We start from the raw sequence: 72,089 nt of genomic DNA on the forward strand, positions 1-72,089 counted from the left end.
TTTGGTGTTGAACCCCCACATTCAAACTCTAAGTTTGGTGTTGGGAGGTTCCAACATTACTCTGAGAAAATGTGAGGCTCCATGAGAGCCCTCTGTCAAGTTACTGACATTAAAGAAGCGCTTGTTGGGAGGCAACCCAATGTTATATTTTATCTATTTTCCTTTGTTATTTTTTTTTGTAGGTTGATGATCATGAGAAGTCACAAAATCAATTGAAAAAGCAAAAACAGAATGAAAAACAGGAAGAAAAACAGCACACCCTGGAGGAAGAACCTACTGGCGTTTAAACGCCAGTAAGGCTAGCAGATGGGCGTTTAATGCCCAGTCTGGCACCATTCTGGGCGTTTAACGCCAGAAAGGGGCACCAGACTGGCGTTAAACGCCAGGAAAGGGCAAGAACCTGGCGTTAAATGCCAGAAATGGGCACCAGCCCGGCGTTTAACGCCAGAATTGGCTAAAAACGTGGTTTTTCATGCCATTTGGTGCAGGGATGACTTTTCCTTGACACCTCAGGATCTGTGGACCCCACAGGATCCCCACCAACCCCACCACTCTCTCTCTTCTTCACCCATTCACCAATCACCTCAACACCTCTTCCCCAAAAACCCTTCACCTATCAAATCCCATCTTTCTCTTCACCACTCACATCCATCCTTCATAAAACCCCACCTACCTCACCCTTCAAATTCAAACCACTCTCCCTCCCAAACCCACCCATACATGACCGAACCATGAACCCCCCCTCTCCTATATAAACCCTTCTTCACCCCTTCATTTTCACACAACCTAAACACCACTTCTCCCCCTCTTTGGCCAAACACAAAGCCATTCCCTTCTTCCTCATTTCTTCTCCTTCTACTCTCTTCTTTCTTCTTTTGCTCGAGGACGAGCAAATCTTTTAAGTTTGGTGTGGTAAAAGCATTGCTTTTTGTTTTTCCATAACTATTTATGGCATCCAAGGCCGGAGAAACCTCTAGAAAGAGGAAAGGGAAGGCAAAAGCTTCCACCTCCGAGTCATGGGAGATGGAGAGATTCATCTCAAGGGTGCATCAAGACCACTTCTATGAAGTTGTGGCCTTGAAGAAGTTGATCCCCGAGGTCCCTTTTTCACTCAAAAAGAGTGAATATCCGGAGATCCGACATGAGATCCGAAGAAGAGGTTGGGAAGTTCTCACCAACCCCATTCAACAAGTCGGAATCTTGATGGTTCAAGAGTTCTATGCCAATGCATGGATCACCAAGAACCATGATCAAAGTGTGAACCCGGATCCAAAGAATTGGCTTACTATGGTTCGGGGGAAATACTTGGATTTTAGTCCGGAAAATGTAAGGTTAGCATTCAACTTGCCCATGATGCAAGGAGATGAACATCCTTACACTAGAAGGGTCAACATTGATCAAAGGTTGGACCAAGTCCTCACTGACATTTGTGAAGAGGGCGCCCAATGGAAGAGAGATTCAAGAGGGAAGCTGGTTCAATTAAGAAGGCATGACCTCAAGCCCGTGGCTAGAGGATGGTTGGAGTTCATTCAACGCTCAATCATTCCCACTAGCAATCGGTCCGAAGTTACTCTAGACCGAGCCATCATGATCCATAGCATCATGATTGGAGAAAAAGTGGAAGTTCATGAGGTTATAGCCCAAGAACTCTATAAGGTGGCGGACAAGTCCTCTACCTTAGCAAGGTTAGCCTTTCCTCATCTCATTTGTCACCTCTGTTATTCCGTTGGAGTTGACATAGAGGGAGACATCCTTATTGATGAAGACAAGCCCATCACTAAGAAAAGGATGGAGCAAACAAGAGACCCCTCTCATCATGAGATCCCTGAGATGCCTCAAGGGATGCACTTTCCTCCACAAGACTATTGGGAGCAACTGAACACCTCCCTAGGAGAATTGAGTTCCAACATGGGACAACTAAGGGTGGAGCACCAAGAACAGTCCATCTTCCTCCATGAAATTAGAGAAGATCAAAGAATCATGAGAGAGGAGCAACAAAGACAAGGAAGAGACATTGAGGAGCTCAAGCACTCCATAAGACCTTCAAAAGGAAGAACAAGCCGCCATCACTAAGGTGGACCCGTTCTTTAATCTCCTTGTTCTTTATTTTCTTGTTTTTCGAATTTTAGTGCTTATGTTTATCTATGTTTGTGTCTTATGATCATTAGTGTCTTAGTGTCTATGCCTTAAAGTTATGAATGTCCTATGAATCCATCACCTTTCTTAAATAAACAATGTTCTTAATTGAAAAAGATAAGAATTGCATGAATTTTGAATTTTATAACAGTTTAATTATTTTAATGTGGTGGCAACACTTTTGTTTTCTGAATGTATGCTTAAACAGTGCATATGTCTTTTGAATTTGTGGTTCATGAATGTTGGCTCTTGAAAGAATGATGAAAAAGGAGACATGTTACTGAGGATCTGAAAAATCATAAAAATGATTCTTGAAGCAAGAAAAAGCAGTGAATACAAAAAAAAAAAAGAGAGGCGAAAAAAAAACGAGAGAAAAAGAAAAAAAAGAGAAATAAAGCTGTGATCCAAGGCAAAAAGAGTGTGCTTAAGAACTCTGGACACCTCTAATTGGGGACTCTAGCAAAGCTGAGTCACAATTTGAAAAGGTTCACCCAATTATGTGTCTGTGGCATGTATGTATCCGGTGGTAATACTGGAAGACAGAGTGCTTTGGGCCACGGCCAAGACTCATAAAGTAGCTGTGTTCAAGAATCATCATACTTAACTAGGAGAATCAATAACACTATCTGGATTCTGAGTTCCTAAAGAAGCCAATCATTCTGAATTTCAAAGGATAGAGTGAGATGCCAAAACTGTTCAGAGGCAAAAAGCTAAAAGCCCCGCTCATCTAATTAATTCTGATCTTCATAGATGTTTTTGGAATTCATTTCATATTCTCTTCTTTTTATCTTATTTGATTTTCAGTTGCTTGGGGACAAGCAACAATTTAAGTTTGGTGTTGTGATGAGCGGATAATTTGTACGCTTTTTGGCATTGTTTTTAGTATGTTTTTAGTATGATCTAGTTAGTTTTTAGTATATTTTTATTAGTTTTTAGTTAAAATTCACTTTTCTGGACTTTACTATGAGTTTGTGTGTTTTTCTGTGATTTCAGGTATTTTCTGGCTGAAATTGAGGAACCTGAGCAAAAATCTGATTCAGAGACTGAAAAGGACTGCAGATGCTGTTGGATTCTGACCTCCCTGCACTCGAAGTGGATTTTCTGGAGCTACAGAAGCCCAATTGGCGCGCTCTCAACGGCGTTGGAAAGTAGACATCCTGGGCTTTCCAGCAATATATGATAGTCCATACTTTGCCCAAGATTTGATGGCCCAAACCGGCGTTCAAAGTCACCTTCAGATTTCCCAGCGTTAAACGCCGGAACTGGCACCCAAATGGGGGTTAAACGCCCAAACTGGCACAAAAGCTGGCATTTAACTCCAAGAAGAGTCTCTACACAAAAATGCTTCATTGCTCAGCCCAAGCACATACCAAGTGGGCCCGGAAGTGGATTTTTTATGTCGTTTACTCATCTCTGTAATCCTTAGGCTACTAGTTTCCTATAAGTAGGACCTTTTACTATTGTATTTTCATCATCTTATCTTTGGAGTCTTTTGTTCTTTAGATCTTTTGATCACTTTGGGAGGCTGGCCTCACGGCCATGCCTAGACCTTGTTCTTATGTATTTTCAACGGTGGAGTTTCTACACACCATAGATTAAGGTGTGGAGCTCTGCTGTACCTCGAGTATTAATGCAATTACTATTGTTCTTCTATTCAATTCCGCTTGTTCTTGTTCTAAGATATTCATTCGCACTCAAGAACTTGATGAATGTGATTATTATGTGACGCTCATCATCATTCTCACTCATGAACAAAGTGACTGACAACCACTCTTGTTCTACAAGCAAACGAGGCTCTAATGTTTATCTCTTGGATTCCTGATAACACGATGCATGGTTGATCGCCTGACAACCGAGCGCTCGCCTGACACACGAGCCAGCCATTCCGTGAGATCAGAGTCTTCGTGGTATAGGCAAGAACTGATTGCGGCATTCAAGAGAATCCGGAAGGTCTAACCTTGTCTGTGGTATTCTGAGTAGGATTCAATGACTGAATGACTGTGACGTGCTTCAAACTCCTGAAGGCGGGGCGTTAGTGACAGACGCAAAAGAATCAATGGATTCTATTCCGGCCTGATCGAGAACCGACAGATGGATAGCCGTGCCGTGACAGGGTGCGTTGAACATTTCCACTGAGAGGATGGGAGGTAGCCACTGACAACGGTGAAACCCTTGCATAAGCTTGCCATGGAAAGGAGTAAGAAGGATTGGATGAAGACAGTAGGAAAGCAGAAAGACGGAAGGGAAAGCATCTTCATACGCTTATCTGAAGCTCTCACCAATGATATACATAAGTACCTCTATCTTTATCTTTATGTTTTATTCGTACATCACCCATACCCATTTGAGTCTGCCTGACTAAGATTTACAAGGTGACCATAGCTTGCTTCATACCAACAATCTCCGTGGGATCGACCCTTACTCGCGTAAGGTTTATTACTTGGACGACCCAGTGCACTTGCGGGTTAGTTGTGCAAAGTTGTGTTTATGCCATGGTATTGAGCACCAAGTCTTTGGGGCCATTACTAGGGATTATTTGAGTTGTGAAAAGTAGTGATCACAATTTCGCACACCAGAGTACTGAAGAGGGGTTAAGCAGTTAGTTTTAGATCCACTTTTACACTTCACTTTTGAATACTTTTCGAGCTACGAGAAGCTAACTTCCCTCTCATTGAGAGAGGGAGCTCTGTTATATTTGATGGATTGATAATAGTGAAATTATTCTTCTTTTAATCTCCTCTTTGATTTGCTAGAAGGAATTTCATTCTTAATGCTTAGTGTTCAATTATCTTGGGAAAGAGATTGAATGCAATTGGTTTTCATGGGAACCTTGGGAAAGGAAACATGAAACCATGCTTGAAATCCCTTCTCACACTTGAGTAGAATTTAGGTTTTGGTGTTTGGATACGTGACATATAATCCTCCATCTACCTGGACCTATAAGGGTGTGTGGTATAATCAGGGACTAAGCATATCTCTCTTCATGAGCAATTAGACAAAGGAATTGGCTATTGATCAAGAGGTCAATGAGTTGCATGATTGAAGAGGATACAAGCTAGATTTGATCCAAAGAGACAACATCTCCCAATCTCAATGAATTTTCCCATTCTTATCTATCCAATTCTTTACAGCTTAATTTTTACATTCAGTAATTCCCCACTCCATTTACATTCAAGTCATTTATGATTCAGGATTTTACATTCTGCAATTTTCGTTTCTGCACTTTATTGCTTTTCTTTATATTTTAGTCATTTACATTTATGTCATTTACAATTCTGCACTTCACAATCTTATTGATTCGCTTGACTAATTCATCAATCAATTAAAACTGCTTGAATTTGCCAATCTCTGTGGATACAATCCCACTCCACTGTGTGTTATTACTTGGCGATAATTTTGGTGCACTTTCCAAAAGAACTAATTCACTAATTTTTGAATGGGGTCTGAATTAGAACTCATCAAGTTTTATGGTTGAGGTACTGCATTGGCATAGAATTCCCTCACCAAGCTCTCTACCACTTTCCTTGGTGGGTTACATAGAAGTGACCAACCCCTATTGTCGATCTCAATGTTGATTTCAATATGCTCATTCCTCCCTAGTTGAAACCCAACTTCTGGAATGATTTCCCTCTCACTCACCCAACCATAGAATTGATTTTGGTTGAATGCGGAGAGGAACTTGTAGTCATTAAAAGAGCTTGAGGATCCAGAGGTTGGTTCCTTGGTTTTTCTTTTCTTTGAGGCTGAGCTTTTTGGTGGTGCCATTAGGTTGAGAGAGTGTGCTTGAGGTTGTACAAAAAATAGGGGTTGAAAGAAAGAGAAGGAAAAACAAGGTTTTGCTCCAACACCAAACTTAGGACTTGATTGTAACAATCAAGAAAAAAAAAAGTAGGGGATAAGAGATAGTAGAAGATGAAAAGTGAAGCGATGGTGAGGGGTGTGGGGGTTGTTGAAGTGGGAGAGGAGATGGGGGGTGAAGCTTTTATAATGGATGAATGGTGTGGTTCGAAGGGTGGGAAATAAAAAGGGTTAAATGTTTTCCCACTTTGGGAAGTGGCGCCTAGCGTGGGAAGAGGCGCCAACTCTTTTCTCACAGTGTCTTCTGCGTGTGTCGAGTTCCAAGGTGCAAGTACACTTTGACTTCCTTGCTTTGTGAGTTGTTTACCATGTGGGCCCCATCTTCTCTCCTAAAATTGAAACTAAACCCATTAGTAATGACAAAAGAACCCCTTCACGTTCCTTTTCATCAAGAATGAATTGGATTGCAACTGATGGGTGTCCCTTGGGACACTAAACTTAATTCTTTGGCATCTTAATAAATTGGTTTCATCATTGTGAATTTAATGTGTTCATAAAAGTGGAATAACATCAATCTTTTCATTTTCTTTTTATTTCAATTCCTCTGAACTCATTAAACCATGTTCATGTTCCTACCCAAAGCATTAAGTGTTTTCAAATTGGGTGACATGGGCTGCTATGTGATCCTTGGTGGTGGCCACACCAAACTTAATCTCTGGGCTTACTCTTCAAAATCAAACTATTAATTATTTGTAAGCCTAGATTAAGTGGGTGAGAGGCTACATCAAACTTAGCACTTTAGTTAGTTCTCAGCCCATTCACTCATCATTAGTTATGCATTCATCAAGTTGCAATTCCTAAATAGAAAGAAATAAGAGAGAGTAAAGAAAATCTAGCTACCAAAGCTAATATCAAACTTTCTAATCTACAATTGTAAACTAATCCTAATTACTGAAAGTGAAACTATCTAAAGCAACATAATTTAAACTACTTCTAAGAAAAGCAATTAAATAAAAAAGGATAAAGTGTTGGGGTGCCTCCTAACTAGCGCTTCTTTATTGTCATTAGCTTGACATTCCTTCATTTTTAGTTGAGCTTGTTGCTCACTCTCTGCTCCTCCAAGGAGCCTCCCAAGTAGTGTTTGAGTCTATGGCCATTGACAGAAATAGTTCTATGAGTCTTGTCCTCCATGGGCTCCACATGACCATAGGGAAACACTTTAAGTATGGTGAAAGGTCCTGACCATCGAGACTTAAGTTTTCCAGGGAAGAACTTGAGTCTTGAGTTGTAGAGTAACACCTTCTGTCCTTCAGTGAACTCTCTTCTTGATATCTTTTGGTCATGCCACCTTTTTGCGTTCTCTTTGTAGATTTTTGCATTCTCATATGCTTGATTTCTAAACTCTTCCAGCTCATTTAGTTGCATTAATCTCTTTTTTCCAGCAGCTTGCTCATCAAAATTCAGTAGTTTTAGAGCCCAGAAGGCTCTATGCTCCAGTTCAATTGGCAAGTGGCAAGCCTTGCCAAATACTAGTTGGTATGGTGACATCCCAATGGGGGTCTTGTAGGCTATCCTGTAGGCCCATAGAGCATCGTCTAGCTTCTTAGACCAGTCCTTTACTGAGCTTCCAACAGTTTTTGCAAGGATTCGTTTTAGCTCTCTATTGGAGATTTTGGCTTGCCCGTTGGTCTGTGGCTTGTATGGAGTGGCCACTTTGTGCTTTACTCCATATCTGAGAAGGAGTGTCTCGATTTGTTTGTTACAGAACTGTGTCCCTCCATCACTAATGAGAACTCTGGGAACTCTAAATCTGCTGAAGATATTCCTTCTCAAAAAGCTTATCACAACTTTGTTGTCATTCGTTGCAGCGGCTATGGCTTCTACCCACATTGAAACATAATCAACAGCCACCAATATGTAGCTATTTGAGTAGGAGGTTGGGAAGGGTCCCATGAAATCAATCTCTCATAGATCAAATAGCTCCAGCTCTAGTATGTATTGCTGTGGCATCTCATTCCTCTTGGTTATATTACCAGCTCTTTGACATTCATCACAACTTGACACCATTTCCTTGGCATCCTTAAACATTGTTGGCCAGTAAAATCCAGATTAAAGGACTATTGCTGCTGTCCTTTCTCCACTGAAGTGACCTCCATATGCTGACCCATGGCACTGCCATAACACTTTCTGCCCTTCTTCATGGGATATACACCTTCTTAGGACTCCATCAGCACACTTTTTGAACAAATAGGGGTCATCCCAAATGTAGTGATTGGCATCATTGATTAGCTTCCTCCTCATGTGCTTATTGATGTTAGTTGGTAGTTCCCCAATAGCCTTGAAGTTAGCTATGTCTTCAAACCAAGGGGCTACTCGAATCATCATCAATTGTTCATCAGGAAAGCTTTCATTTACTGCTACTTGCTGCATTTCTTCTTCTTGTGGGATCCTTAAGAGGTGGTCAGCTACCTTGTTCTCTGCTCCACTCCTATCTTTAATCTCAATATCAAATTCTTGGAGCAACAGGATCCACCTTATTAGTCTGGGCTTAGATTCTTGTTTGGTAAACAAGTATTTGAGTGCTGCATGATCAGTGAACACAATTACTTTTGAGCCAATAAGATATGATCTAAACTTATCAAAAGCAAAAACTATGGCTAAAAGTTCTTTCTTCGTGGTGGTATAGTTCCATTGATTCTCATTAAGGACCTTGCTAGCATAGTAAATAACATGTACTAGCTTGTCTTTCCTCTGTCCTAGAACAGCACCAATAGCAAAATCAGATGCATCACACATTAGTTTAAAGGGAAGGTCCCAGCTTGGTGGTGCTATAATAGGTGTAGAGGAGAGTTTCTTTTTGAGTTCATCAAAGGCTACCATGCACTCTCTATCAAAAACAAAGGGAGTATTTGAGACAAGTAGGTTGCTAAGGGGTTTTGCAATCTTTGAAAAATCTTTGATAAACCTCCTATAGAACCCAGTGTGTCCCAAAAAGCTTCTGATTGCTTTGACATTGCAAAGTGGAGGTAATTTTTCAATTACTTTCACTTTTGCCATGTCTAATTCTATTCCATATTTTGAAATCTTGTGACCAAGAACCACCCCTTCAGTCACCATAAAATAGAACTTCTCCCAGTTTAAAACCAGGTTGGTTTCTTGACACCTTTTTAGCACAAGGGTAAGATAGTATAGGCAATCAGAATATGAGTTCCCAAACACAGAGAAGTCGTCCATAAATACTTCTGTGAACTTCTTAATCATATCTGAAAAAATGGAAAGCATGCACCTTTGGAATGTTGCAGGTGCATTGCACAATCCAAAGGGCATTCTCCTATAAGCAAAGACACCATATGAACAAGTAAATGAAGGTTTTTCCGGATCCTTGGGGTCTACAACAATTTGATTGTAGCCCGAGTATCCATCCAGGAAGCAATAATACTCATGTCCTGCCAATCTTTCAAGCATCTGGTCCATGAAGGGTAGGGGAAAGTGATCCTTCCGGGTGGCTTCATTAAGTTTTCGGTAGTCAATGCACATACGCCATTCGGTCACTATCCTTGTGGGTATCAATTCATTCTTCTCATTTGCCACAATAATGATCCCTCCCTTCTTAGGGACTACATGCACCAGGCTTACCCAAGGGCTGTCTGAGATGGGGTAGATCACCCCTGCTTGCCACAATTTCAACACTTCTTTTTGAACCACTTCATTCATAGTTGGGTTCAGCCTCCTTTGTTGTTGTCTTGAGGGTTTGGCATTCTCTTCAAGTAAGATTTTATGCATACACATTGAAGGACGGATCCCCTTTAAATCTGCAAGTGTCTAACCTATGGCATCCTTGTGTTGTCTTAGCATTTGGATAAGTTCCTCTTCTTGTTCCTTACTCAGACTTGAATTTATGATTACTGGGTGAGTGTTGTTAGCTCCCAAATATGCATATTTTAAGCTGGGTGGTAAGGCTTTCAGCTCTAGTTTTGGTGACTCTGCATCTTTGTTGTCTGTGGTAGTTGGCATGATTGAGTTCCTCATGGTTGCTCGTGGTAGTTCTCCATCTGGTGCTTGTTCCAGCTCAATGCTTTCTCCACATTATTCTTCTTTCATGACTTCTTGAACTATCTATTCCATGGTGTCTATCAGCATGCATTCTCCTATGGATTCTTTGGGGTAACTCATGGCTTTAAAGACATTGAAGACCATTTTCTCTTCATGCAATCTCAAGACTAGTTTCTCTTTCTGCACATCAATGATGGCTCCAACAGTAGCTAGAAATGGTCTTTCTAGGATAATTGACATGTTGGCCTCTTCTTCCATGTCCAGCATAACGAAATCAGTAGGGAAAATGAATTCTCCTACTTTCACTAGCAAGTCTTCCACCATCCCATGTGGAGACTTAAATGTTTTGTCAGCCAATTAGAGTACCATTCTTGTTGGCTTGGCTTCCTCAATCTTCATCCTTCTCATCATGGTTAGGGACATAAGATTTATGCTAGCTCCCAAATCACATAAAGCTTTCTCATTTGTGATGTCCCCTATGATGCAGGGGATTTGAAAACTCCCTGGGTCTTTCAACTTTTGAGGCAGCTTCTTCAGTATGATGGCGCTACATTCCTTAGTCAATACTATGCTTTCTTTTGCCTCCCAGTTTCTCTTTTTGGTTATAAGCTCCTTTAAGAACTTGGCATAGAGTAGCATTTGTTCTAATGCCTCAGCAAATGGTATATTGATTTGGAGCCTCTTGAAGATCTCTAGGAACTTAGAGAACTGGCCATCCTTCCCATCTTTTCTCAGTCTTTGTGGGTATGGTGCCTTTGGCACATAGGGCTTCAAGACTGGTTTTGGTGGAGGTAAAGCGGGGATCTCCCCTTCATCCTCGTTCCCATGCTTTGATGCAACCTCTTCATGATTATCTTTGCTTTGGGTTCCTTCCTCTACAACCTTCCCACTTCTTAGAGTTATGGCTTTGCATTCCCCTCTTGGGTTAGCCATGGTATCGCTTGGAAATGTGTGTGTGGGAAGTGGGATTTGCTTGGACAAAATTCCCACTTGTGCTTCCAACTTTGAGATTGTTACGCCTTGATTTTTCAGATTTAACCTGTATTCCTCTTGATTAGCATCTATCCTTTTGTCAGTTTGTGCTTATCTGTCCATGAGGGTAGAGACTGCTCCTGAAATCTGGGATGACAGTTGTGCTATTGCAGCTTCCATCCTCTCAAAGTTGCTATTGATTTCGCATGGTTACATAGTTGAGGATGGTGCATCTTGATTGAGGTTGTTGTGTATGGGTTGGTTGTTATGGTATGATCTGTTTTGTGAGTTATGGTAGGGTCTATGGTTCCCTGTTTGATGGTTGGGGTTGTGGTTGGGATGCTGATTTGATGAATAAGGCTTGTTGTGGTCTTGGTTGTGGTTTTGTTGATTTCCCCACCCAAATTTTGGGTTGTTCTTCCAACCTGAGTTGTATGTCTTAGAGTGTGGGTCATATGGTGTTCTGGATGAATTGTTCACATAATTAGCTTGTTTCCAGTCACCTTCAGATTCTGGTGCATTCCCTTCTTGTTGAGGAGTTTGGTCTTGAATGACTGAGGCTTGGTTGGCATCCATCCTCTTGGTTAAGGCTGCTATTTGTGCTGTAATTGCCTTGTTCTGAGCTAACAAAGCATCTATAGAGTTGAGTTCTAGCACTTCTTTCTTCTGAGTCCTTTCTGAGGCATAGAAATACTCATTTTCAACTACAGTTTTAATGACATTTATGGCCTCTTCAATGGTTTTCTTTTTGTTGAGTGAGCCTTCTGAAGAATGATCCATTGCCTTCTTTGCTTCATAGGATAGTCCCTCATAAAAGATATGTAGTTGTACCCATGATGAGCGGATAATTTGTACGCTTTTTGGCATTGTTTTTAGTATGTTTTTAGTAGTTTGAGTTAAGTTTTTAGTATATTTTTATTAGTTTTTAGTTAAAATTCACTTTTCTGGACTTTACTATGAGTTTGTGTGTTTTTCTGTGATTTCAGGTATTTTCTGGCTGAAATTGAGGGACCTGAGCAAAAATCTGATCCAGAGACTGAAAAGGACTGCAGATGCTGTTGGATTCTGACCTCCCTGCACTCGAAGTGGATTTTCTGGAGCTACAGAAGCCCAATTGGCTCGATCTCAACGGCGTTGGAAAGTAGACATCCTGGGCTTTCCAGCAATATATGATAGTCCATACTTTGCCTAGGATTTGATGGCCCAAACCGGCGTTCAAAGTCATCTTCAGATTTCCCAGCGTTAAACGCCGGAACTGGCACCTAAATGGGAGTTAAACGCCCAAACTGGCATAAAAGCTGGCGTTTAACTCCAAGAAGAGTCTCTACACGAAAATGCTTCATTGCTCAGCCCAAGCACACACCAAGTGGGCCCGGAAGTGGATTTTTATGTCATTTACTCATCTCTGTACACCCTAGGCTACTAGTTCTCTATATATAGGACCTTTTGCTATTGTATTTGAATCTTCTGATCTTTGGAATCTTTTGATCTTTAGATCTTTTGATCACTTTGGGAGGCTGGCCATTCATCCATGCCTAGACCTTGTTCTTATGTATTTTCAACGGTGGAGTTTCTACACACCATAGATTAAGTTGTGGAGCTCTGCTGTACCTCGAGTATTAATGCAATTACTATTGTTCTTCTATTCAATTCCGCTTGTTCTTATTCTAAGATATTCATTCGCACTCAAGAACTTGATGAATGTGATGATTATGTGACACTCATCATCATTCTCACTTATGAACAAAGTGACTGACAACCACTCTTGTTCTACAAGCAAACGAGGCTCTAATGTTTATCTCTTGGATTCCTGATAACACGATGCATGGTTGATCGCCTGACAACCGAGCGCTCGCCTGACAACCGAGCGCTCGCCTGACAAACGAGCCAGCCATTCCGTGAGATCAGAGTCTTCGTGGTATAGGCAAGAACTGATGGCGGCATTCAAGAGAAGTCCGGAAGGTCTAACCTTGTCTGTGGTATTCTGAGTAGGATTCAATGATTGAATGACTGTGACGTGCTTCAAACTCCTGAAGGCGGGGCGTTAGTGACAGACGCAAAAGAATCAATGGATTCTATTCCGGCCTGATCGAGAACCGACAGATGGATAGCCGTGCCGTGACAGGGTGCGTTGAACATTTCCACTGAGAGGATGGGAGGTAGCCACTGACAACGGTGAAACCCTTGCATAAGCTTGCCATGGAAAGGAGTAAGAAGGATTGGATGAAGACAGTAGGAAAGCAGAGAGACGGAAGGGACAGCATCTTCACACGCTTATCTGAAGCTCTCACCAATGATATACATAAGTATCTCTATCTTTATCTTTATGTTTTATTCATTCATCATCTATACCCATTTGAGTCTGCCTGACTAAGATTTGCAAGGTGACCATAGCTTGCTTCATACCAACAATCTCCGTGGGGTCGACCCTTACTCGCGTAAGGTTTATTACTTGGACGACCCAGTGCACTTGCTGGTTAGTTGTGCGGAGTTGTGATAGAGAGTTGAGATTGCAATGAGCGTACCATGTTGATGGCGCCATTGATGATCACAATTTCGTGCACCAAGTTTTTGGCGCCGTTGCCGGGGATTGTTTCGTGTATGGACAACTGACGGTTCATCTTGTTGCTTAGATTAGGTATTTTTTTTAGAGTTCTTAAGAATGAATTCTAGAGTTTGATGATGATCTGTTGAAGTCTGGCTGGCTGTGAAGCCATGTCTAATCTTATTGGACCGAGGTTTCAACTGATCCTCACAAGAGCTTGTTGATCTCTATCAATCTTGCTATTGGAGCAATGATCTGCTAAGGCTTGGCTGGCCATTGGCCATGTCTAGTGTTTTGGACCGAAGCTTTCTTTGAAAGCTTGGCTGGCTGTGAAGCCATGTCTAATTCCTGGACCGGAATCTTAGACTAGCATTGCAATGATTCCTGGAATTCAAATTAAGAATTCTGAAACCTTTATTTTCTATTTTCATATAATTTTCGAAAAAGCACAAAAAATTTACAAAACCATAAAAACCAAAAAAAAAATATTTTATGTTTCTTGTTTGAGTCTAGTGTCTAAATTGTAAGTTTGGTGTCTTGCATGCATTGTTTATTTGATCTTGGTTCTATTTTCAAGTCAATAGTACAGGGAACTGAAGATTCAGAACATGCAGCAGAAGAATTACACAGAAAAAGCTGGGCGTTCAAAACGCCCAGTGAAGAAGGACAGATTGGCGTTTAAACGCCAGCCAGGGTGCCTGGTTGGGCGTTTAACGCCCAAAAAGGTAGTACATTGGGCGTTAAACGCCAGAATGTGCACCATTCTGGGCGTTTAACGCCAGGATGGCACAAGAGGGAGGATTTTGTTTTCAAAATCAATTTTTTTTAAGTTTTCAAAGTTTTTCAAAATCAAATCTTTTTCAAATCATATCTTTTCAATCAAATGTTTTCAAAATCAATTTCTTTCCTTTTTCAAAGATACTTGCTATCAATTAATGATTTGATTCAACATTTCAAGTATGTTGCCTTTTCTGTTGAGAAAGGTTTAATGTTTGAATCATATCTTTTCTTGATAGCCAAGTTATTAATTTTTTTTAAAATCAAATCTTTTTAAAATTATTTTCAAATCATATCTTCTCCATCACATATTTTTTTTAAAAACCAATCATATCTTCTTAACCTCATCTTTTTCAAAATAGTTTTCAATCAAATCTTTTTTATTTCTAATTTCAAAATCTTTTTCAAAAATTAATTGATCCCTTTCTCACTCTTGATTTTCGAAAATCAAATTAAAGTTTTTCAAAATGCTTTTAAAATCTTTTTAATTAATTTTCGAAAAATTTCCTCCTCTCTTCTCACATCCTTCTATTTATGGAGTACCACTCTTCCTCAAATGCACAATTCGAACTATACCCCACTAAGTTCGAATTCTCTACTTCTTCCTTCTAATTTTCTGTTCCTCTGACACCTCAAGGAATCTCTATACTGTGACATAGAGGATTCCACATTTTCTTGTTCTCTTCTCTTTCATATGAGCAGGAACAAAGACAAAAGCATTCTTGTTGAAGCTAACCCTGAACCTGAAAGGACCTTGAAGCGAAAGCTAAGAGAAGCTAAGGCACAACTCTCTGTAGAGGACCTAACAGAAATCTTCAAAGAAGAAGGACCTATGGCAGCCGAAAACAACAACAATGCAAACAATGCAAGGAAGGTGCTGGGAGACTTTACTGCACCTACTCCCGACTTCTATGGGAGAAGCATCTCTATCCCTGCCATTGGAGCAAACAACTTTGAGCTTAAGCTTCAATTAGTTTCTCTAATGCAACAGAATTGCAAGTTTCATGGACTTCCATTGGAAGATCCTCATCAGTTTTTGGCTGAGTTCTTGCAAATCTGTGACACTGTCAAGACTAATGGGGTTGACCCTGAGGTCTACAGACTTATGCTATTCCCTTTTGCTGTAAGAGACAGAGCTAGAACATGGTTGGACTCTCAACCTAAAGAAAGCCTGGACTCTTGGGAAAAGCTAGTCAATGCCTTCTTGGCAAAGTTCTTTCCACCTCAAAAATTGAGTAAGCTTAGAGTGGAAGTCCAAACCTTCAGACAGAAGGATGGAGAATCCCTCTATGAAGCTTTGGAAAGATACAAACAATTGATCAGAAAGTGTCCCTCTGATATGCTTTCTGAATGGAGCATCATAGGTATTTTCTATGATGGTCTCTCTGAACTATCCAAGATGTCTTTGGATAGCTCTGCTGGAGGATCTCTTCATCTGAAGAAGACGCCTACAGAAGCTCAAGAGCTAATTGAAATGGTTGCAAATAACCAATTCATGTACACTTCTGAAAGGAATCCTGTGAACAATGGGACAAGTCAGAAGAAAGGAGTTCTTGAGATTGATACTCTGAATGCCATTCTGGCTCAGAACAAGATATTGACTCAACAAGTCAATTTGATTTCTCAAAGTCTGTCTGGAATGCAAAATGCACCAAGCAGTACTAAGGATGCTTCATCTGAAGAAGAAGCTTATGATCCTGAGAACCCTTCAATGGAAGAGGTGAATTACCTAGGAGAACCCTATGGAAACACCTATAATTCTTCATGGAGAAATCACCCAAATCTCTCATGGAAGGATCAACAGAGACCTCAACAAGGTTTCAACAACAATAATAGTGAAAGAAATAGGTTTAGCAATGACAAGCCTTTTCCATCATCTTCTCAGCAACAGACAGAGAATTCTAAGCAGAACCCCTCTGACTTAGCAACCATGGTCTCTGATCTAATCAAAACCACTCAAAGTTTCATGACTGAAACAAGGACCTCCATTAGAAACTTGGAGGCACAAGTGGGACAGCTGAGCAAGAAAGTTACTGAACTCCCTCCAAGTACTCTCCCAAGCAATACAGAAGAAAATCCAAAAGGAGAGTGCAAGGCCATCAACATGGCCGAATTTGGAGAGGAGGGAGAGGAAGTGAACGCCACTGAGGAAGACCTCAATGGGCGTGCACTGACCTCCAATGAGTTCTGGTGCACGAAATTGCAATAACACTTTTGCAACTCCGCACAACTAACCAGCAAGTGCACTGGGTCGTCCAAGTAATAAACCTTACGCGAGTAAGGGTCGATCCCACGGAGATTGGTGGTATGAAGCAAGCTATGGTCATCTTGTAAATCTCAGTCAGGCAGACTCAAATGTATAATGGTGATGAACGAAAATAACATAAAGATAAAGATAGAGATACTTATGTATATCATTGGTGTAAGAGCTTCAGACAAGTGTATGAAGATGCCTTCCCTTCCGTCTCTCTGCTTTCCTACTGTCTTCATCCAATCCTTCTTACTCCTTTCCATGGCAAGCTCGTGTAGGGTTTCACTGTTGTCAGCAGCTACCTCCCATCCGCGCAGTGAAAGCTAATGCTCTTACACTCTGTCACAGTGCGGCCAATCACCGGTTTGGTTCCCTCCCCTACCGGAATAGAATCACTCTTTTGCGTCTGTCACTAACGCCCAGTAGGTTACAGGTTTGAAGCACGTCACAGTCATTCAATCATTGAATCCTACTCAGAATACCACAGACAAGGTTTAGACCTTCCGGATTCTCTTGAATGCCGCCATCAGGTCCTGCCTATACCACGAGGATTCCGATTAAAGAATCCAAGAGATATTCACTAAGCCTCAGATGCTTGTAGAACAAGAATGGTTGTCAGTCACCTTGTTCGTGAGTGAGAATGATGATGGGCGTCAATCATCACATTCATCAGGTTGAAGAACAAGTGATATCTTGGATAAAGAACAAGCGGAATTGAATAGAAGAACAATAGTAATTGCATTAATACTCGAGGTACAGCAGAGCTCCACACCTTAATCTATGGTGTGTAGAAACTCCACCGTTGAAAATACATAAGAACAAAAGTGATCATTGGTTTCGGCCCCAGAGAGGGAACCAGAAGAACCAAGATCTGATCTAAGAACTAGATGTCCCAAAAGATGAAAATACAATAGTACAAGGTCCTACTTATAGAAAACTAGTAGCCTAAGGCGTACAGAAATGAGTAAATGACATAAAAATCCACTTCCGGGCCCACTTGGTGTGTGCTTGGGCTGAGCAATGAAGCATTTTCGTGTAGAGACTCTTCTTGGAGTTAAACGCCAGCTTTAGTGCCAGTTTGGGCGTTTAACTCCCAATTAGGTGCCAGTTCCGGCGTTTAACGCTGGAATTTCTTGAGGTGACTTTGAACGCCGGTTTGGGCCATCAAATCTTGGGCAAAGTATGGACTATTATATATTGCTGGAAAGCCCAGGATGTCTACTTTCCAACGCCGTTGAGAGCGCGCCAATTGGGCTTCTGTAGCTCCAGAAAATCCACTTCGAGTGCATGGAGGTCAGAATCCAACAGCATCTGCAGTCCTTTTTAGTCTCTGAATCAGATTTTTGCTCAGGTCCCTCAATTTCAGCCAGAAAATACCTGAAATCACAGAAAAACACACAAACTCATAGTAAAGTCCAGAAAAGTGAATTTTAACTAAAAACTAATAAAAATATAATAAAAACTAACTAAAAGATACTAAAAACATACTAAAAACAATGCCAAAAAGCGTACAAATTATCCGCTCATCAAGTTCCCTAATGAGGAACCATGGGAATCTGAGGCTCAAAATGAGACCATAGAGATTCCATTGGACTTACTTCTGCCTTTCATGAGCTCTGATGAGTATTTTTCCTCTGAAGAGGAAGAGTATGTCACTGAAGAGCAAGTTGCTAAATACCTTGGAGCAATCATGAAGCTAAATGACAAGTTATTTGGAAATGAGACTTGGGAGAACGAACCTCCTTTGCTCACCAAAGAACTGGATGACTTGTCTAGGCAGAAATTACCTCAAAAGAGACAAGACCATGGGAAGTTTTCGCTACCTTGCACCATAGGCACCATGACCTTCAAAAAGGCTCTGTGTGACTTAGGGTCAAGTGTAAACCTCATGCCCCTCTCTGTAATGGAGAAACTAGGGATCTTTGAGGTGCAAGCTGCAAGAATTTCACTAGAGATGGCAGACAATTCAAAGAAACAAGCTTATGGACTTGTAGAGGATGTTTTGGTGAAAGTTGAAGACCATTACATCCCTACTGATTTTATAGTCCTAGAGACTGGGAAATGCATGGATGAATCCATCATCCTTGGCAGACCCTTCCTAGCCACAGCAAAGGCTGTGATTGATGTTGACAGAGGTGAGCTGATCATTCAAGTGAATGAAGAATCCTTTGTGTTTAAGGCTCAAGGATACCCCTCTGTCACCATGGAGAGGAAGCATGAAGAGCTTCTCTCAAATCAGAGTCAAGCAGAGCCCCCACAGTCAAACTCTAAGTTTGGTGTTGGGAGGCCACAACCAAACTCTAAGTTTGGTATTGAACCCTCACATTCAAACTCTAAGTTTGGTGTTGGGTGGTTCCAACATTGCTCTGAGTATCTGTGAGGCTCCATGAGAGCCCTCTGTCAAGCTACTGACATTAAAGAAGCGCTTGTTGGGAGGCAACCCAATGTTATATTTTATCTACTTTCTTTTGTTATTTTATTTTATTTTGTAGGTTGATGATCATGAGAAGTCACAAAATCAATTGAAAAAGCAAAAACAGAATGAAAAACAGGAAGAAAAACAGCACACCCTGGAGGAAGAACCTACTGGCGTTTAAACGCCAGTAAGGGTAGCAGGTGGGCGTTTAACGCCCAGTCTGGCACCATTTTGGGCGTTTAACGCCAGAAAGGGGCACCAGACTGGCGTTAAACGCCAGGAAAGGGCAAGAACCTGGCGTTAAATGCCAGAAATGGGCACCAGCCCGGTGTTTAACGCCAGAATTGGCTCAAAACGTGATTTTGCATGCCATATGGTGCAGGGATGACTTTTCCTTGACACCTCAGGATCTGTGGACCCCACAGGATCCCCACCTACCCCACTACCCTCTTTCTTCTTCACCCATTCACCAATCACTTCCATACCTCTTCCCCAAAAACCCTTCACCTATTAAATCCCATCTTCTCTTCACCACTCACATCCATCCTTCATAAAACCCCACCTACCTCACCCTTCAAATTCAAACCACTTTCCCTCCCACACCCACCCATACATGACCGAACCATGAGCCCCCCCTCTCCTATATAAACCCTTCTTCACTCCTTCATTTTCACACAACCTAAACACCACTTCTCTCCCTCTTTGGCCGAACACAAAGCCATCCCCTTCTTCCTCATTTCTTCTTCTTCTACTCTTTTCTTTCTTCTTTTGCTCGAGGACGAGCAAACCTTTTAAGTTTGGTGTGGTAAAAGCATTGCTTTTTGTTTTTCCATAACCATTTATGGCATCCAAGGCCGGAGAAACCTCTAGAAAGAGGAAAGGGAAGGCAAAAGCTTCCACCTCCGAGTCATGGGAGATGGAGAGATTCATCTCAAGGGTGCATCAAGACCACTTCTATGAAGTTGTGGCCTTGAAGAAGGTGATCCTCGAGGTCCCTTTTTCACTCAAAAAGAGTGAATATCCGGAGATCCGACATGAGATCCGAAGAAGAGGTTGGGAAGTTCTCACCAACCCCATTCAACAAGTCGGAATCTTGATGGTTCAAGAGTTCTATGCCAATGCATGGATCACCAAGAACCATGATCAAAGTGTGAACCCAGATCCGAAGAATTGGCTTACTATGGTTCGGGGGAAATACTTGGATTTTAGTCCGGAAAATGTAAGGTTGGCATTCAACTTGCCTATGATGCAAGGAGATAAACATCCTTACACTAGAAGGGTCAACTTTGATCAAAGGTTGGACCAAGTCCTCACTGACATTTGTGAAGAGGACGCCCAATGGAAGAGAGATTCAAGAGGGAAGCTGGTTCAATTAAGAAGGCATGACCTCAAGCCCGTGGCTAGAGGATGGTTGGAGTTTATTCAACGCTCAATCATTCCCACTAGTAACGGGTCCGAAGTTACTCTAGACCGGGCCATCATGATTCATAGCATCATGATTGGAGAAGAAGTTGAAGTTCATGAGGTTATAGCTCAAGAACTCTATAAGGTGGCGAACAAGTCCTCTACCTTGGCAAGGTTAGCCTTTCCTCATCTCATTTGTCACCTCTGTTATTCAGTTGGAGTTGACATAGAAGGAGACACCCCCATTGATGAGGATAAGCCCATCACTAAGAAAAGGATGGAGCAAACAAGAGACCCCTCTCATTATGAGATCCCTGAGATGCCTCAAGGGATGCACTTTCCTCCACAAAACTATTGGGAGCAACTGAACACCTCCCTAGGAGAATTAAGTTCCAACATGGGACAACTAAGGGTGGAGCACCAAGAACACTCCATTCTCCTCCATGAAATTAGAGAAGATCAAAGAATCATGAGAGAGGAGCAACAAAGACAAGGAAGAGACATTGAGGAGCTCAAGCACTCCATAAGACCTTCAAAAGGAAGAACAAGCCGCCATCACTAAGGTGGACCCGTTCTTTAATCTCTTTGTTCTTTATTTTCTTGTTTTTCGAAAATTTATGCTTTATGTTTGTCCATGTTTTGTGTCTTATGATCATTAGTGTCTTAGTGTCTATGCCTTAAAGTTATGAATGTCCTATGAATCCATCACCTTTCTTAAATAAACAATGTTCTTAATTGAAAAAGAGAAAAACTGCATGAATTTTGAATTTTATAACAGATTGATTATTTTGATGTGGTGGCAACACTTTTGTTTTCTGAATGTATGCTTAAACAGTGCATATATCTTTTGAATTTGTGATTCATGAATATTGGCTCTTGAAAGAATGATGAAAAAGGAGACATGTTACTGAGGATCTGAAAAATCATAAAAATGATTCTTGAAGCAAGAAAAAGCAGTGAATACAAAAAAAAAGGGAAAGAAGAAAAAGCGAAAAAAAAGAGAGGAAGAGAAAAAGAAAGAAAAAGAAAGAAATAAAGTTGTGATCCAAGGCAAAAAGACTGTGCTTAAGAACCCTGGACACCTCTAATTCGGGACTATAGCAAAGCTAAGTCACAATCTGAAAAGGTTTACCCAATTATGTGTCTGTCGCATGTATGTATCCGGTGGTAATACTGGAAGACAGAGTGCTTTGGGCCACGGCCAAGACTCATAAAGTAGCTGTGTTCAAGAATCATCATACTTAACTAAGAGAATCAATAACACTATCTGGATTCTGAGTTCCTAAAGAAGCCAATCATTCTGAGTTTCAAAGGATAAAGTGAGATGCCAAAACTGTTCAGAGGCAAAAAGCTAAAAGCCCCGCTCATCTAATTAATACTGATCTTCATAGATGTTTTTGGAATTCATTGCATATTCTCTTCTTTTTATCTTATTTGATTTTTAGTTGCTTGGGGACAAGCAACAATTTAAGTTTGGTGTTGTGATGAGCGGATAATTTGTACGCTTTTTGGCATTGTTTTTAGTATGTTTTTAGTAGTTTGAGTTGAGTTTTTAGTATATTTTTATTAGTTTTTAGTTAAAATTCACTTTTCTGGACTTTACTATGAGTTTGTGTGTTTTTCTGTGATTTCAGGTATTTTATGGCTGAAATTGAGGGACCTGAGCAAAAATCTAATCCAGAGACTGAAAAGGACTGCAGATGCAGTTGGATTCTGACCTCCCTGCACTCGAAGTGGATTTTCTGGAGCTATAGAAGCCCAATTGGCGCGCTCTCAACGGCGTTGGAAAGTAGACATCCTGGGCTTTCCAGCAATATATGATAGTTTATACTTTGCCCAAGATTTGATGGCCCAAACCGGCGTTCAAAGTCACCTTCAGATTTCCCAGCGTTAAACGCCGGAACTGGCACCTAAATGGGAGTTAAACGCCCAAACTGGCATAAAAGCTGGAGTTTAACTCCAAGAAGAGTCTCTACACGAAAATGCTTCATTGCTCAGCCCAAGCACACACCAAGTGGGCCCGGAAGTGGATTTTTATGTCATTTACTCATCTCTGTACACCCTAGGCTACTAGTTCTCTATATATAGGACCTTTTGCTATTGTATTTGAATCTTCTGATCTTTGGAATCTTTTGATCTTTAGATCTTTTGATCACTTTGGGAGGCTGGCCATTCGGCCATGCCTAGACCTTGTTCTTATGTATTTTCAACGGTGGAGTTTCTACACACCCTAGATTAAGGTGTGGAGCTCTGCTGTACCTCGAGTATTAATGCAATTACTATTGTTCTTCTATTCAATTCCGCTTGTTCTTATTCTAAGATATTCATTCGCACTCAAGAACTTGATGAATGTGATGATTATGTGACACTCATCATCATTCTCACTTATGAACAAAGTGACTGACAACCACTCTTGTTCTACAAGCAAACGAGGTTCTAATGTTTATCTCTTGGATTCCTGATAACACGATGCATGGTTGATCGCCTGACAACCGAGCGCTCGCCTGACAAACGAGCCAGCCATTCCGTGAGATCAGAGTCTTCGTGGTATAGGCAAGAACTGATGGCGGCATTCAAGAGAAGTCCGGAAGGTCTAACCTTGTCTGTGGTATTCTGAGTAGGATTCATTGATTGAATGACTGTGACGTGCTTCAAACTCCTGAAGGCAGGGCGTTAGTGATAGACGCAAAAGAATCAATGGATTCTATTCCGGCCTGATCGAGAACCGACAGATGGATAGCCGTGCCGTGACAGGGTGCGTTGAACATTTCCACTGAGAGGATGGGAGGTAGCCACTGACAACGGTGAAACCCTTGCATAAGCTTGCCATGGAAAGGAGTAAGAAGGATTGGATGAAGACAGTAGGAAAGCAGAGAGACGGAAGGGACAGCATCTTCATACGCTTATCTGAAGCTCTCACCAATGATATACATAAGTATCTCTATCTTTATCTTTATGTTTTATTCATTCATCATCTATACCCATTTGAGTCTGCCTGACTAAGATTTGCAAGGTGACCATAGCTTGCTTCATACCAACAATCTCCGTGGGATCGACCCTTACTCGCGTAAGGTTTATTACTTGGATGACCCAGTGCACTTGCTGGTTAGTTGTGCGGAGTTGTGATAGAGAGTTGAGATTGCAATGAGCGTACCATGTTGATGGCGCCATTGATGATCACAATTTCGTGCACCAACCCACTCATTGAACATTTCTGGTGGGCATCTTCTTATCAGATCTTTGAATCTCTCCCAGGCCTCATAGAGTGTTTCTCCATCTTGTTGTCTGAAAGTTTACACCTCAGCTCTCAGCCTGTTGATTCTTTGTGGAGGGTAAAATCTTGCAAGGAATCTGTTCACGACCTCCTCCCATGTAGTTAGGCTATCCTTGGAGAATGATTCCAACCACTTTGCTTCCTTATCTCTGAGTGAGAAAGGGAACAAGAGTAGTTTATTTATGTTAGGGTGAACCACGTTGGATTTTACAATATCACATATCCTCAAGAATGTGCTAAGATGTTGATTAGGGTCTTCTTGGGCACTTCCTCCATATGAGCAATTATTCTGAGCAAGTGTGATGAGCTGAGGCTTCAGCTCAAAATTATTGGCATGAATTGTTGGCTTAGGATGCTACTGCCACAATTTTCTGGGTTTGGGTTGATGTAGGAGCCTAAGACTCTCCTTTCTTGCCCATCATGATTGACTGGGCCTCCTCTGGCATGGTTATGAACTTCTTCCTCATGGTGATTCTCCATATTCTCCTCCATGTTCGTTTCAAAATACTTTTCCTCTTCCTCAATACCAATGACTCTCTTCCCTCTTGCTTCCCTCCTAAATCTAAGAAAGGTCCTCTCAGGTTCAGAATCAAAGGAAGTTGAAGCCCCGCTTCTCCTACCTGTCATACAACCAATCAAGGCAAAAAGCAAGAAAGAAAATGGATGAAGAAATTACTTTTGTTAGAGTAGTTGTTAGTGTTAGTGGTGCAATTGTTCGAACAGTTAGAAGAGTGAAAATATGGACACTAAATAAAATAATCAAAGAAGAAGGAAATAGAGCTCAAAATAAAATGAAAAAATGCTAAATAAAAGAAATTAAAATAACAAGGAATTTAAATTGCTTAATCTAGCGCTCCAATCAATTTAATCACTGTCAAATTTAAGTCAATCCCCGGCAACGGTGCCATAAAACTTGATGAAGCACCCACATGTATATATTCGCATATTTTCTACATTGAATAAAGTTTTTCAGATTTTCTATGAAATCTCTTTATCAAGACGCATTAATCTGAAAACGCAAAAATTCATCGCCCGATTATTAATCTACAGATCGGTGAAAGTGAAAACCAAATTCAACGCCAGACGTGGTCCACAAGAATGAAAACCAAATTCATCAAAGATCGGCCAAGCGAGGATCAAACTCTACAAAATCGGCATGATGAAAAGCGATAAAAACAGAATAATACAAGAAGTTATAAAAAGCGATCCATGAATCGAGGCCTGACGAGGTCTGAAACAAAAAATGGACTACTAGAAATAACTTAGAATGGACTAACGTAAAAGAAGTCAGACCAGATCAAAGCGACAAAAACTTATAAAAAGTAATCCCTAAAAAGAAGTTTGGCCAGTCCTAAAAAGTGGATTACTAGAAATAACTTCCAAAGGGACCGACATGAAGAAGTTGGCCCAAGCTGATTTAAAACTACAAAATTATAAGAAGTAATCCATAAAAGAGAGTTGACAAAGGTCCAAATAAAATGGATTACTAAAAATAACTTAGAAGGGACCGACATGACGAAGTTGGCCTGGCAAAGCTACAAAGAAGTTATAAAAAGTAATCCATAAAAAAAGAGACCTAGCAAGGTCCAAATAAAATGGATTACTAAAAATAACTTATTCAAAACCAGGGGAGCTCTACCGATATCTTATTCAAAACCGCTTTCGACAAACTCGGCTTGGAAGAAAAAGAACTCAGAGCATATCCAGACAGCCTGTTCGGGTTAGGAGATACCCCGGTTCAACCAATGGGATACATCCCGCTCCACACAACTTTTGGAAAGGGAAGTCAGTCAAGAACACTCAAAATAGATTACATCATCGTTGACGTAAGCTCAGCCTACAATGCCTTAATAGGTTGGGCAACGTTAAATCAACTCGGCGCAATAGTCTCGACTCCGCATCTATGCATGAAGTTCCCAACCGCAGAAGGAATAGCCGCAGTAAAGGCAGATCAGAAGATGGTGCGCCGCTGTTACAACGAAAGTCTAAACCTCAAAGGCAGAGGAGAAGAATTCCACACAATCGAGCTCGGTGGAGTTCGGAGGCGGGAGGAGCTCCGCCCACAACCTGAAGGAGAAATAGAGAAAATCTAGATCAGGAACACCCCGGACCAAACAACCAACATCGGCACACTCCTAAAAGGGGACATAAAAGAATCACTCATACAGTTCCTACGCGACAACGCCGACCTTTTTACGTGGAAGGCCGCAGACATGCCAGGCATAGATCCCAAACTAATGTGCCACAGGCTGGCAGTCTATCCAGGATCTCGGCCGATACAACAAAGGCGCAGAAAGCTAGGACCAGAACGCTCTCAAGCAGTGGAAGAACAGGTACGAGCTCTACTGGAGGCAAGCTTCATAAGAGAAGTCAAATACCCGCTATGGCTTGCTAATGTCGTTTTGGTAAAAAACTCAAATGGGAAGTGGAGAATGTGCACCGACTATATCGATCTCAACAAAGCTTGCCCGAAAGATCCTTATCCGCTCCCAAACATCAACACACTGGTAGATGCCTCCTCCGGACACAAATACCTCTCCTTTATGGACGCATACTCGGGATATAACCAAATCCCAATGTACCCACCCGACCAAGAAAAAACCTCTTTCTTAACCCCAAAGGCAAATTACTGCTACATTGTTATGCCCTTCGGTCTCAAAAATGCGGGAGCCACTTACCAAAGATTAATGAACAAAGTTTTTTTGGATCACATCGGAAAGATCATGGAGGTCTACGTAGATGACATGCTAGTGAAAATGCAAAACGAAGAGATGTTATTATCCGACCTGACACAAGTATTCAACACCGTAAGACGACACGGCATGCGACTCAATCCCACGAAATGTACCTTCGCAGAAGAAGCTGGTAAATTCTTGGGTTTTATGATCACACAGAGAGGAATCGAGGCAAACCCGGACAAGTGCAGGGCCGTACTCGACATGAAAAGCCCGACTTGTATCAAAGAGGTACAACAACTTAATGAGCGGTTAGCAGCCTTGTCCAAATTCCTGGCGGGATCAACAATAAGATCTCTCCCCTTCTACGCCACTCTAAGGAAGGGAAAGGAGTTTGAATGGACAGTTGAATGCGAGCAAGCCTTCCAAGACTTCAAAAAATTTCTGGGATAGCCACCTATATTAAATCGGCCACGGGAAGATAACCACTCATCTTGTACCTCGCGGTGGGAAATCGGGCAATAGCCTCAGCACTGGTCCAAGAAGACAACAGTGGGCAACAACCCGTATACTTTATCAGCAAAGCGTTACAAGGGTTCGAGCAGAACTACCAGAAAATAGAAAAGTTCGCTTACGCTCTCATAATAACATCTCGATGACTTCACCCATATTTCCAGTCTCACACCATTATAGTTCGGACTAACCAGCCCATAAAAGGAATCTTACAGAAAACAGACTTGGCAGGCAGAATCATGCAATGGGCAGTCGAGCTGTCTGAATTCGACCTTCAATACGAAACTCGGACGGCCATCAAGTCTCAATATTTGGCCGACTTCATTGCAAAATTTACGGACACACCGGAAGTCCCCGCAGAATGGAATCAATATGTGGATGGCTCCTCGAATAAAACGGGAAGTGGCGCAGGCGTAATAATTGAAAGCGACCAGGGGACCCAAATCAAACTCTCCCTCAAATTCGGGTTTCCTGCCTCAAACAATCAAGCGGAATATGAGGCACTATTAGTTGGTTTGAAACTGGCTAGGGAGGTTGGAGCTCAAAAACTTATCAACTTCAGCGACTCACAAGTAGTCACTTCACAAATAACAGGAAGCTACCAAGCCAAAGATCCCACTATGAAAAAGTACTTGGACAAAACCAGGAAACAGCTCGGACAACTCAGAGAGTATGAGATTCGACACATATCCTGAGAACAGAATGCACGGGCCGATGCACTCTCAAAACTAGCCAGCACCAAACCAGGAGGCAACAATAGAAGCCTTATCCAAGAAATTCTACAGAAGCCATCAATCTCAGAAGAAGAAAAGGTCCTAGCCATAACAGGTCGCGATCAGGGATGGATGACTCCCATAATTAATTACCTCACAACAGAGGCCCACCCTACAGATGAGAAAGAGGCAAAGAGGTTAAAACGGGAAGCACAATACTATACCATCATAAATAATACTTTAAACAAAAGAGGGATTTCAACACCATTGCTAAAATGCGTGCCGACTTCCAACACTAAAGATATCCTAGAAGAAGTACACAGTAGCATTTATGGCAATCACCTCGGAGTGCAAGCACTCACCAAAAAAGTACTACGGGCAGGATTCTATTGGCCAACCCTACAAAAAGAAGCCATAGAATTCGTAAGGACATGTTCGCCATGTCAAAAGCATGCCAACTTCTACACCGCTCCGCCAGAGGAACTCATCAGCGTAACCTCACCTTGGCCATTCGCAAAATGGGGACTCGATCTCCTAGGACCTTTTCCTCAAGGATCAAGACAAGTCAAATTCCTCATAGTAGGAATAGACTACTTCACAAAATGGATCGAGGCAGAACCCCTAGCTAATGCCACAGCTCAAAGAAGTCGGAAATTCCTGTATAAAAACATCGTCACAAGGTTCAGAGTTCCATACTCCATCACTACAGACAATGGTACCCAGTTTACAGACGCAGGCTTTAGAAAACTAGCGGCCGACCTGAATATAAAACAAAAATTCACCTCTGTTGAGCACCCCCAAGCCAATGGACAAGCCGAAGCTGCTAACAAAGTTATATTAGCAGGGATAAAACGGAGATTACAGGATGCAAAGGGAGCCTGGGCTAAGGAGCTCCCACAAGTCCTATGGGCGTACCGAAAGACTCCACATTCCACAACAAAGGAGTCACGCTTCTGATTAGCTTACAGAATGGAGGCAATAATCCCAGTGGAGGTCGAAGAAGGATCACCCAGAGTAATCCATTTTAGCAAAAAAGTCAATTCCCAACTTTAAAGGGAAGAGCTCGACTTACTTCCGGAAATCCGAGAGAAAGCTCGGATAAGGGAAGAGGCGCTGAAAAGACGAATGGCCTCCAGATACAACCGAAAAGTAATACAGCGTGCCTTTGTTGAAAACGACCTTATCCTAATCCGAAACGACATAGGAAGAACTCGACCTGGAGAAGGAAAGCTGGCAGCAAACTGGAAAGGACCCTTCCAAGTCATAGAAGTATTGGGAAAGGGCTACTATAAACTTTCCGAACTCGACGGGCGAGAGCTTCCTAGATCATGGCACGCCTACAACCTAAGAAGGTACTATAGCTATGGATGATAAAAGATCTTGGACAAGGCACACTCTTTTTCCTAAAAAGGTTTTTTAACGCGGCGCCCCGCCAAGACCTACTAATCACCCGACTTAGGAAGTTAACTCCTTAGGAAGTTAACTCCTCATGTATATTTGCATTCTCTTTTAATAAAATTTGTTCAGATTCTCTACAAACGCTCAAGTCGTATTATTCTAAAAATATTCATCGCCCGATTGTAAAGCTACAGATCGACAAAAAGTAAAAATCGAATTCACTGCGCGATCACAATAAAAATGAGGGCTAAAAACCCAAATTCTACAAAATTGGCAAAGATGAAAACAGAATAATGTAAGAAGTTATAGAAAGTGATCCATAGAAAGGACCTGAAGAGGACCTAATAAAATGGATTGCTATAAAATAACTTAAAGACTGGCCGGCACAAAGAGTCAGACCAGCTACAACAACCCAAGTTATAAGTAAAGCCCTGGAAAGAGGCCTGGCTAGCCCTATAAAAGAGGATTACTATAACTTCGAAGAGCCCGACATGGCGAAGTCGGACTCCTACAAAAAGTTACGAAAGATAATCCCTGAAAGAGACCTAAAACAAGGTCCAAAAAAGAGGATTATCAAGTAACTCGACAGGGCCCGGCGTGACAAAGTCGGCCCGGAAAGATAAAGTTGCAAAAGATAATCCCTGAAAGAGACCTAAAACAAGGTCCAAAAAAGAGGATTATCAAGTAACTCGACAGGGCCCGACGTGACAAAGTCGGCCCGGAAAGATAAAGTTACAAAAGATAATCCCTGAAAGAGACCTAAAACAAGGTCAAAAAAAGAGGATTATCAAGTAACTCGACAGGGCCCGACGTGACAAAGTCGGCTCAGAAAGATAAAGCTACAGAAATAATTCAGAAGAACCTGACATAAAGAAGTCGGAACAAATGACAAAGAGTTATAAAGTAATCCCTGAAAGAGACCTCAAAAAGCTCGTAAAAAGCTCGACATGATGGCCACCCGAAAACCTCAAAAAGCAAATCCTAATAGAGACCTCACCAAAGGTCCAACCGAAATGGATTGCTAAAGATAACTTCGGGACAAAGAAAGAAGACCAACACACAAGGTGGATTCAGACTTAACAGAAGTCGGGCTACAAACATAAAGCAAAAGAAGGTCCAATCCAAACACAAGTCGTAGTAATGAACAAACTCAAGAAGCCATCAGAGTCAAGCCCAAGAGTTCAGAGACTATTTTGTTTAAACGAAAATAATGTTGCTCAAGCGAAGCAACTAGAGAAGTACCAAAGTCAGAAGCATGCTTTACAAAATAAAAATTTCAAAAGCCCACAGGCCGGGCTATGCCAAAATATACCAAAGATAATTAAAGAGAATTCGGAGGTCCCTCACTAGTGGTATCAACATGAGGTGAAGGAAGACGAGTCTGGAGAGGAACCGCATCCACCGTCCCGCCGCCTCGACTCAAGATCTGACAATCAGAATCTGGCTCAACTACGGTCGAGGGAGCTGAACAGACCGGCATAGCAGAAGCTTTAAGAGAAGGCGCAGGAAGAGGCTCAATGATGAGCGGATAATTTATACGCTTTTTGGCATTGTTTTTAGGTAGTTTTTAACAAGTTCAAGCTACTTTTAGGGATGTTTTCCTTAGTTTTTATGTTAAATTCACATTTCTGGACTTTACTATGAGTTTGTGTGTTTTTCTGTGATTTCAGGTAAATTCTGACTGAAATTGAGGGATTTGAGCAAAACTCTGAAAAAGGCTGACAAAAGGACTGCTGATGCTGTTGGAATCTGACCTCCCTGCACTCGAAATGGATTTTCTGGAGCTACAGAACTCCAATTGGCGCGCTCTCAACGGCGTTGGAAAGTAGACATCCAGAGCTTTCCAGCAATATATAATAGTTCATACTTTATTCGAAGAATGACGACGTAACTTGGCGTTGAACGCCAAGTTCATGCTGCTGTCTGGAGTTAAACGCCAGAAAAACGTCATGATCCGGAGTTGAACGCCCAAAACACGTCATAACTCAAAGTTCAACTCCAAGAGAAGCCTTAGCTCGTGTATTGATCAAGCTCAGCTCAAGCATACACCAAGTGGGCCCCGAAAGTGGATTTATGCATCAATTACTTACTCATGTAAACCCTAGGAGCTAGTTTATTATAAATAGGATGATTTACTAATGTATTAGTAATCTTTGGTCTCAGTTTTGTTTTATTCTTCATCCTAAGAGGCTATTGATCACGTTTAGGGGGCTGGCCATTCGACCATGCCTGAACCTCTTTCACTTATGTATTTTCAACGGTGGAGTTTCTGCACACCATAGATTAAGGGTGTGGAGCTCTGCTGTACCTCAAGTATTAATGAAGTTCTATTTTCTTTTATTCAAATCTCTCTTATTCTTATTCCAAGATATTCATTCGTACCCAAGAACATGATGAATGTGATGAGTTAGATAACCCTCATTATCATTCTCACTTATGAACGCGCGTGATTGACAACCACTTCCGTTCTACATGCAACAGAGCTTGAATGTGTATCTCTTAGATTCCCCAACAGAATCTTCGTGGTATAAGCTAGATAGATGGCGGCATTTATGAGGATCCGGAAAGTCTCACCTTGTCTGTGGTATTCCGAGTAGGATTCCGGTAATGAATGACTGTGACGTGCTTCAAACTTGCAACCTGCTGGGCGTTAGTGACAGACGCAAAAGAATCAAGGGATTCTATTCCAGTAGGAGCGGGAACCAACCGGTGATTAGCCGTACTGTGACAGAGTGCGTGAGCATTAGTTTTCACTGCGAGGATGGGATGTAGCCATCAACCATGGGTGATGCCTCCAGATGATTAGCTGTGCGAGTGACAGCCGCATAGGATATTTTCCCGAGAGGATTGAAAGTAGCCACCGCTGATGGTGAACCCCTATACAAAGCTTGCCATGGAAAGGAGTAAGAAGGATTGAGTAGAAGCAGTGGGAAAGCAGGCGTCCCTGAGCCATACAGCATCTTCATATACTTAACCGAAATTCCTATGCCAATGAATCTACATAAGTATTCTATCCCTTTTATTATTTCTTTTTATTAATTTTCGAAAACCCATAAATAATGTTTAATCTGCCTAACTGAGATTTACAAGGTGACCATAGCTTGCTTCATACCAACAATCTCTGTGGATTCGACCCTTACTCACGTAAGGTTTATTACTTGGACGACCCAGTACACTTGCTGGTTAGTTGAACGGAGTTGTGAAAATAAACAGTGCCCTAAGAGTAAAATCATACAAGTACAAAAGAACATGTGATCACAATTTCGTCCACCAAGTTTTTGGCGCCGTTGCCGGGGATTGTTCGAGTATGGACAACTGACGGTTCATCTTGTTGCTCAGATTAGGTAATTCTCTTTTCAAAAATCTTTTTCAAAATTTTTCTTTTTAATTTTCGTTTTTCTTCACATTATTTTCGAAAAAATTAATAAAAATCCAAAAAAATTAGAAAATCATAAAAATCAAAAATATTTTGTGTTTCTTGTTTGAGTCTTGAGTCAATTTTTAAGTTTGGTGTCAATTGCATGCTTTTAAAATTTTTCTTGCATTTTTTTCGAAAATCCCATACATTCATAGTGTTCTTCATGATCTTCAAGTTGTTCTTGATAAGTCCTCTTGTTTGATCTTGATGATTTCTTGTTTTGTGTTGTTTGTTGTTTTTCATGTGCATTTTTGCATCCATATTTTCCATGCATTAAAGATTTCTAAGTTTGGTGTCTTGCATGTTTTCTTTGCATCAAAAATTTTTCAAAATTATGTTCTTGATGTTCATCATGATCTTCAAAGTGTTCTTGGTGTTCATCTTGACATTCATAGTGTTCTTGCATGCATTCATTGTTTCGATCTAAAAATTTCATGCATTGAGCATTTTGTTGTTTTTCTCTCTCATAATTAAAAATTCAAAAATCAGAAAATATCTTTTCCTTATTTTCCTCCAAATTTTTGAAATTTTGGGTTGACTTGGTCAAAAATTTTTAAAATTAGTTGTTTCTTACAAGTCAAGTCAAAATTTCATTTTTAAAAATCTTATCTTTTCAAAATCTTTTTCAAAAATCATATCTTTTTCATTTTTTTTATAATTTTTGAAAAATTTCAAAAATCTTTTTCAAAATATTTTCAAAATCTTTTTCTTATCTTTTATATCTAATTTTCGAAAATTCACTAATAATTAATGTGATTGGTTCAAAAATTTGAAGTTTGTTACTTTCTTGTTAAGAAAGGTTCAATCTTTAAGTTCTAGAATCTTATCTTGTAGTTTCTTGTTAGTGAAGTAAATAATTTCAAAATTTTTGAATTAAATCTTTTTTATCTTTTATTTGATCTTTTTCAAAAATTTTATCTTTTTCAAAATTTGATTTCAAAATATCTTATCTAACTTATTATCTTCTTATCTTTTTCAAATTTGATTTCAAATCTTTTTCAATCAACTAACTAACTTCTTGTTTGTTTCTTATCTTTTTCAAAACCACCTAACTACTTCTCCCTCTTCTATTTTCGAAAATATCTCTCTCTTTTTCAAAAATTCTTTTTAATTAATTAATTGTTTCATGTTTTAATTACATTTATCTTTAATTTTCGAAAATTACTAACTCTTTTTCAAAATTTTTTTCGAATTCTCCCTTCTCTTTTCTTCTTCTATTTAATTATTTAATTACTAACACTTCTCTTCACCTCTCCTCATCCAAAAATCCGAATCCATTCTTCATTCTTCTTTCCCTTTCTTTTTCTACTAACATAAAGGAATCTCTATACTGTGACATAGAGGATTCCTCTTCTTTTCTTGTTTTCTTCTCTTTCATATGAGCAGGAACAAGGATAAAGGCACTCTTGTTGAAATTGATCCAGAACCTGAAAGAACTCTGAAGAGAAAATTAAGAGAAGCTAAATTGCAACAATCCAGAAGAAACCTTCTAGAAATTTTCGAACAAGAGAAAGAGATGGCAGACGAAAATAATAATAATAATGAAAGGAGAATGCTTGGTGACTTCACAAAGCCAACGTCCAAGTTTGATGGAAGAAGCATCTCCATTCCTGCCATTGGAGCCAACAACTTTGAGCTTAAGCCTCAACTAGTTGCTTTAATGCAACAAAACTGCAAGTTTTATGGACTTCCATCTGAAGATCCCTATCAGTTTTTAACTGAGTTCTTACAGATCTGTGAGACTGTAAAGACAAATGGAGTTGATCCTGAAGTCTACAGACTCATGCTTTTCCCTTTTGCTGTAAGAGACAGAGCTAGAGTATGGTTGGATTCACAACCCAAGGACAGCCTGGACTCATGGGATAAGCTTGTCACTGCATTCTTGGATAAATTCTTTCCTCCTCAAAAGCTGAGCAAGTTGAGAGTGGATGTTCAAACCTTCAAACAAAAAGATGGTGAATCCCTCTATGAAGCTTGGGAAAGATACAAGCAGCTGACCAAAAGATGTCCATCTGACATGTTTTCAGAATGGACCATATTAGATATATTCTATTATGGTCTCTCTGAATTTTCGAAAATGTCATTGGATCATTCTGCAGGTGGATCTATTCACCTGAAGAAAACGCCTGGAGAGGCTCAAGAACTCATTGACATGGTTGCAAACAACCAGTTCATGTATACTTCTGAGAGGAATTCCGTGAACAATGGGGTACCTCAGAAGAAAGGAGTTCTTGAAATTGATGCTCTGAATGCCATATTGGCTCAGAACAAAGTGTTGACTCAACAGGTCAATATGATCTCTCAGAATCTGAATGGATTGCAACATGCATCCAACAGTACTAGAGAGGCAGCTTCTGAAGAAGCTTATGATCCTGAGAACCCTGCCATGGCAGAGGTTAATTACATGGGTGAACCTTATGGAAACACCTATAACTCATCATGGAGAAATCATCCAAATTTCTCTTGGAAGGATCAACAAAAACCTCAACAAGGTTTTAACAATGGTGGACGTACTAGGCTGAACAATAGTAAGCCATATCCATCATCTTCTCAGCAACAGACAGAGAACTCTGAACAAAACAATTCTAACTTAGCCAATATAGTCTCTGATCTGTCAAAAGCCACTTTCAGTTTCATGAATGAAACAAGATCCTCCATTAGAAATTTGGAAGCACAAGTGGGCCAGCTGAGTAAGAAAGTTATTGAAACTCCTCCCAGTATTCTCCCAAGCAATACAGAAGAAAATCCAAAGGGAGAGTGCAAGGCCATTGACATAGTCAATATGGCCGAATGCACAAAGGAGGAGGAGGACGAAAATCCTAGTGAGGAAGACCTCCTGGGACGTCCATCAAGCAAGAAGGAGTTTCCTATTGAGGATCCTGAGGAATCTGAGGCTCATCTAGAGACCATAGAGATTCCTTTGAATCTCCTTCTGCCATTCATGAGCTCTGAAGAATATTCATCCTCTGAAGAGAATGAAGATGTGACTGGAGAGCAAGTTGCCCAATACTTAGGAGCTATCATGAAACTGAATGCCAAGCTGTTTGGTAATGAGACTTGGGAAAGTGAACCTCCCTTGCTCATTAGTGAGCTAGACACTTGGATTCAGAGAACTCTACCTCAAAAGAAACAAGATCCTGGCAAGTTCTTAATACCTTGCACCATTGGGACCATGAGCTTTGAAAAAGCTCTATGTGATCTTGAGTCAGGGATAAATCTTATGCCACTCTCTGTAATGGAGAAGCTGGGGATCATTGAGGTACAACCTGCCTTGTTCTCATTACAACTGGCAGACAAGTCATTGAGACAAGCTTATGGAATAGTAGAGGACGTGCTAGTAAAGGTTGAAGGCCTTTACATCCCTACTGATTTCATAATCCTAGACACTAGGAAGGAAGATGATGAATGCATCATCCTAGGAAGACCTTTCCTAGCCATAGCAGGAGCTGTGATGGATGTCAACAGAGGTGAGTTAGTCCTTCAATTGAATGGGGACTACCTTGTGTTTCAAGCACATGGCCATCCCTCTGTGACGAAAGAGAGTAAGCATGAAGAGCTTCTCTCAGTTCAGAGTCAAGAAGAGCCCACACAGTCAAACTCTAAGTTTGGTGTTGTGAGGCCACAACCAAACTCTAAGTTTGGTGTTCAAACCCCATATCCAAACTCTAAGTTTGGTGTTGGGACTCCACAACATTGACCTGATCACTTTGTGGCTCCATGAGAGCCACTGTCAAGCTATTGACATTAAAGAAGCGCTTGTTGGGAGGCAACCCAATTTTATTTATCTAATTTTATTTTATTTTGTTTCTTTGTTATTTTTGTGTTTTATTAGGTATATGATCATGAGGAGTCACGAAAAAAATCAAAAAAATTAAAAACAGAGTCAAAAACAGAAGAAAAAAAATTTTCACCCTGGAGGTAGCGCAGACTGGCGTTCAACGCCAGTAAGATGCATCTGTCTGGCGTTCAACGCCAGAACAGAGCACCATTCTGGCGTTGAACGCCCAAAACAAGCAACAACCTGGCGTTAAACGCCAGGATGGTGCACAGAGAGGACAAACTGGCGTTGAACGCCCAAAACAAGCATGAAACTGGCGTTCAACGCCAGAAACATGCATTACATGGGCGTTGAACGCCCAGAACGTGCATCAATGGGCGTTTGAACGCCAGAATGTTGCATGAAGGCATGTTACATGCCTATATGGTGAAGGAATGGTATTTGTTTTCACCTCAGGATCTGTGGACCCCACAGGATCCTCACCTCAGGATCTGTGGACCCCACAGGATCCCCACCTACCACATTTCTTTTAATCCTAATCACACTCTCCTAATCCAAATCTCATTCTCCATGTCACCCTTCCCAACACCCATCACCAATCACCTCAACTCCTCTTCCCAAGTAACCCATTCACCATTCACATCAACCTCCTCTTCCCCATAAACCCCACCTACCCTCATAAAATTCAAATTCAATTTCCCACCCATTCCCACCCAAAATGGCCGAACTCCCACCCTCCCTCTCCCTATAAATACACTTCCATTCTTCTTCATTTTCACACAACAATAACCCATTCTTCTCCCACATAGCCGAACCTACCTTTCCCCCTCTCTACCATATTCTCTTCTTCTTCTTATACTTTTCTTTTCTTTCTTGCTCGAGGACGAGCAAATTTTAAGTTTGGTGTGGTAAAAGCATAAGCTTTTTTTGTTTTTCCATTACCAATGGCACCTAAGGCCGGAGTTTCCTCAAGAAAAGGGAAAGGGAAAGCAAAAGCTTCCACATCCGAGTCATGGGAGATGGAAAGATTCATTTCCAAGAGCCATCAAGACCACTTCTATGATGTTGTGGCAAAGAAGAAGGTGATCCCTGAGGTCCCTTTCAAGCTCAAAAAGAATGAGTATCCAGAAATCCGACATGAGATCCAAAGAAGAAGGTGGGAAGTCATAACCAACCCCATGCAACAAGTCGGAATATTAATGGTTCAAGAGTTCTATGCCAATGCATGGATCACTAGGAACCATGACCAAGGTATGAACCCAAGCCCAAAGAATTATCTCACAATGGTTAGGGGGAAATACTTGGATTTTAGTCCGGAAAATGTGAGGTTGGCGTTTCACTTACCCATGATGCAAGGTGATGAACGCCCCTACACAAGAAGGGTCAACTTTAATCAAAGGTTAGACCAAGTCCTTAGGGACATTTGTGTGGAAGGCGCCCAATGGAGAATAGACTCCAAAGGCAAGCCAGTCCAACTAAGAAGACTGGACCTCAAGCCTGTAGCTAGAGGATGGTTGGAGTTCATCCAAAGATCCATTATCCCTACAAGCAACCGATCTGAAGTTACTGTGGATCGGGCCATCATGATTCATAGCATCATGATTGGAGAGGAAGTGGAAGTTCATGAAGTCATCTCCAATGAACTCTACAAAATAGCTGACAAGCCTTCACACATGGCACGGCTAGCCTTCCCTCACCTTATTTGCCATCTATGTTACTCAGCTGGAGTTATCATAGATGGAGATGTCTCCATTGAAGAAGACAAGCCCATCACCAAGAAAAGGATGGAGCAATCAAGAGAAGTTCCTCACGGTCCTCAAGAAGAACATGAGGAAGTTCATCATCAACAAATGCCTCAAGGAATGCACTTTCCTCCCAACAACTATTGGGAGCAACTCAACACCTCCTTAGAAGATTTGAGCCATAATGTTGAACAACTAAGGGTGGAACATCATGAACACTCCATCATTCTCCAAGAAATAAGAGAAGATCAAAGAGCAATGAGGGAGGAGCAACAAAGGCAAGGAAGGGACATAGAAGAGTTGAAGAACATCATTGGTCCTTCAAGAAGAAGACGCCACTAAAGGTGGATTCATTCCTTATTCTTCATTTCTTTTTGTTTTCGGTTTTTAATTATTATGTTTATCTATGTTTTGTGTCTTTATTTCATGATCATTAGTGTGTAACCATGCCTTAAAGCTATAAATAAATTCCATTAATCCTTCACCTCTCTTAAAAGAAAAATGTTTTAATTCAAAAGAACAAGAAGTACATAATTTTCGAAATTATTATTGAATTTAGTTTAATTATATTGATGTGGTGACAATGCTTGTTGTTTTCTGAATGAATGATTGAACAGTGCATATGTCTTTTGATATTGTTGTTTATGAGTGTTAAAAATTGTTGGCTCTTGAAAGAATGATGAACAAAGAGAAATGTTATTGATGATCTGAAAAATTCATGAAATTGATTCTTGAAGCAAGAAAAAGCAGTGAAAAAAAAAAAGGAACAGTAGAAAAAGCCAATAGCCCTTAAAACCAAAAGGCAAGGGTAAAAAGGATCCAAGGCTTTGAGCATCAATGGATAGGAGGGCCCAAGGAAATAAAATCCAGGCCTAAGCGGCTAAACCAAGCTGTCCTTAACCATGTGCTTGTGTCATGAAGGTCCAAGTGAAAAGCTTGAGACTGAGTGGTTAAAGTCGTGATCCAAGGCAAAAGAGTGTGCTTAAGAGCTCTGGACACCACTAACTGGGGACTTTAGCAAAGCTAAGTCACAATCTGAAAAGGTTCACCCAGTTATGTGTCTGTGGCATTTATATATCCGGTGGTAATACTGGAAAACAAAGTGCTTAGGGCCACGGCCAAGACTCATAAGTAGCTGTGTTCAAGAATCAACATGCTTAACTAAGAAAGTCATCAACACTATCCGAAATTCTAAGTTCCTAGAGATGCCAATCACTCTGAATTTCAAAGGAAAAAGTGAGATGCCAAAACTGTTCAGAAGCAAAAAGCTACAAGTCCCGCTCATTTAATTATAATTAATATTCATTGATATTTCTGAATTTATAGTATATTCTCTTCTTTTTATCCTATTTGATTTTCAGTTGCTTGGGGACAAGCAACAATTTAAGTTTGGTGTTGTGATGAGCGGATAATTTATACGCTTTTTGGCATTGTTTTTAGGTAGTTTTTAACAAGTTCAAGCTACTTTTAGGGATGTTTTCCTTAGTTTTTATGTTAAATTCACATTTCTGGACTTTACTATGAGTTTGTGTGTTTTTCTGTGATTTCAGGTAAATTCTGACTGAAATTGAGGGATTTGAGCAAAACTCTGAAAAAGGCTGACAAAAGGACTGCTGATGCTGTTGGAATCTGACCTCCCTGCACTCGAAATGGATTTTCTGGAGCTACAGAACTCCAATTGGCGCGCTCTCAACGGCGTTGGAAAGTAGACATCCAGAGCGTTCCAGCAATATATAATAGTCCATACTTTATTCGAAGAATGACGACGTAACTTGGCGTTGAACGCCAAGTTCATGCTGCTGTCTGGAGTTAAACGCCAGAAAAACGTCACGATCCGGAGTTGAACGCCCAAAACACGTCATAACTCAAAGTTTAACTCCAAGAGAAGCCTTAGCTCGTGTATTGATCAAGCTCAGCCCAAGCATACACCAAGTGGGCCCCGGAAGTGGATTTATGCATCAATTACTTACTCATGTAAACCCTAGGAGCTAGTTTATTATAAATAGGATGATTTACTAATGTATTAGTAATCTTTGGTCTCAGTTTTGTTTTATTCTTCATCCTAAGAGGCTATTGATCACGTTTAGGGGGCTGGCCATTCGGCCATGCCTGAACCTCTTTCACTTATGTATTTTCAACGGTGGAGTTTCTGCACACCATAGATTAAGGGTGTGGAGCTCTGCTGTACCTCAAGTATTAATGAAGTTCTATTTTCTTTTATTCAAATCTCTCTTATTCTTATTCCAAGATATTCATTCGTACCCAAGAACATGATGAATGTGATGAGTTAGATAACCCTCATTATCATTCTCACTTATGAACGCGCGTGATTGACAACCACTTCCGTTCTACATGCAACAGAGCTTGAATGTGTATCTCTTAGATTCCCCAACAGAATCTTCGTGGTATAAGCTAGATAGATGGCGGCATTTATGAGGATCCGGAAAGTCTCACCTTGTCTGTGGTATTCCGAGTAGGATCCTGGGAATCCGGAAAGTCTCACCTTGTCTGTGGTATTCCGAGTAGGATTCCGGTAATGAATGACTGTGACGTGCTTCAAACTTGCAACCTGCTGGGCGTTAGTGACAGACGCAAAAGAATCAAGGGATTCTATTCCAGTAGGAGCGGGAACCAACCGGTGATTAGCCGTACTGTGACAGAGTGCGTGAGCATTAGTTTTCACTGCGAGGATGGGATGTAGCCATCAACCATGGGTGATGCCTCCAGATGATTAGCTGTGCGAGTGACAGCCGCATAGGATATTTTCCCGAGAGGATTGAAAGTAGCCACCGCTGATGGTGAACCCCTATACAAAGCTTGCCATGGAAAGGAGTAAGAAGGATTGAGTAGAAGCAGTGGGAAAGCAGGCGTCCCTGAGCCATACAGCATCTTCATATACTTAACCGAAATTCCTATGCCAATGAATCTACATAAGTATTCTATCCCTTTTATTATTTCTTTTTATTAATTTTCGAAAACCCATAAATAATGTTTAATCTGCCTAACTGAGATTTACAAGGTGACCATAGCTTGCTTCATACCAACAATCTCTGTGGATTCGACCCTTACTCACGTAAGGTTTATTACTTGGATGACCCAGTACACTTGCTGGTTAGTTGAACGGAGTTGTGAAAATAAACAGTGCCCTAAGAGTAAAATCATACAAGTACAAAAGAACATGTGATCACAATTTCGTCCACCACTCAACGTCATCATCAGGATCATCCGGGACAATCTTGCCATCCTTTACTACGTTATCAAGACTAAAGAGAGTCAAATCGGCATCAGGGGCAATAATCCAGACCTGCTCCCTCAGGTTCTCATAGGCGGCAGTCACACTGCCTACAAGGTGACCCTGGAGCTCGGCATAATCAACCCGAGAAGTTTCCAAGTCATCTCGGAGATGCACCAACTCCCTATAAGCTGAGACATAGCTATCCTTGTGCTTCAATGCCATGTCCTCAGCCAACTTCAAGGAAGCCGCAAAGGTGATAGAGCTAGCCTTCTCACCCTCCAATTCCTTTTCTACCTTCGCCAACTTCACCTCCAACTCCTCCTTCAGACCCTTGATCCGATCAAACTCCGATTTAGCCTCTTCCATGAAGGATTTCGTAGCATGAATCGGGATACCCAGAGCAATTCGGAAAATAGCCGCACCCATATGTGCCATCTTCACACTATTTTTGGTGATGAAATCTAGGTGCTGAAGAAGGGACACGTCATCCATAGAAAGCACACCGTAAGGGGCAATTTGCTGGTTGACAAACTCGACAGCATCAAAATCCGGGGCATCCAAGTTAAAGGGCTTTGTTGTTTTCTGCTTTTTCGAGGAAGGAGCACCAGAAGCAGTAGTAGAAGTTTGTGGAGGATCTACTAGACGAACCCGAGGAGTAGGGATCACCCTCCTCGGCCCAGGGGAACTCGGTACGGGCGGTTTCATGGTGGTTTGAGAAGATCCCTCCCCAGCCACTTTGACCGATATGTTTTGTGCAGTGGCTGCCTTCCTGGCTTTTTTCAAAGCCTTCATGGAGTCATTATTTTTTGACATTTCTGAAAAACAGAAAAGACAGAATCAACAAACAAAATTCATTGATCACAGGGGTAAAATAGAATAAAATAACACGTCAGTCAATACCCAACACTTTTCGGACCAAAGATGGGTCCCCCTGAAATTTATTAGTATCCAGATGCGGAGGCTCCCCCCAAATATCCTCCAATACACTTGATGAGCGGATAATTTATACGCTTTTTGGCATTGTTTTTAGGTAGTTTTTAGTAAGTTCAAGCTACTTTTAAGGATGTTTTCACTAGTTTTTATGTTAAATTCACATTTCTGGACTTTACTATGAGTTTGTGTGTTTTTCTGTGATTTCAGGTAAATTCTGGCTGAAATTGAGGGATTTGAGCAAAACTCTGAAAAAGGCTGACAAAAGGACTGCTGATGCTGTTGGAATCTGACCTCCCTGCACTCAAAATGGCGCGCTCTCAACGGCGTTGGAAAGTAGACATCCAGAGCTTTCCAGCAATATATAATAGTCCATACTTTATTTGGAAATTGACGACGTAACTTGGCGATGAACGCCAAGTACATGCTGCTGTCTGGAGTTAAACGCCAGAAAAACGTCATGATCCGGAGTTGAACGCCCAAAACACGTCATAACTTGGAGTTCAACTCCAAGAAAAGCCTCAGCTCGTGGATAGATCAAGCTCAGCCCAAACATACACCAAGTGGTCCCCGGAAGTAGATTTATGCATCAATTACTTACTCATGTAAACTGTTCATACCCTGACCGAGCTCTCCTAACTCGGCTAATCCACAGAAGGTCCGACCTCGTCCCAAAGGCCCACGCCTGAGGTCGGACCTCGGACCAACAAAGGAAAAGGCCCATCAAAAGGAGCGAAGCCCAAAACCTAAAGGCCGAAAAGGCCTAGGAAAGGCGGTTCCACAGAGATAAAGATAAAACTCCCAAAAGATAAGATAAGATAAGAATATCTTATCCAGGGATGATCACGACCAACTACTATAAATACACTGGAGCACCCAGGTATAACTCATACTCTAATTCTACTCGATATCTGCTTGGACCCATGCTAACTTAAGCATCGGAGTGTCATTGCAGGTACATCCCCCCGCCGTTCAGCACACCAAGCTCGGGTCACAGACCCCTACCTCGGACCTTGCCTGAACGACCGAGCTACACGTTTCAGGTAACCCTCGGAACATTGGCGCCGTTGCCGGGGACCCTGGAAGTCATCCCTTTGCATGGCGGACGACCCTCCCAACAATAACCACGCTACGTCAGAACAAGAAGAGGAAGTTGACACCGGAGAACGGCCGGACAGCCCTCTATCACCACGCACTCAGGGGGAAACAAACAGAATCGCCCATAGACATCACCCCCAGACAAAGATCCACAAAATCCCGAAAAAGAAAAGAGTTCGGAGATTCTGGAAACAGTTCGGGCACAACAAAACCGGCTGAAACAACTCGAAGAGAACATAAAAAAGCAGAAGGAAACTGAACAAGATCTGAGAAGGGAGGCTCGCAAGCGCAGAGAATTAGAAGAAAAACTGCGGAGAATAGAGGCCAACCTGAAAGACCGGACGGAACGCGGCACCACCCCCGAAAACAATCATGACCCCTTCACACAAGAGATCATGAAGGAGAAAGTACCGCGAAACTTCAAACCACCAGATATGGACCTCTACGACGGCACCACCGATCCAAGTCACCACCTCAGCAACTTTAGAAGCAGAATGTACCTCGTCGACGCCTCCGACGCAATTCGGTGCAAAGCCTTCCCCACCACTCTCACCAAGTCAGCCATGAAGTGGTTCGACAACCTACCACCAGGGTCAATCTCCAGCTTTGAGGACCTGACCAAAAAATTCTTAACAAGGTTCTCTATTCAAAGGGACAAGGCAAAACATGCCCCCAGTCTACTCGGGATCAAACAAGGCAACCAAGAAACCCTCCGAGAATACATGGAGCGATTCAACAAAGCCTGCCTGGACATACAACACTTGCCCACTGAAGCAGCCATCATGGGACTAGCAAACGGCCTAAAAGAAGGACCGTTTAGCCAATCCCTATCCAAACGATACCCAACCTCCTTATACGAGGTGCAAGAGCGGGCAGAAAAATATATCAACATGGAGGAAACCTCCCAGCTAAGAGACTCTTCCAGGAAGGAGTCAACCCACTCATTCCGAGATCGAGATCGGGAACAGAAAAAGAAAGAAGAACCCAGCTCGGACAGGCCACGGAAGTACCACAGCTACACCCCCCTCCGAGTTTCTCTGGTGGATGTCTACAGAGAAGTGTGCCACACCGAAAAGATCCCACCACCCAGGCCTCTGAAGCATAAAAGGGCAGGAAGAGATCGGTCCGAGTACTGCGAATATCACAGACTCTACGGCCATCCTACTAACGACTGCCACGACCTAAAAAATGTTATAGAAAAGTTAGCCAGAGAAGGAAAACTCGACAGATACATAGCAGAGAAAGGAGAAGAGACCAGGAAGAGAAGGAGAGGAGATAACGAAGATCGGGACGAACAAACCCCACGAACCCCTGAAAGGCACATACACATGATAAATGGAGGTTTCGCAGGCGGAGGAACATCCAGATCCTCACGAAAAAGACACCTCAAAGAAGTCTACCATGTCCGAGAAGACGGTCCCTTGCCCGAGTTACCTACTATCTCGTTTACCCGAAAAGACGCTCTTGGAATAATACCCGGGCACGACGATCCTATGGTGATCACCATCATCCTAGCCAATGCCAACTTACATCGAACCCTGATCGATCAAGGAAGCTCAGCAGATATCCTATTCAAAGCGGCCTTCGACAAGCTCGGACTTGAAGAAAAAGAGCTGAAAGCCTACCCCACCGACCTGTTTGGACTAGGAGATACCCCGATCCGTCCCTTGGGATACATCTCGTTACACACTACCTTTGGAAAGGGCGAGCAAACCAAAACAGTAAACATCGACTACATTGTAGTCGACGTCACTTCAGCATACAATGCCCTCATCGGACGACCAACCCTAAACAGACTAGCAGCTATAGTCTCGACCCCACACCTCTGCATGAAGTTCCCTACCGCAAAGGGAATCGCTACCCTAAAAGGCGACCAAAAACTAGCCCGGCGATGCTACAACGAAAGTCTGAGCCTAAAAGGGAAAGAGGTCAACACAATAGAACTCGGGCGAGTTCAAACCCGAGAAGATCTTCGGCCACAACCAGAAGGGGAAACCGAAAAGATCCAAATCGGGAACACACCCGAAAAAATAACAAACATAGGGGCAAACCTCGAAGCAGGCCTAAAGGAGGAGCTCACAAACCTCTTAAGAGAGAATTCCGACCTCTTCGCCTGGAAAACCTCCGACATGCCAGGCATAAGTCCCGACCTCATGTGCCATAAGCTATCGGTGTACCCGGGATCCCGACCTGTCCAACAAAGACGCAGGAAACTCGGGCCCGAACGCATACAGGCAATAGAGGAACAAGTACAGGCACTACTAGATGCAGGGTTCATTAGGGAGGCAAAATACCCCCTATGGCTAGCAAACGTGGTTCTGGTAAAAAAGCCCAATGGAAAATGGAGGATGTGCGTCGACTACACAGATCTCAACAAAGCCTGTCCCAAAGACCCATATCCACTACCAAACATCGACGCCTTAGTCGATGCAGCTTCGGGCTACAGATACCTCCCCTTCATGGATGCATACTCGGGATACAATCAAATCCCGATGTACGGACCCGATCAAGAAAAAACCTCGTTCATAACCCCAAAGGCGAACTACTGCTATGTAGTAATGCCCTTCGGGCTGAAGAACGCAGGGGCAACCTACCAGAGGCTAATGAACAAAGTGTTTTCAGAACACATCGGGCTACAGCTAGAGGTGTACGTCGATGACATGCTGGTAAAGACACAGGAAGACAGAAACTTGGTGGCCGACCTCACCAGTATCTTCGACACTCTCAGGAAACACAACATGAGACTTAACCCGACAAAGTGCACCTTCGCCGCAGAAGCCGGAAAGTTCTTAGGTTTCATGCTAACTCAAAGAGGCATCGAAGCAAACCCGGACAAATGCCAAGCAATACTCAATATGAAAAGCCCGACGTGTGTCAAAGAAGTACAACAACTGAATGGGAGGCTAGCCGCCCTATCAAGATTCTTGGCAGGATCAGCGATAAGATCACTACCTCTCTACTCACTCCTAAAGAAAGGGAAACCCTTCTCATGGACCCCGGAGTGCGAAAAGGCCTTCCAAGAATTCAAGGAGTTCCTCGGGCAGCCACCAATCCTGACCCGACCTCTAAAGGGGGAAGAGCTCGTACTATACCTCTCGGTCGGACATCGGGCGGTCGCTTCGGCACTAATACGAGAGAATAACCAGGGGCAACACCCCATATACTTCGTAAGCAAGGCGCTACAAGGGGCCGAATTAAACTATCAGAAAATAGAGAAATTCGCCTACGCACTAGTGTACACAGCTCGAAGGCTCCGTCCCTACTTTCAAGCCCACACCATCAAAGTCCGGACAAACCAACCCATGAGACACATCCTACAAAAGACAGACATGGCAGGACGAATCCTACAATGGGCGGTGGAACTGTCCGAGTTCGACCTCCACTATGAAGCCCGGACTGCTATAAAGTCTCAATATCTAGCCGACTTCGTCGCAGAATACACTGAGACCCCGGGAACCCCACTCTCATGGAATCTGTACGTCGACGGGTCCTCAAACAAAACAGGAAGCGGAGCCGGTGTTATACTCGAAAGCGATCAAGGAACACGGATAGAGCTATCCCTAAAATTCGAGTTCCAGGCTTCGAACAACCAAGCCGAATACGAGGCCCTACTAGCAGGACTAAAGCTAGCCGAGGAGGTCGGAGTCAAGAGAATCACGATCTTCAGCGACTCCCAGGTCGTCACATCACAAGTAAATGGAAGCTACCAGGCCAAAGACCCTACTATGAAAAAATACCTGGACCAAACACAGGCGCAATTACGACAATTCCCGGAGATACAAATCCGGCACATACCTCGGGAGCAAAACGCCCGGGCAGACGCCCTCTCAAAGCTTGCTAGCACCAAGCCCGGAGGGAACAACAGAAGTCTCCTCCAAGAAACTCTACAATCTCCCTCCGTGTTAAGGGAGGAAGAAATACTAAATATATCCGACCAACAACAAGGATGGATGACCCCCATACTCAACTACCTGAAGTCGGGAACTCTCCCCGCCGAAAGAAGAGAAGCTAAAAGGCTTACAAAAGACGCCCAGAATTATACGCTAATCCACGACGTATTATACAGAAGAGGATTCTCAAACCCCCTCCTGAGGTGCGTCCCGACCTCAGAAGCAAAAAGTGTCCTCGAAGAAGTCCACGAAGGTATGTGTGGGAACCATCTCGGAGCTCGGGCCCTATCCAAGAAAATAGTCAGGGCCGGGTTCTACTGGCCGACCTTGCAAAGAGACGCAGCGGAGTTTGTGAAAATATGCCCCCCCTGCCAAAAACATGCCAATTTTCACAAAGCGCCACCCGAAGACCTCATAAGCGTCACGGCACCATGGCCCTTCGCAAAGTGGGGACTCGACCTACTCGGCCCGTTCCCACAAGGACCGGGGCAGGTCAAATACCTCATAGTAGGGGTCGACTACTTCACAAAGTGGATCGAGGCTGAACCCTTAGCCACTATTACGGCTCAGAAAAGCCGTAAATTCCTATACAAAAACATTGTCACGAGGTTCGGAGTCCCCTACTCCATCACAACAGACAATGGAACACAGTTCACAGACACAAGTTTTCAGAACTTGGTGGCCGAGCTAAAAATCAAACAGCAGTTCACATCGGTCGAGCACCCACAAGCCAATGGACAAGCAGAGGCTGCAAATAAAGTCATCCTGGCCGGATTAAAACGAAGACTCCAAGAAGCCAAAGGAGCATGGGCTGACGAACTCCCCCAGGTATTATGGGCATATCGGACAACCCCGCACTCTACAACGGGAGAATCCCCATTCCGACTAGCTTACGGAATGGAGGCAATGATTCCCGTCGAAATAGACGAAGGATCACCCAGAGCCATCTTCTACAATGAAGGAGGGAACCCTCAGGCACAAAGGGAAGAACTCGACCTCCTCCCCGAGGTCCGAGAAAGAGCCCGAATCAGAGAAGAAGCCTTAAAGCGGCGAACGGCCCTCAGATACAACCAAAAGGTAATAAAGCGAAGCTTCTCCACTCACGACCTGATTTTAATCCGAAATGACATCGGAACACAAAAGTCGGGAGAAGGAAAGCTAGCCGCAAATTGGAAAGGGCCCTACAAGGTAACAGAAGTCTTAGGGACAGGCTACTACAAGATATCCGACTTAGAAGGCAATGAGCTGCCCAGAGCCTGGCACGCCTGTAACTTAAGACGGTACTACAGCTAGAAAAACTTAACCCGAGGTGTACTCTTTTTCCCCACGAGGGTTTTTTAATGAGACACCCGGTTAAGTAAGACACCCAACCTAGTCAAAAGGGTAAACACCTTGTAAATATTCTTCTTTTTTAATACTAATCAAATTTCTTTATTTTCTCTTCCTCATGATGAAGCATATCCTAAAAAAGTACCCCACCAAGGCGCATTAATTTATGCTCGGCAAAACGCAAAAAATCATTTGCCAAAAGACCATACAAGGTCGGCAAAGATAAAGCGACGAGGTTCAAATTAATGTGAGAAGTTATAAAAGTAACTCTGAAATGGCTCGAAAAAGCCAAGTAGAAAAGAAGTTACGAAAATAACTTAAAAAGGCCGACCAAACGACGAAGTCGGACCTGACTAAAGGAGGTACTCAAGGATCCCGATGTCCGAGAATAAGCTCGGACCCAAGAAAGAAGCCTTAAAACGGCAAGAACCAGGACTTCGAGAAAACGCTAGCTAAAAAGTTGTTACCCGAAAACAACTAAAAAGCACAAAAGCGAAAACGAGAAGTCAAAACGCTAGCTAAAAAGTTGTTACCCGAAAACAACTAAAAAGCACAAAAGCGAAAACGAGAAGTCAAAACGCTAGCTAAAAAGTTGTTACCCGAAAACAACTAAAAAGCACAAAAGCGAAAACGAGAAGTCAAAACGCTAGCTAAAAAGTTGTTACCCGAAAACAACTAAAAAGCACAAAAGCGAAAACGAGAAGTCAAAACGCTAGCTAAAAAGTTGTTACCCGAAAACAACTAAAAAGCACAAAAGCGAAAACGAGAAGTCAAAACGCTAGCTAAAAAAGTTGTTACCCGAAAACAACTAAAAAGCACAAAAGCGAAAACGAGAAGTCAAAACGCTAGCTAAAAAAGTTGTTACCCAAAAACAACTAAGAAAGCATAAAAAGCGGAACGAAAAGTCAAAACGCAAAGCACGGCATAATAAAGCTACAGAGTAGCTAAAATAACAAAAAACGGTGTCCAAAGTGTTTGCAGAAAACATCCAAAAAACAAAAAGCCCACAGGCCGGGCAAAAAAGCCAAAAATAAAGAAACTACAGAGGATCAAGGACCTTCCCGGTCTCCACATCAACAGAAGGCTCCGGAGGGACCATCGAAATCGGGACTGCAGGGACAGCACCATCACCCCGGCTTGGAACCTCCACACCAGATCCATCCTTAGCCAAAGGTGAAGTCGGGTTCACAACCGGAACCTCGGGATCGGACGCTGGAGCCTGGGGATCGGACACCGGAACCTCATCCTCGGCAGGAGCAGGAACAATCTTTCCCTCCACAACCATGTTATCAGTACTAAATAGGCTCAAATCCAGATCAGGAGCAAGAACCCGGACTTGATCCCTCAAATTCACAAACATAGCATCCATGCCCTTGGCCACATTATCCTCCAGCTCATAAAAATCATCCCGAGCAGACTGCAACTTCTCCTTCGTCTCCAAAAGCTCAGCATACAGCTTAGTATAGTTCTCCGTCGCCACCCTCGCCATCTCCTCAGACGTCTTCGCCGCCGCCACAGCCGCGGTAGCCCTAGTCTTCTCTTCCTCCAAAGACTCCTCCAGCTCAGTAATCCTAGCGTCCTTCAGCTGACTAATCTTATCAAGCTCGGACCGTGCCTTCTCAAGTCGGGAGCTGGTCGCCCCGAGGGGGGCTTTCTTGAACTCCCGAGCAATGGCGGCATGAAGACTAGCCATGCGAACACAGCTCCGTGCCATATACTGAAAGTGATGCTCCATGGACGCATCATCAGTAGAAATAAAAGTCTCGGGGAGAATGTGCTGCTCAATCCAACCAAGAGCGTCAAAATCCTTGTCGTTGAAACCGGCAAGCTCTCGGGAGGTCTTCTGTTTCTTGGGGGGAGGACCCGAGGTCGACGACGGAGAAAGGTGGCCGGGTCCGGAGGTCGGAGGATCTTGAGTTATAGCTCGGAATTGAGGGGTAGGAATGGTCTTCGACCGAGTCTGAACACCTATGGTAGTCTTCTGCGGAGAAGATCGGGCAGAGGCCTCAGCCTCAATATTCCGAGCTGCGGCCGACTTCTTCGACCGACGAAGAAACTTCATAGAATCAGCTGAGAAGACATCTCTGCAGAAACGGAAGAAAGAGATTATCACAGACAGAAAAACCAAAACGAAGCCAAAATACGAAAATGAAATCTCAAAAAGAGGTCGGGAACTACCTAACTCGGAACGGAGAAGGCTTGGATCTCCCAACATTTTCTTCGTATCCAAGTAAGGCGCCCGACCCCATAAACTGCTCAATACACCGACAAAAGCCTGTTCCACCTCATCTAGACTCTCGAAAGTATACTTAACCGACACTACATTCTCTTGCCAACAAAGAGGAAAAGAAGGCTCCCCACTCTCATCTAAGAAGAAAGGTCGGACACCTCCAACAGCCCGGACTTTGAAATAGTAGTTCTTGAAATCGTGAAACGACTCATCATACAAAGTGCAGAATTTCCTACCCTGGTTAGCCCTAAAAGAAACCCAGGACACCTTCCCAGCACCCGACCCCGGTTTCGTCAACACAAACAGATAAGAAAAAAGAGAAACAGAAGGGGAGACACCCAAAATCTGACACAAAAGTTGGAATAGCTTTAAAAAAGCCCAAGAATTCGGATGGAGTTGCGTAGGGGCAAGATTACAAGACCAAAGGACCTCGGACTCCAAGTCGGTGAAAGGAAGTCGGACACCCAGCTTAGAGAAAAAACAATCATAAGCATAAAAGAAAAGCTTCTCAGAACTCCCTAAAGGCGGGAAACACACCCTCTCCTCGGACTCCGGGGCTACTAGCTCATAATCCCGCTCAGACTCCCTGTTCTCGCAAATATTACACTCCCTACGGAACCTAGCTAGATACTCAGAGTCTACAACGGAAGGAACCCTTAGAGGGACGGGATCTACCCAACCAAGACCACTCGGAACCTTGGTCGACATTGCTTGAAACACCTTTCGAGACATAAAAAAATCTTGCCTACAAAGAAGAACACAACAACAAGCCAAAAATCACACAAGGGCAGAAAAAACCCATTTCAGCGAAAGCAAAAAAAGCAAGATTCTTTTCGAAAGAAAATGCAGAAACCCGAATAAAAAGGTAATCGGAGAAAAGAGCCCCCACACACACATACAAACAAACAGTGGCGACGCCTCTTTTCGGGGCAACCCTAGCATAGAAGAAAAGAAACAGAAGCATATGTACAACAGCAAAAGTAAAGACGAAAACAAAACCTGGAAGAGAGGAAGAAAACGACGAGCTCCGACGCAAGGAGAGCGAGAACGGCGGCGCAAAAAGAAACTCCGAAAAAGGCGCACAAAAAGAAACGGAGAAAAAGAACAGAGAGATGATGAAGGTGCTCGGAAGAGGGGTGGTGAAAAAACTCAGAAAAAGGGAAACGAATAAACAAGAAAACGAGGAAAGGGGCAAATATATAATGCCTTCACAGAGCCCGCACGGAAATCAAGGAAGAAACGGTAACAAGCAATAAATGCTGAAACGACGTTTTCAAATTTCGAAAATACTATGCCCGAGCTCGACCTCTCAAAAGGACGAACTCGGGCAGGGGCACTGTTCATACCCTGACCGAGCTCTCCTAACTCGGCTAATCCACAGAAGGTCCGACCTCGTCCCAAAGGCCCACGCCTGAGGTCGGACCTCGGACCAACAAAGGAAAAGGCCCATCAAAAGGAGCGAAGCCCAAAACCTAAAGGCCGAAAAGGCCTAGGAAAGGCGGTTCCACAGAGATAAAGATAAAACTCCCAAAAGATAAGATAAGATAAGAATATCTTATCCAGGGATGATCACGACCAACTACTATAAATACACTGGAGCACCCAGGTATAACTCATACTCTAATTCTACTCGATATCTGCTTGGACCCATGCTAACTTAAGCATCGGAGTGTCATTGCAGGTACATCCCCCCGCCGTTCAGCACACCAAGCTCGGGTCACAGACCCCTACCTCGGACCTTGCCTGAACGACCGAGCTACACGTTTCAGGTAACCCTCGGAACATAAACCTTAGGAGCTAGTTTATTATAAATAGAACATTTAACTAATGTATTAGATATCTCTTGACCATTCGGTCTTTTGATCACCTTCATGGGGGGCTGGCCATTTGGCCATGCCTGAACCTTTTACTTATGTATTTTCAACAGTGGATTTTCTGCACACCATAGATTAAGGGTGTGGAGCTCTGCTGTACCTCAAGTTTCAATACAATTACTATTACTTTTTATTCAATTCTCTTTTATTCTTATTCCAAGATATACGTTGCACTTAACTTTGATGAATGTGATGATCCGTGACACTCATCATCATTCTCACCTATGAACGTGCATGATTGACAACCACTTCCGTTCTACCTTAGGCCGGGCGCATATCTCTTAGATTCCCCAACAGAATCTTCGTGGTATAAGCTAGATAGATGGCGGCATTCATGGGGATCCGAAAAGTCTAACCTTGTCTGTGGTATTCCGAGTAGGATTCCGGTATTGAATGACTGTGACGAGCTTCAAACTCCTGAAGGCTGGGCGTTAGTGACAGACGCAAAAGAATCAATGGATTCTATTCCAACCTGATTGAGAACCGACAGATGATTAGCCGTGCTGTGACAGAGCATTTGGACCATTTTCACTGAGAGGATAGGATGTAGCTATCAACCAAGGGTGATGCCTCCAGACGATCAGCCGTGCAGTGACAGCGCATAGGACCATTTTCCCGAGAGGATTGAAAGTAGTCATTGATGATGGTGATGCCCTACATACAGCTTGCCATGGAAAGGAGTAAGAAGGATTGGAAGAGCGAGTAGTGAAGTAGAGTTTCAAGAGGAGCACAGCATCTCCATACGCCTATCTGAAATTCCCACTCTTGAATTACATAAGTATCTCTATCCCTTTTATTTTCTTTTTATTATTGATTTTTGAAAACCAAAACTATTTAATCTGCCTAACTGAGATTTACAAGGTGACCATAGCTTGCTTCATACCAACAATCTCTGTGGGATCGACCCTTACTCGCGTAAGGTTTATTACTTGGACGACCCAGTACACTTGCTGGTTAGTTGAACGGAGTTGTGAATTCAAATAAAGCCAATTATTAAATTTCATACAAGTACAAAGAGCATGTGATCACAATTTCGTCCACCAAGTTTTTGGCGCCATTGCCGGGGATTGTTCGAGTATGGACAACTGACGGTTCATCTTGTTGCTCAGATTAGGTAATTTTCTTTTCAAAAATCTTTTTCAAAATTTTTCTATTATTTTCATTTTTCTAAAGTATATTTTCGAAAAAAATAATAAAGATCCAAAAAAATTAATAAAATCATAAAAATCAAAAATATTTTGTGTTCTTGTTTGAGTCTTGAGTCAATTTTTAAGTTTGGTGTCAATTGCATGCTTTAAAAATTTTTCTTGCATTTTTTTCGAAAATTCCATGCATTCATAGTGTTATTCATGATCTTCAAGTTGTTCTTGGTAAGTCTTCTTGTTTGATCTTGATATTTTCTTGTCTTATGTCTTTTCTTGTTTTTCATGTGCATCTTTGCATTCATATTTTCCATACATTAAAGATTTCTAAGCTTGGTGTCTTGCATGTTTTCTTTGCATTAAAAGTTTTTCAAAAATATGTTATTCATGTTCATCATGATCTTCAAAGTGTTCTTGGTGTTCATCTTGACATTCATAGCATTCTTGCATGCATTCATTGTTTTGATCTAAAAATTTCATGCATTGAGTATTTTTGTTGTTTTTCTCTCTCATAATTAAAAATTCAAAAATAAAAAAAAAATCTTTTCCTTATTTCCCTCCAAATTTTTGAAATTTTGGGTTGACTTGGTCAAAAATTTTTAAAATTAGTTGTTTCTTACAAGTCAAGTCAAAATTTCAATTTTAAAAATCTTATCTTTTCAAAATCTTTTTTCAAAAATTATATCTTTTTAATTTTTTTTCTATTTTTCGAAAAACTTCAAAAATCTTTTTCAAATTATTTTCAAAATCTTTTTCTTATCTTTATATCATATTTTCAAAAATATGCTAACAATTAATGTGATTGATTAAAAAATTTGAAGTTTGTTACTTTCTTGTTAAGAAAGGTTCAATCTTTAAGTTCTAGAATCTTATCTTGTAGTTTCTTGTTAGTCAAGTCATTTTAAAAATTAGATCTTTTTATCTTTTATCTTATCTTTTCCAAAAATTTTATCTCTTTTTCAAAATTTGATTTCAAAATATCTTATCTAACTTTTTATCTTCTTATCTTTTTCAAATTTGATTTCAAATCTTTTTCAATCAACTAACTAACTTTTTGTTTGTTTCTTATCTTTTTCAAAACCACCTAACTACTTTTCCCTCTCTAATTTTCGAAAACATCTCACCCCTTTTTCAAAAGTTCTTTTTAATTAACTAATTGTTTCATGTTTTAAAATTTTAATTACATTTTATTTTCTAATTTTCGAAAATTACTAACCTCTTTTTCAACATTATTTTCGAAATTTCCCTTCTCTTTTCTTCTTCTATTTAATTATTTAATTACTAACACTTCTCTTCACCTCTCTTCATCCAAAAATCTGAATCCATCCTTCTTCATTCTTCTCCCCTTTCTTCTTCTACTAACATAAAGGAATCTCTATACAGTGACATAGAGGATTCCTCTTCTTTTCTTGTTTTCTCCTCTTTCATATGAGCAGGAACAAGGATAAAGGCACTCTTGTTGAAATTGATCCAGAACCTGAAAGGACTCTGAAAAGGAAATTAAGAGAAGCTAAATTAAATTATTCTAAAGGTAACCTTTCAGAAATTTTCGAACAAGAGAAGGAGATGGCAGCCGAAAATAATAATAATGCAAGGAGAATGCCTGGTGACTTCACAAAGCCAACATCCAAATTTGATGGAAGAAGCATCTCCATTCCTGCCATTGGAGCCAACAACTTTGAGCTGAAACCTCAGCTAGTTGCATTAATGCAACAAAATTGCAAGTTTTATGGACTTCCATCTGAAGATCTCTATCAGTTTTTAACTGAGTTCTTGCAGATCTGTGAGACTGTAAAGACGAATGGAGTTGATCCTGAAGTCTACAAACTCATGCTTTTCCCTTTTGCTGTAAGAGACAGAGCTAGAATATGGTTGGATTCACAACCTAAGGATAGTCTGGACTCCTAGGATAAGCTGGTCACAGCCTTCTTGGATAAATTCTTTCCTCCTTAAAAGCTGAGCAAGCTGAGAGTGGATGTTCAACCCTTCAAACAAAAAGATGGTGAATCCCTCTATGAAGCTTGGGAAAGATACAAGCAGCTGACCAAAAGGTGTCCATCTGACATGTTTTCAGAATGGACCATATTAGATATATTCTATTATGGTCTATCTGAATTTTCGAAAATGTCATTGGACCATTCTGCAGGTAGATCTATTTACCTAAAGAAAACGCCTGAAGAGGCTCAAGAACTCATTGACATGGTTGCAAACAACCAATTCATGTACACTTCTGAGAGGAATTCTGTGAATAATGGGATACCTCAGAAGAAAGGAGTTCTTGAAATTGATGCTCTGAATGCCATATTGGCTCAGAACAAAGTGTTGACTCAACAGGTCAACATGATCTCTCAAAATCTGAATGGATGGCAACATGCATCCAACAGTAGAGAGGCAGCTTCTGAAGAAGCTTATGATCCTGAGAACCCTGCCATGGCAGAGGTTAATTACATGGGTGAACCCTATGGAAACACCTATAACTCATCATGGAGAAATCATCCAAATTTCTCATGGAAGGATCAACAAAAGCCTCAACAAGGCTTTAACAATGGTGGACGCAATAGGCTGGGCAATAGCAAGCCATATCCATCATCTTCTCAGCAACAGACAGAGAATTCTGAACAAAACACTTCCAATTTAGCCAATATAGTCTCTGATCTGTCAAAGGCCACTTTCAGTTTCATGAATGAAACAAGATCCTCCATTAGAAATTTGGAGGCACAAGTGGGCCAGCTGAGTAAGAAAGTCATTGAAACTCCTTCCAGAATTCTCCCAAGTAATATAGAAGAGAATCCAAAAGGAGAGTGCAAGGTGATGAGCGGATAATTTGTACGCTTTTTGGCATTGTTTTTAGTATGTTTTTAGTATGATCTAGTTAGTTTTTAGTATATTTTTATTAGTTTTTAGTTAAAATTCACTTTTCTGGACTTTACTATGAGTTTGTGTGTTTTTCTGTGATTTCAGGTATTTTCTGGCTGAAATTGAGGGATCTGAGCAAAAATCTGATCCAGAGACTCAAAAGGACTGCAGATGCTGTTGGATTCTGACCTCCCTGCACTCGAAGAGGATTTTCTGGAGCTACAGAAGCCCAATTGGCGCGCTCTCAACGGCGTTGGAAAGTCGACATTCTGGGCTTTCCAGCAATATATGATAGTCCATACTTTGCCCAAGATTTGATGGCCCAAACCGGCGTTCAAAGTCACCTACAGAAATTCCAGCGTTAAACGCCGGAACTGGCACCTAAATGGGAGTTAAACGCCCAAAGTGGCATAAAAGCTGGCCTTTAACTCCAAGAAGAGTCTCTACACGAAAATGCTTCATTGCTCAGCCCAAGCACACACCAAGTGGGCCCGGAAGTGGATTTTTATGTCATTTACTCATCTCTGTACACCCTAGGCTACTAGTTCCCTATATATAGGACCTTTTACCATTGTATTTTTCATCTTTGGACATCTAGTTCTTAGATCATTGGGAGGCTGGCCTCACGGCCATGCCTAGACCCTGTTCTTATGTATTTTCAACGGTGGAGTTTCTACACACCATAGATTAAGGTGTGGAGCTCTGCTGTACCTCGAGTATTAATGCAATTACTATTGTTCTTCTATTCAATTCCGCTTGTTCTTATTCCAAGATATCACTTGTTCTTCAACTTGATGAATGTGATGATCAGTGACACTCATCACCTTTCTCACCTATGAACAAGGTGACTGACAACCATTCTTGTTCTACAAGCATCCGAGGCTTAGTGAATATCTCTTGGATTCTTTAACCGGAATCTTCGTGGTATAGGCAAGAACTGATGGCGGCATTCAAGAGAATCCGGAAGGTCTAACCTTGTCTGTGGTATTCTGAGTAGGATTCAATGATTGAATGACTGTGACGTGCTTCAAACTCCTAGCAGGCGGGGCATTAGTGACAGACGCAAAAGAATCAATGGATTTTATTCCGGCCTGACCGAGAACCGACAGCTGAATTCCGCTATGCTGTGACAGAGCATATGCAATCGTTTTCACTGAGAGGATGGGAGGTAGCCACTGACAATGGTGAAACCCTACACGAGCTTGCCATGGAAAGGAGTAAGAAGGATTGGATGAAGACAGTAGGAAAGCAGAGAGACGGAAGGGAAGGCATATTCATACGCTTATCTGAAGCTCTCACCAATGATATACATAAGTACCTCTATCTTTATCTTTATGCTTTATTCGTTTATCACTATACCCAATTGAGTCTGCCTGACTGAGATTTACAAGGTGACCATAGCTTGCTTCATAGCAACAATCTCCATGGGATCGACCCTTACTCACGTAAGGTATTACTTGGATGACCCAGTGCACTTGCTGGTTAGTTGTGCGAAGTTGTGTTTATGCCATGGTATTGAGCACCAAGTCTTTGGAGCCATTACCGGGAATTATTCGAATATGGACAAAGTAGTGTTCACAATTTCGTGCACCAAGTTTTTGGCGCCGTTGCCGGGGATTGTTTTTGTGTATGAACAACTGACGGTTCATCTTGTTGCTTAGATTAGGTATTATTTTTCTTCAGAGTTCTTAAGAATGAATTCTAGTGTTTCAAGGTGATGTTCTTATCATCACCAAAGCTGATTGATCATCATCAATTTAGCTCTTGAATGCAATGTCTTGCTGAAGCTTGGCTAGCTATGTCTAATTCCTTTAGACTAAAGCTTTAGACTAACATTGCATGATTCCTGGAATTATCATTAAGAATTTTGATACCTTTATTTTCTTCTTCCACTTAATTTTCAAAAAAACCAAAAAAATTATAGAATCATAAAAAAACCAAAAATATTTCTTGTTTAAGTCTAGTGTCTCATTTTAAGTTTGGTGTCAATTGCATGTTTCTGTTCTTCTTGCATCTTTCAAATTTATGCATGTGTCTTCGTTAATCTTCAAGTTGTTCTTGATGATTTCCTTGTTTTGATCTTTGAATTCTATTGACTTGAGTGTTTTGTTATTTCTCATGTGCATTCTCATTTTGTTAGTGTCAATAATATACAAACTGCTAAGTTTGGTGTCTTGCATGCATTGTTATTTGATTCTTGTTGTATTTTGATTATTCCTCATTATTAAAAATCCAAAAATATTTTTAATTTGTGTCTTTTCAAGTCAATAATACAGAGAATTGAAGATTCAGAACATACTACAGAGGAATCACACAGAAAAAGCTGGGCATTCAAAAATGCCCAGTGAAGAAGACAGACTGGCGTTTAAACGCCAGCCAGGGTGCCTGGCTGGGCGTTTAACGCCCAAAAGGGTAGAGTTTTGGGCGTTAAACGCCAGAATGTGCACCATTCTGGGCGTTTAACGCCAGGATGGCACAAGAGGGAAGATTTTGTTTTCAAAATCAAATTTTTTCAAGTTTTCAAAGTTTTTCAAAATCAAATCTTTTTCAAATCAAATCTTTTCAATCAAATGTTTTCAAAATCAATTTCTTTCCTTTTTCAAAGATACTTACTAACAATTAATGATTTGATTGAACATTCCAAGTATGTTGCCTTTTCTGTTGAGAAAGGTTTAATGTTTGAATCATATCTTTTCTTGTTAGGCAAGCCATTAATTTTTAAAATCAAATCTTTCTAAAATGTTTTTCAAATCATATCTTCTCAATTACATCTTTTTAAAACCATAACTTTTCAATCATATCTTTTTAATCACATCTTTTTCAAAATGAGCTTTCAATCAAATTTTTTAATTTCTAATTTCAAAATCTTTTTCAAAAATCACTTTACTTCTTTCCCACTTTTGTTTTCGAAAATCAATTAGTGTTTTTCAAAATGTTTTCAAAATCTTTTACTTGATTTTCGAAAATTACTTCCCTTCTTCTCACATCCTTCTATTCATGGACTAACTATCCCTTAATGCAAAATTCGAACTCCATCTCCTTTGATAAGTTCGAATTTTCCACTTCTGTCTTCTACTCTTCTTTTCCTCTGACACTTCAAGGAATCTCTATACTGTGACATAGAGGATTCCACATTTTCTTGTTCCCTTCTCTTTCTTATGAGCAGGAGCAAAGACAAAAGCATTCTTGTTGAGCCTGATCCTGAACCTGAAAGGACCTTGAAGAGAAAGCTAAGAGAAGCCAAAGCACAACTCTCTTTTAGAGGACCTGACCGAATTCTTCAAAGAAGAAGAATACATGGCAGCCGAAAACAACAACAATGCAAACAATGCAAGGAAGGTGCTGGGTGACTTTACTGCACCTACTCCCGACTTCTATGGGAAGCATCTCTATCCCTGCCATTGGAGCAAACACTTTGAGCTTAAGCCCAATTAGTTTCTCTAATGCAACAGAATTGCAAGTTCCATGGACTTCCACTGGAAGATCCTCATCAGTTTTTAGCTGAGTTCTTGCAAGTCTGTGACACTGTCAAGACTAATGGGGTAGACCCTGAGGTCTATAGACTTATGCTGTTCCCTTTTGCTGTAAGAGACAGAGCTAGAACATGGTTGGATTCTCAACCTAAAGAAAGCCTGGACTCTTGGGAAAAGCTAGTCAATGCCTTCTTGGCAAAATTCTTTCCACCTCAAAAATTGAGTAAGCATAGAGTGGAAGTCCAAACCTTCAGACAGAAGGATGGAGAATCCCTCTATGAAGCTTGGGAAAGATACAAATAATTAATCAGAAAGTGTCCTTCTGACATGCTTTCTGAATGGAGCATCATAGGTATTTTCTATGATGGTCTCTCTGAACTATCCAAGATGTCTCTGGATAGCTCTGCTGGAGGATCTCTTCATTTGAAGAAGACGCCTACAGAAGCTCAAGAGCTGATTGAAATGGTTGCAAATAACCAATTCATGTACACTTCTGAAAGGAATCCTGTGAACAATGGGACAAGTCAGAAGAAAGGAGTTCTTGAGATTGATGCTCTGAATGCCATACTGGCTCAGAACAAGATATTGACTCAACAAGTCAATTTGATTTCTCAAAGTCTGTCTGGAATGCAAAATGCACCAAGCAGTACTAAGGATGCTTCATCTGAAGAAGAAGCCTATGATCCTGAGAACCCTTCAATAGAAGAGGTGAATTACCTAGGAGAACCCTATGGAAACACCTATAATTCTTCATGGAGAAATCACCCAAATTTCTCATGGAAGAATCAAGAAAGACCTCAACAAGGTTTCAACAATAATGGTGGAAGAAACAGGTTTAGCAATGGCAAGCCTTTTCCATCATCTTCTCAGCAACAGACAGAGAATTCTAAGCAGAACCCCTCTGACTTAGCAACCATGGTCTCTGATCTAATCAAAACCACTCAAAGTTTCATGACTGAAACAAGGTCCTTCATTAGGAATTTGGAAGCACAAGTGGGACAGCTGAGCAAGAAAGTTACTGAACTCCCTCCTAGTACTCTCCCAAGTAATACAGAAGAAAATCCAAAAGGAGAGTGCAAAGCCATAACCATGGCCGAATCTGGAGAGGAAAGAGAGGAAGTGGACGCCACTGAGGAAGGCCTCAATGGGCGTGCACTAGCCTCCACAGAGTTCCCCAATGAGGAACCATGGGAATTTGAGGCTCAAAATGAGACCATAGAGATCCCACTGGATTTACTTCTGCCATTCATGAGCTCTGATGAGTATTCTTCCTCTGAAGAGGATGAGTATGTCACTGAAGAGCAAGTTGCTAAATACCTTGGAGCAATCATGAAGCTAAATGACAAGTTGTTTGGAAATGAGACTTGGGAGGGTGAACCTCCTTTGCTCACCAAAGAACTGGATGACTTGTCTAGGCAGAAATTACCTCAAAAGAGACAAGATCCTGGGAAGTTTTCCATACCTTGTACCATAGGCACCATGACCTTCAAGAAGGCTCTGTGTGACTTAGGGTCAAGTGTAAACCTCATGCCTCTCTCTGTAATGGAGAAGCTAAGGATCTTTGAGGTACAAGCTGCAAGAATCTCATTAGAGATGGCAGACAACTCAAGAAAACAAGCTCATGGACTTGTAGAGGATGTTTTGGTGAAGATTAAAGACCATTACATCCCTACTGATTTCATAGTCCTAGAGACTGGGAAGTGCATGGATGAAATCATCATCCTTGGCAGACCCTTCCTGGCCACAGCAAAGGCTGTGATTGATGTTGATGGAGGTGAACTGATCATTCAAGTGAATGAAGAATCCTTTGTGTTAAGGCTCAAGGATATCCCTCTGTCACCATGGAGAAGAAGCATGAAGAGCTTCTCTCAAATCAGAGTCAAACAGAGCCCCCACAGTCAAACTCGAAGTTTGGTGTTGGGAGGCCACAACCAAACTCTAAGTTTGGTGTTGAACCCCCACATTCAAACTCTAAGTTTGGTGTTGGGAGGTTCCAACATTGCTCTGAGTATCTGTGAGGCTCCATGAGAGCCCTCTGTCAAGCTACTGACATTAAAGAAGCGCTTGTTGGGAGGCAACCCAATGATTATATTTTATATATTTTCTGTCGTTATTTTATTTTATTTTGTAGGTTGATGATCATGAGAAGTCACAAAATCAATTGAAAAAGCAAAAACAGAATGAAAAACAGGAAGAAAAACAGCACACCCTAGAGGAAGAACCCACTGGCGTTTAAACGCCAGTGAGGCTAGCAGTTGGGCGTTTAACGCCCAGTCTGGTACCATTCTAGGCGTTTAACGCCAGAAAGGGGCACCAGACTGGCGTTAAACGCCAGAAATGGGCAAGAACCTGGCGTTAAACGCCAGGAATGGGCACCAGCCCGGCGTTTAACGCCAGAAATGGCTCAAAACGTGATTTTGAATGCCATTTGGTGCAGGGATGACTTTTCCTTGACACCTCAGGATCTGTGGACCCCACAGGATCCCCACCAACCCCACCACTCTCTCTCTTCTTCACTCATTCACCAATCACCTCAAAACCTCTTCCCCAAAAACCCTTCACCTATCAAATCCCATCTTCCTCTTCACCACTCATATCCATCCTTCATAAAACCCCACCTACCTCACCATTCAAATTCAAACCACTATCCCACCCAAACCCACCCATAAAGGCCGAACCACAAAGCCACCTCCATCTCCCCCATTTCTTCTTCTACTCTCTTCTTTCTTCTTTTGCTCGAGGACGAGCAAACCTTTTAACTTTTTTGTTTTGTAAAAGCATTGCTTTTTGTTTTTCCATAACCATTTATGGCATCCAAGGCCGGAGAAACCTCTAAAAAGAGGAAAGGGAAGGCAAAAGCTTTCACCTCCGAGTCATGGGAGATGGAGAGATTCATCTCAAGGGTGCATCAAGACCACTTCTATGAAGTTGTGGCCATGAAGAAGGGTCAACTTTGATCAAAGGTTGGACCAAGTCCTCATAGACATTTATGAAGAAGGCGTGACCTCAAGCCCATCACTAAGAAAAGGATGGAGCAAACAAGAGACCCTACTCATCATGAAATCCCTGAGATACCTCAAGGGATGCACTTTCCTCCACAAAACTATTGGGAGCAACTGAACACCTCCCTAGGAGAATTGATAATTTGGAGTCTATAGTATATTCTCTTCTTTTTATCTTATTTGATTTTCAGTTGCTTGGGGACAAGCAACAATTTAAGTTTGGTGTTGTGATGAGCGGATAATTTGTACGCTTTTTGGCATTGTCTTTAGTATGTTTTTAGTATGATCTAGTTAGTTTTTAGTATATTTTTATTAGTTTTTAGTTAAAATTCACTTTTCTGGACTTTACTATGAGTTTGTGTGTTTTTCTGTGATTTCAGGTATTTTCTGGCTGAAATTGAGGGATCTGAGCAAAAATCTGATCCAGAGACTCAAAAGGACTGCAGATGCTGTTGGATTCTGACCTCCCTGCACTCGAAGAGGATTTTCTGGAGCTACAGAAGCCCAATTGGCGCGCTCTCAACGGCGTTGGAAAGTCGACATTCTGGGCTTTCCAGCAATATATGATAGTCCATACTTTGCCCAAGATTTGATGGCCCAAACGGCGTTCAAGTCACCTACAGAATTCCAGCGTTAAACGCCGGAACTGGCACCTAAATGGGAGTTAAACGCCCAAACTGGCATAAAAGCTGGCGTTTAACTCCAAGAAGAGTCTCTACACGAAAATGTTTCATTGCTCAGCCCAAGCACACACCAAGTGGACCCGGAAGTGGATTTTTATGTCATTTACTCATCTCTGTACACCCTAGGCTACTAGTTCCCTATATATAGGACCTTTTACCATTGTATTTTTCATCTTTGGACATGTAGTTCTTAGATCATTGGGAGGCTGGCCTCACGGCCATGCCTAGACCCTGTTCTTATGTATTTTCAACGGTGGAGTTTCTACACACCATAGATTAAGGTGTGGAGCTCTGCTGTACCTCGAGTATTAATGCAATTACTATTGTTCTTCTATTCAATTCCGCTTGTTCTTATTCCAAGATATCACTTGTTCTTCAACTTGATGAATGTGATGATCAGTGACACTCATCACCTTTCTCACCTATGAACAAGGTGACTGACAACCATTCTTGTTCTACAAGCATCCGAGGCTTAGTGAAGATCTCTTGGATTCTTTAACCGGAATCTTCGTGGTATAGGCAAGAACTGATGGCGGCATTTAAGAGAATCCGGAAGGTCTAACCTTGTCTGTGGTATTCTGAGTAGGATTCAATGATTGAATGACTGTGACGTGCTTCAAACTCCTAGCAGGCGGGGCGTTAGTAACAGACGCAAAAGAATCAATGGATTTTATTCCGGCCTGACCGAGAACCGACAGCTGAATTCCGCTATGCTGTGACAGAGCATATGCAATCGTTTTCACTGAGAGGATGGGAGGTAGCCACTGACAACGGTGAAACCCTACACGAGCTTGCCATGGAAAGGAGTAAGAAGGATTGGATGAAGACAGTAGGAAAGCAGAGAGACGGAAGGGAAGGCATCTTCATACGCTTATCTGAAGCTCTCACCAATGATATACATAAGTACCTCTATCTTTATCTTTATGCTTTATTTGTTTATCACTATACCCAATTGAGTCTGCCTGACTGAGATTTACAAGGTGACCATAGCTTGCTTCATAGCAACAATCACCGTGGGATCAACCCTTACTCACGTAAGGTATTACTTGGATGACCCAGTGCACTTGCTGGTTAGTTGTGCGAAGTTGTGTTTATGCCATGGTATTGAGCACCAAGTCTTTGGAGCCATTACCGGGAATTATTCGAATATGGACAAAGTAGTGTTCACAATTTCGTGCACCACAAGGCCATTGATGTGATCAATGTGGCCGAATGCACAAGGGAGGAAGAGGACGAAAATCCTAGTGAGGAAGACCTCCTGGGACGTCCCTCAAGCAAGAAGGAGTTTCCTATTAAGGATCCAAAGGAATCTGAGGCTCATATAGAGACCATAGAGATTCCATTAAATCTCCTTCTGCCATTCATGAACTCTGAAGACTATTCTTCCTCTGAAGAGGATGAAGATGTGACTGGAGAGCAAGTTGCTCAATACTTAGGAGCTATCATGAAGCTAAATGCCAAGTTGTTTGTTAATGAGACTTGGGAAAGTGAACCTCCCTTGCTCATTAGTGAACTAGATACTTGGATTCAGAAAACTCTACCTCAAAAGAAACAAGATCCTGGCAAGTTCCTAATACCTTGTACCATAGGCACCATGACCTTTGAAAAAGCTCTATGTGATCTGGGGTCAGGGATAAATCTTATGCCACTCTCTGTAATGGAGAAGCTGGGGATCATTGAGGTACAGCCTGCCTTGTTCTCATTACAATTGGCAGACAAGTCATTGAGACAAGCTTATGGAATAGTAGAGGACGTGTTAGTAAAGGTTGAAGGCCTTTACATCCCTGCTGATTTCATAATCTTAGACACTAGGAAGGAAGAGGATGAATGCATCATCCTTGGAAGTCCTTTCCTAGCCACAGTAGGAGTTGTGATAGATGTCAACAGAGGTGAATTAGTCCTCCAATTGAATGGGGACTACCTTGTGTTTAAGGCACATGGCCATCCCTCTGTGACAAAAGAGAGTAAGCATGAAGAGCTTCTCTCAGTTCAGAGTCAAGAAGAGCCCCCACAGTCAAACTCTAAGTTTGGTGTTGGGAGGCCACAACCAAACTCTAAGTTTGGTGTTAAACCCCATATCCAAACTCTAAGTTTGGTGTTGGCAACTATACAACATTGACCTGATCACCTTGTGGCTCCATGAGAGCCACTGTCAAGCTATTGACATTAAAGAAGCGCTTGTTGGGAGGCAACCCAATTTTATCTAATTTTTATTTTATTCTATTTTATTGTTATTTTATGTTTTATTAGGTACATGATCATAAGGAGTCACGAAAAAATCATAAAAATTAAAAACAGAATCAAAAACAGCAGAAGAAAAAAATCACACCCTGGAGGACGCACAGGCTGGCGTTCAACGCCAGTAAGATGCATCTGGCCAGCGTTCAACGCCAGAACAGAGCACCATTCTGGCGATGAACGCCAGAAACAAGCAACATTCTGGCGCTGAACGCCAGGAATGTGCCTAGAGAAGAAAAGCTGGCGCTGAACGCCAGTAACAAGCATGAAACTGGCGTTCAACGCCAGAAACATGCTTTACATGGGCGTTGAACGCCCAGAACGTGCACCAATGGGCGTTTAAACGCCAGAATGGTGTGCCAAGGCATTTTACATGCCTATTTGGTGCAGGGATGGAATTCCTTGACACATCAGATCCTGTGGACCCCACAGGATCACCTCAGGATCTGTGGACCCCACAGGATCCCCACCTAACATATTCCTACCTTACCTCCTAATCCTAGTTTTGTGATTACTCTTCCCCATATCACACTTCCCAAAACCCTTCACCACTCACATCCATCCACACTTCCCCATAAATCCCACCTACCTTCAAAAATTTAAAAACATTTTCCCACCCATTCCCACCCTAAATGGCCGAATGCACCCTCCCCCCTCTCCCTATAAATACCCTTCCATTCTACTTCATTTTCACCCAACACAAACCCCTCTTCTTTCACTTGGCCGAACCTACATCACTCCCTCTCTACCATATTCTCTTCTTCTTCTTCTTCTCTTCTTTCTTCTATTGCTCGAGGGCGAGCAATATTTTAAGTTTGGTGTGGTAAAAGCATAAGCTTTTTTTTTGTTTTTCCATTACCATCAATGGCACCTAAGGCCGGAGTATCCTCTAGAAAAGGAAAAGGGAAGACAAAAGCTTCTACCTCCGAGTCATGGGAGATGGAAAGATTCATCTCCAAGAGCCATCAAGACCACTTCTATGATGTTGTGGCAAAGAAGAAGGTGATCCCCGAGGTCCCTTTCAAGCTCAAAAAGAATGAGTATCCGGAGATCCGACATGAAATCCGAAGAAGAGGTTGGGAAGTCCTAACCAACCCCATGCAACAAGTCAGAATCTTAATGGTTCAAGAGTTCTATGCCAATGCATGGATTACTAGGAACCATGATCAAAGTATGAACCCGAGTCCAAAGAATTATCTCACAATGGTTCGGGGGAAATACTTAGATTTTAGTCCGGAAAATGTGAGGTTGGCATTCCACTTGCCCATGATGCAAGGAGATGAACGCCCCTACACTAGAAGGGTCAACTTTAATCAAAGGTTGGACCAAGTCCTTATGGACATATGTGTGGAAGGAGCTCAATGGAAGAGAGACTCCAAAGGCAAGCCAGTCCAACTAAGAAGACTGGACCTCAAGCCTGTGGCTAGAGGATGGTTGGAGTTCATTCAACGCTCCATCATTCCTACTAGCAACCGATCTGAAGTTACTGTGGATCGGGTCATCATGATTCATGGCATTATGATTGGAGAGGAAGTAGAAGTTCATGAGGTCATCTCCAATGAAATCTACAAAATAGCCGACAAGCCCTCACCCATGGCAAGGCTAGCTTTTCCTCACCTTATTTGCCATATGTGTTACTCAGCTGGAGTCATCATAGAAGGAGACATCCTCATTGAAGAGGATAAGCCCATCACCAAGAAGAGGATGGAGCAAGCAAGAGAAACCCCTCACGGTTCTCAAGAGATGCATAAGGAAGCTCATCATCAAGAAATCCCTGAGATGCCTCAAGGGATGCACTTTCCTCCCAACAACTATTGGGAGCAACTCAACACCTCCTTAGAAGATTTGAGCCAAAATGTGGAACAATTATGGGTGGAACATCATGAGCACTCCATCATTCTCCAAGAAATAAGAAAAGATCAAAGAGCAATGAGGGAGGAGCAACAAAGGCAAGGAAGGGACATAGAAGAGCTTAAGAACATCATTGGTCCTTCAAGAAGAAGACGCCACTAAAGGTGGATTCATTCCTTGTTCTTTATTTCTTTCTGTTTTCGGTTTTTAATGTTGTGTTTATCTATGTTTTGTGTCTTTACTTCATGATCATTAGTATGTAGTAACTATGTCTTAAAGCTATGAATAAATTCTATTAATCCTTCACCTCTCTTAAAAGAAAAATGTTTTAATTCAAAAGAACAAGAAGTACATGAATTTCGAATTTATTCTTGAATTTAGTTTAATTATATTGATGTGGTGACAATACTTTTGTTTTCTGAATGAATGCTTGAACAGTGCATATGTCTTTTGATCTTGTTGTTTATGAATGTTAAAATTATTGGCTCTTGAAAGAATGATGAACAAGGAGAAATGTTATTGACAATCTGAAAAATCATGAAATTGATTCTTGAAGCAAGAAAAAGCAGTGAACAGCAAAAGCTTGCGAAAAAAAAATATTAGAAAGAAAAAGAAAAAGCAAGCAGAAAAAACCAATAGCCCTTAAAACCAAAAGGCAAGGGTAAAAAGGATCCAAGGCTTTGAGCATCAATGGATAGGAGGGCCCAAGGAAACAAAATCCAGGCCTAAGCGGCTAAATCAAGCTGTCCCTAACCATGTGCTTGTGTCATGAAGGTCCAAGTAAAAAGCTTGAGACTAAGTGGAAAGTCGTGATCCAAAGCAAAAAAGAGTGTGCTTAAGAGCTCTGGACACCACTAACTGGGGACTCTAGCAAAGCTGAGTCACAATCTGAAAAGGTTCACCCAGTTATGTGTCTTTGGCATTTATGTATCCGGTGGTAATACTGGAAAACAAAGTGCTTAGGGCCACGGCCAAGACTCATAAGTAGCTGTGTTCAAGAATCAACATACTAAACTAGGAGAATCAATAATACTATCCGAAATTCTGAGTTCCTAAAGAAGCCAATCATTCAGAACTTCAAAGGAAAAAGTGAGATGCCAAAACTGTTCAGAAGCAAAAAGCTACAAGTCCCGCTCATCTAATTATAATTAATATTCATTGATATTCTGAAATTTATAGTATATTCTCTTCTTTTTATCCTATTTGATTTTCAGTTGCTTGGGGACAAGCAACAATTTAAGTTTGGTGTTGTGATGAGCAGATAATTTATACGCTTTTTGGCATTGTTTTTAGGTAGTTTTTAGTAAGTTCAAGCTACTTTTAGGGATGTTTTCACTAGTTTTTATGTTAAATTCACATTTCTGGACTTTACTATGAGTTTGTGTGTTTTTCTGTGATTTCAGGTAAATTCTGGCTGAAATTGAGGGATTTGAGCAAAACTCTGAAAAAGGCTGACAAAAGGACTGCTGATGCTGTTGGAATCTGACCTCCCTGCACTCAAAATGGATTTTCTGGAGCTACAGAACTTCAAATGGCGTGCTCTCAACGGCGTTGGAAAGCAGACATCCAGAGCTTTCCAGCAATATATAATAGTCTATACTTTATTCGGAAATTGAAGACGTAACTTGGCATTGAATGCCAAGTACATGCTGCTGTCTGGAGTTAAACGCCAGAAAAACGTCATGATCCGGAGTTGAACGCCCAAAACATGTCATAACTTGGAGTTCAACTCCAAGAAAAGCCTGAGCTCGTGGATAGATCAAGCTCAGCCCAAACATACACCAAATGGGCTCCGGAAGTGGATTTATGCATCAATTACTTACTCATGTAAACCCTAGGAGCTAGTTTATTATAAATAGAACATTTAACTAATGTATTAGATATCTCTTGACCATTCGGTCTTTTGATCACCTTCATGGGGGGCTGGCCATTCGGCCATGCCTGAACCTTTTACTTATGTATTTTCAACAGTGGAGTTTCTACACACCATAGATTAAGGGTGTGGAGCTCTGCTGTACCTCAAGTTTCAATACAATTACTATTACTTTTTATTCAATTCTCTTTTATTCTTATTCCAAGATATACGTTGCACTTAACTTTGATGAATGTGATGATCCGTGACACTCATCATCATTCTCACCTATGAACGTGTGTGATTGACAACCACTTCCGTTCTACCTTAGGCCGGGCGCATATCTCTTAGATTCCCCAACAGAATCTTCGTGGTATAAGCTAGATAGATGGCGGCATTCATGGGGATCCAGAAAGTCTAACCTTGTCTGTGGTATTCCGAGTAGGATTCCGGTATTGAATGACTGTGACGAGCTTCAAACTCCTGAAGGCTGGGCGTTAGTGACAGACGCAAAAGAATCAATGGATTCTATTCCAACCTGATTGAGAACCGACAGATGATTAGCCGTGCTGTGATAGAGCATTTGGACCATTTTCACTGAGAGGATGGGATGTAGCTATCAACCAAGGGTGATGCCTCCAGACGATCAGCCGTGTAGTGACAGCGCATAGGACCATTTTCCCGAGAGGATTGAAAGTAGCCATTGATGATGGTGATGCCCTACATACAGCTTGCCATGGAAAGGAGTAAGAAGGATTGGAAGAGCGAGTAGTGAAGTAGAGTTTCAAGAGGAGCACAGCATCTCCATACGCCTATCTGAAATTCCCACTCTTGAATTACAAAAGTATCTCTATCCCTTTTATTTTCTTTTTATTATTGATTTTCGAAAACCAAAACTATTTAATCTGCCTAACTGAGATTTACAAGGTGACCATAGCTTGCTTCATACCAACAATCTCTGTGGGATCGACCCTTACTCGCGTAAGGTTTATTACTTGGACGACCCAGTACACTTGCTGGTTAGTTGAACGAAGTTGTGAATTCAAATAAAGCCAATTATTAAATTTCATACAAGTACAAAGAGCATGTGATCACAATTTCGTCCACCAACACTCACAAAGGCCTGTTCGACCCTGTCCAAAGTATACCGAGACACCATGTCATTCTTTTGCCACTCAAGAGGAAAAGCAGGTTCATCATTTTCATCAAGAAAAATGGGGCGAACCCCTTCAACAGCTCGAACTTTAAAGAAATAGTTTTTAAAGTCCTTAAAGGACTCATCATACATGGCAAAGACTTTGTGCCCTTGAACAGATCTAAAGGAAACCCAAGAAGCTTTATTTTTTGAAGAGGCCCCAGGCTTGGCCGAAACAAACAAATAGAGGAAAAGAGTTAGAGAATGCTTGATGCCTAACTCTTGACACAGCAGCTGAAAAATTTTTATAAAACCCCACGAATTGGGATGAAGCTGGGATGGAGCAATGTTACAAGACCACAACAAGTGGGTCTCAAAAGCGAAAAAAGAAAAAGTAATGTCCAATAGACTAAAGAAGTATTCATAAGCATAAAAATAGGGACGCCCCCCCAACTGAAGTAGGAAAACAAACTCTCTCATTGGAATCAGGCGCTACCAGCTCGTAATTCCCTTCCTGGGCACCACTACCACAAACCCTATGGTGTTTTCGCAGCTCTCTACAGAAGTCAGAATCCACCACTGAAAGACATAGAAGAACTATGGAATCCACCCAATCGGCCATGCCCTCAGGGACTTGGGAAGACGTCTCAACAATATTCTTACGAGAAGCCATAAGACCAATTAGTCCTACAATAAAGAAAAGAATAATCGGATTACTAAAACACATCTCGGGCAGCAGCAAAACAACTCGACTTCACAACCCAGTGCATTACAAGCAACAAAAGGAGTCCCCAGGACTTACGTTAAAAATTCTGGGGCACCATTTGGGGGCAGCCACAATACAAGAACCCAAGAAGATTTACAAGATTCACACCCCAGCAACAATGCTTCCCTTTCAAACCAGAAACAACAACCAAAGCAGAAATCATCAAGAAAACATCGTCTTCATCAAAAGAGAAACTACCAACAGAACCTAAAACCACTAAAGAAGCAACCTTTTTCAAGCAGCGGCAACATGCAAAACCCTAGAGACACTAAACGGAACGGCGAAAAGAAGACCAGAACACGTACATCACAGCGGCAGTCAAGCATGGCAATATGAAAAGATTCAAGCTTTCCAACATAGATGCAGGCAAAATCGAAACTTTATTGAAGAATCACATTCCAAAGCAAGTAAAGAAACAGGAAAAAGAACCAACCTGAGGAAAAGAGGAAGCGCTGAAGAAGGTGAAGAAAGAAGGAAACCAAAATCGCACTCCAAGAACAACACCAAACGATCGCCAAGCAAACGTCGCAGAAGGAAATGAGAAAATCACAGAGAAAACAGAAAAGAGAGAAAGAAGGTTACGAAGAAGAGAAACCATTTTTTAAATGCAAAGTTTAAAAATAAAAGAGACCCAGAGAAAGC

General features: G+C 41.7%; 1 protein-coding gene and 3 non-coding genes across 4 annotated transcripts; all 4 read right to left on the minus strand.

Moving 5' to 3' along the window:
- Positions 1–10,050: 10,050 nt before the first annotated feature.
- On the minus strand, positions 10,051–10,920 carry LOC130949600 (uncharacterized). Its single transcript, XM_057878273.1, has 2 exons — positions 10,555–10,920; positions 10,051–10,323 (listed from the first exon to the last, which is right to left on the minus strand). The coding sequence occupies exons 1-2, from the start codon at positions 10,918–10,920 to the stop codon at positions 10,051–10,053; spliced, it is 639 nt and encodes a 212-aa protein (XP_057734256.1).
- Positions 10,921–15,518: 4,598 nt separating this feature from the next.
- On the minus strand, positions 15,519–15,626 carry LOC130953406 (small nucleolar RNA R71). The gene has a single exon (XR_009075577.1). It is a non-coding gene; the product is annotated as a small nucleolar RNA R71 (small nucleolar RNA).
- An 18,632-nt stretch (positions 15,627–34,258) lies between these two features.
- LOC130953278 (small nucleolar RNA R71) lies at positions 34,259–34,362 on the minus strand. Its single transcript, XR_009075448.1, has one exon. It is a non-coding gene; the product is annotated as a small nucleolar RNA R71 (small nucleolar RNA).
- Positions 34,363–60,145: 25,783 nt separating this feature from the next.
- On the minus strand, positions 60,146–60,253 carry LOC130953414 (small nucleolar RNA R71). Its single transcript, XR_009075585.1, has one exon. It is a non-coding gene; the product is annotated as a small nucleolar RNA R71 (small nucleolar RNA).
- Positions 60,254–72,089: the final 11,836 nt, after the last annotated feature.

Source organism: Arachis stenosperma, chromosome 9, assembly GCF_014773155.1.
Source record: "Arachis stenosperma cultivar V10309 chromosome 9, arast.V10309.gnm1.PFL2, whole genome shotgun sequence".
Classification (NCBI taxonomy): domain Eukaryota; kingdom Viridiplantae; phylum Streptophyta; class Magnoliopsida; order Fabales; family Fabaceae; genus Arachis; species Arachis stenosperma.

Excerpts from the sequence above, each read along its gene's own strand:
- LOC130949600 (XM_057878273.1), bottom strand. The coding sequence starts at position 10,920 with ATGGCTAACCCAAGAGGGGAATGCAAAGCCATAACTCTAAGAAGTGGG. Across the intron at positions 10,324-10,554 it reads GGGAGGCAAAAGAAAGCATA|TCTCCACATGGGATGGTGGA; the intron begins GTATTGACTAAG and ends AAAACATTTAAG.